The 72,089-nt window shown below is 37.1% G+C and overlaps 1 protein-coding gene across 2 annotated transcripts; it reads right to left on the bottom strand.

Moving 5' to 3' along the window:
- Nucleotides 1-36,378: 36,378 nt before the first annotated feature.
- Nucleotides 36,379-52,909, bottom strand: LOC108140513 (28S ribosomal protein S5, mitochondrial). 2 transcript variants are annotated; one of them, XM_041708541.1, is made up of 3 exons: nt 52,707-52,909; nt 40,857-41,081; nt 36,379-37,268 (listed from the first exon to the last, which is right to left on the bottom strand). In XM_041708541.1, exons 1-3 carry the CDS (start codon nt 52,846-52,848, stop codon nt 36,415-36,417), a joined length of 1,221 nt encoding a protein of 406 aa, XP_041564475.1. In that variant the 5' UTR covers nt 52,849-52,909; the 3' UTR covers nt 36,379-36,414. The 2 variants fall into 2 exon arrangements, with proteins under 2 accessions (XP_041564475.1, XP_017118799.2); XM_017263310.2 differs by lacking the exon at nt 36,379-37,268 and having other exon boundaries at nt 39,967-41,081; nt 52,707-52,905.
- Between the last annotated feature and the right edge of the window lie 19,180 nt (nt 52,910-72,089).

The following is a 72,089-nucleotide window of genomic DNA, read 5'->3' as shown; positions in this document are numbered from 1 at the left end:
TCACTAAAACACCCCTAATCCTTTTAGTAGATACAGGAGCTGATTTAAGTCTTCTAAAAATAAATTCTGATAACTTTAATGACATAGACACAACAAAAATAATAACAATTTCTGTAATAGGAGAAGGTACTCTTAAATCAAAAGGTTTAACATTTATAGAAATACAAACAGGAAAATTTATAATCCCTTTCAAATTCCAAATAGTTGATGACGACTTTCCAATACCCTAATGGTATAATAGGAATGGACCACCTTAAACATTTAATGGCTATCTTGATTTCCAAGCAGATCATGACTGGTTAATAGCTAGACCTTAAAACATCGATCAAGAGATCAACATTCCAATTATACATTCAATAGACAATAATCTAATAATACCTGCACATTTATATAAACACGTCTCACAAAGAAATACTTATTAAAAACCAATATATAGCCGATGGTGTAAAATTAACAAACACCATAGCTAATTCCAATAATTCATTTAGATTGAAGGATGACGTTCCTGTTTATATTACAAATTATAGATCACCAAAAGAAGAAATAGATAAAAGAGTTGAAAAATTTATTAAAGATGGTGGTGATGAATTAAATCGTTTAATTCCCGAGGTTTAGTGGACTGTATTATATTAATTTTAACCAGACGGTTTCTGCGTGTCCGACATGTTTGGCTGTAGTCTTATCACTAAAAAATATCAAGAGTGTGGCGCAGCACAAATGGTATATGACATTAAAATATACCAAAACTTAAATTGAATACAAATATATGAATTAAAAATAACGGCTGCAAAGCGTTCATCAACAGATGGCATAGCAGAACCCTCTGTATCAGAATACAATAGCCCATTACTTCTTGTACCCAAAAAATCACTTCCAGGAACAGAAGAAAAACGATGGAGAATAGTTATCGACTACCGACAAATTAACAAAAATTTATTAGCAGAAAAATTCCCATTACCTCGAATCGATGATATTCTCGATCAACTTGGCAGAGCAAAATTTTTTTCATGACTGAATTTAATGTCCGGATTCCATCAAATTAATTTAGATTAAGACTCCAGAGACATAACTTCATCTTCAACGAGCACTGGTTCATACCGTTTCAAACGATTACCATATGGCTTAAAGATAGTCCCTAATTCATTTCAAAGGATGAACACACAAGCCTTTTCGGGACTAGAACCATCACAAGCTTTCCTTTACATGGATGACCTGGTAGTTGTTCTTAAAATCATATGATCATATGCCGAAAACACAATCTCAAACTACACAGGGAAAAATGTCACATTCTTGGGACATAAATTCACAAATAAAGGAATTTTACCTGATTATAAAAAATATAACGTAATAATTAAATACCCTGTCCCTTCTAATGCAGATGAATCAAGAAGATTCGTAGCTTTTTGCAACTATTACAGACGTTTATACCAAATTTTTCTCACTACTCAAGACACTTAACTCACCTTTGCAAGAAAAATGTTACATTTAATTGGACACCTGAATATCAACAAGCCTTTGAATGCCTTAAAAACGCATTAATTCAACCAACTCTCTTACAATACCCAGATTTCAATAACGAATTCAGTATAACAACAGATGCCAGATGCAAGCTTGCGGAGCAGTTTTAACCCAGTCATATTATGGGGTAAACCTCCCAATAGCATACGCCTCTAGAACATTTACAAAAGTCAAAAGTAATAAGTCAACAACTGAACAAGAATTAGAATCAATACATTGGGCTGTAAATCATTTGAGACCATTTTTACGCTAAACCCTTTACCTTTAAAACAGATCATAAGCCTTTAACATATTTATTTTCAATGAAAAACCCAACTTCGAAATTAACAAGAATGAGACTAGATCTAGAAGAATTTCATTTTACAGCAGAGTACCTTAAGGGGAAGAACCATTATGTGGCAGATGGCTTGCCAAGGATATGCATCGAAGAACTTAAAGATATTAATAGACAAATTTTAAGTCTCTAAAAGATTACAAAGTAGACAGAAAATTAAAAACATCGCAGTTTCAAAATCAGATTCGGATTTGCAAAAGCAACCGACAGCTTCTAAGCACAACATTTTTAACGTCATTCGCAATGAAGATGTTATAAAGTAGTTACCTTGCATTTAATAGCATCAAATTGTTCCCTTAAAAAAGGAAAATAGATATATGCAAGAATAAAAGTTGAAGATCTATATACCAATGGAATATTCGATTTAGATCAAATTTTCCAAAGGCTTGAAAAAACAGCCGGTATAAATAAGATAAGCCAACTTAAGATGGCACCGAGCGAGAAAATCTTCGATATTATTTCAATAGATATATTCAAAAATATGGGCAACAAAATATTAATGGATTTAAAAAAACTGCTACTTAAGCCAGTGACCACAATAAATAACAAAAATGAAAAAGAAGCTATACTGTCTAGAGTACACAATGATCCAATACAAGGTGGGCATACAGGAATTACGAAAACGCTGACAAAAATAAAACAACATTTAATATTGGAAAAACATGACACTTGACGTTGCAAACCACGTGAAAAAATTTATTCAATGCCATCAGGCCAAAACAACGAAACATACAAAAACGCCCTTGACCATTACAGAAACACCTCTTAAGGCATTTGAAAGAGTGTTAGTGGATACGATCGGTCCATTACCTAAATCAGAGCAAGGAAATGAATACGCAGTCACCTTATTTTGTGACTAAACAAAATATGTACCTTGTTGATCAGGGGATCAATCCCCCTTGGGTCTGAGAATTATAAGATGATATAATCTCAAAATTGAAATAGAAACACATTTTTACGCCATGACTGTGCAATACAGCATATCAAATGCCCGAGTTATGTTATCAATACTGTTGACTTCTTATCAACCGACAAATTCTTCCTGGAATCTTTTAGCTTGCCAGCGGTCGTTTCCTGCGTTTCACAGGATTTACGCAGTTTTGGCGTCTGCCTGCCGGTTTATTGTTCATCAGGAGGGTTCGTGGAAAATATGATTACTCCAGCGCTTCTAACAGACCGACCAATCATGCGACCTCCAAGTGATACCTCAGTCAGTCACAGTGCCTCTCAGTTTACCGCGTGCTGCGGCGCTGCATCAGCTGCATATAATAGTTTCAAGCAGTTTCGAGTATGCATTTCGTTTATATTTTATTAAAATGAAGCGATTTTTAGTACCTGTAAAACCATTTTGCAAACCTCCAAAAACTGAAGACAATGAAGAAGCGCAATCATCTGTCGAAACAGCCGTGAAAAAACCTCGGTATGTTGCATCGGGTAATGAAATATGCTCTAACCACCATAGCTAATTCCAATAATTCATTTAGATTGAAGGATGACGTTCCTGTTTATATTACAAATTATAGATCACCAAAAGAAGAAATAGATAAAAGAGTTGAAAAATTTATTAAAGATGGTGGTGATGAATTAAATCGTTTAATTCCCGAGGTTTAGTGGACTGTATTATATTAATTTTAACCAGACGGTTTCTGCGTGTCCGACATGTTTGGCTGTAGTCTTATCACTAAAAAATATCAAGAGTGTGGCGCAGCACAAATGGTATATGACATTAAAATATACCAAAACTTAAATTGAATACAAATATATGAATTAAAAATAACGGCTGCAAAGCGTTCATCAACAGATGGCATAGCAGAACCCTCTGTATCAGAATACAATAGCCCATTACTTCTTGTACCCAAAAAATCACTTCCAGGAACAGAAGAAAAACGATGGAGAATAGTTATCGACTACCGACAAATTAACAAAAATTTATTAGCAGAAAAATTCCCATTACCTCGAATTGATGATATTCTCGATCAACTTGGCAGAGCAAAATTTTTTTCATGACTGAATTTAATGTCCGGATTCCATCAAATTAATTTAGATTAAGACTCCAGAGACATAACTTCATCTTCAACGAGCACTGGTTCATACCGTTTCAAACGATTACCATATGGCTTAAAAATAGTCCCTAATTCATTTCAAAGGATGAACACACAAGCCTTTTCGGGACTAGAACCATCACAAGCTTTCCTTTACATGGATGCCGAAAACACAATCTCAAACTACACAGGGAAAAATGTCACATTCTTGGGACATAAATTCACAAATAAAGGAATTTTACCTGATTATAAAAAATATAACGTAATAATTAAATACCCTGTCCCTTCTAATGCAGATGAATCAAGAAGATTCGTAGCTTTTTGCAACTATTACAGACGTTTATACCAAATTTTTCTCACTACTCAAGACACTTAACTCACCTTTGCAAGAAAAATGTTACATTTAATTGGACACCTGAATATCAACAAGCCTTTGAATGCCTTAAAAACGCATTAATTCAACCAACTCTCTTACAATACCCAGATTTCAATAACGAATTCAGTATAACAACAGATGCCAGATGCAAGCTTGCGGAGCAGTTTTAACCCAGTCATATTATGGGGTAAACCTCCCAATAGCATACGCCTCTAGAACATTTACAAAAGTCAAAAGTAATAAGTCAACAACTGAACAAGAATTAGAATCAATACATTGGGCTGTAAATCATTTGAGACCATTTTTACGATAAACCCTTTACCTTTAAAACAGATCATAAGCCTTTAACATATTTATTTTCAATGAAAAACCCAACTTCGAAATTAACAAGAATGAGACTAGATCTAGAAGAATTTCATTTTACAGCAGAGTACCTTAAGGGGAAGAACCATTATGTGGCAGATGGCTTGCCAAGGATATGCATCGAAGAACTTAAAGATATTAATAGACAAATTTTAAGTCTCTAAAAGATTACAAAGTAGACAGAAAATTAAAAACATCGCAGTTTCAAAATCAGATTCGGATTTGCAAAAGCAACCGACAGCTTCTAAGCACAACATTTTTAACGTCATTCGCAATGTAGATGTTATAAAGTAGTTACCTTGCATTTAATAGCATCAAATTGTTCCCTTAAAAAAGGAAAATAGATATATGCAAGAATAAAAGTTGAAGATCTATATACCAATGGAATATTCGATTTAGATCAATTTTTCCAAAGGCTTGAAAAAACAGCCGGTATAAATAAGATAAGCCAACTTAAGATGGCACCGAGCGAGAAAATCTTCGATATTATTTCAATAGATATATTCAAAAATATGGGCAACAAAATATTAATGGATTTAAAAAAACTGCTACTCAAGCCAGTGACCACAATAAATAACAAAAATGAAAAAGAAGCTATACTGTCTAGAGTACACAATGATCCAATACAAGGTGGGCATACAGGAATTACGAAAACGCTGACAAAAATAAAACAACATTTAATATTGGAAAAACATGACACTTGACGTTGCAAACCACGTGAAAAAATTTATTCAATGCCATCAGGCCAAAACAACGAAACATACAAAAACGCCCTTGACCATTACAGAAACACCTCTTAAGGCATTTGAAAGAGTGTTAGTGGATACGATCGGTCCATTACCTAAATCAGAGCAAGGAAATGAATACGCAGTCACCTTATTTTGTGACTAAACAAAATATGTACCTTGTTGATCAGGGGATCAATCCCCCCTTGGGTCTGAGAATTATAAGATGATATAATCTCAAAATTGAAATAGAAACACATTTTTACGCCATGACTGTGCAATACAGCATATCAAATGCCCGAGTTATGTTATCAATACTGTTGACTTCTTATCAACCGACAAATTCTTCCTGGAATCTTTTAGCTTGCCAGCGGTCGTTTCCTGCGTTTCACAGGATTTACGCAGTTTTGGCGTCTGCCTGCCGGTTTATTGTTCATCAGGAGGGTTCGTGGAAAATATGATTACTCCAGCGCTTCTAACAGACCGACCAATCATGCGACCTCCAAGTGATACCTCAGTCAGTCACAGTGCCTCTCAGTTTACCGCGTGCTGCGGCGCTGCATCAGCTGCATATAATAGTTTCAAGCAGTTTCGAGTATGCATTTCGTTTATATTTTATTAAAATGAAGCGATTTTTAGTACCTGTAAAACCATTTTGCAAACCTCCAAAAACTGAAGACAATGAAGAAGCGCAATCATCTGTCGAAACAGCCGTGAAAAAACCTCGGTATGCTGCATCGGGTAATGAAATATGCTCTAACCACCATAGCTAATTCCAATAATTCATTTAGATTGAAGGATGACGTTCCTGTTTATATTACAAATTATAGATCACCAAAAGAAGAAATAGATAAAAGAGTTGAAAAATTTATTAAAGATGGTGGTGATGAATTAAATCGTTTAATTCCCGAGGTTTAGTGGACTGTATTATATTAATTTTAACCAGACGGTTTCTGCGTGTCCGACATGTTTGGCTGTAGTCTTATCACTAAAAAATATCAAGAGTGTGGCGCAGCACAAATGGTATATGACATTAAAATATACCAAAACTTAAATTGAATACAAATATATGAATTAAAAATAACGGCTGCAAAGCGTTCATCAACAGATGGCATAGCAGAACCCTCTGTATCAGAATACAATAGCCCATTACTTCTTGTACCCAAAAAATCACTTCCAGGAACAGAAGAAAAACGATGGAGAATAGTTATCGACTACCGACAAATTAACAAAAATTTATTAGCAGAAAAATTCCCATTACCTCGAATTGATGATATTCTCGATCAACTTGGCAGAGCAAAATTTTTTTCATGACTGAATTTAATGTCCGGATTCCATCAAATTAATTTAGATTAAGACTCCAGAGACATAACTTCATCTTCAACGAGCACTGGTTCATACCGTTTCAAACGATTACCATATGGCTTAAAAATAGTCCCTAATTCATTTCAAAGGATGAACACACAAGCCTTTTCGGAACCATCACAAGCTTTCCTTTACATGGATGCCGAAAACACAATCTCAAACTACACAGGGAAAAATGTCACATTCTTGGGACATAAATTCACAAATAAAGGAATTTTACCTGATTATAAAAAATATAACGTAATAATTAAATACCCTGTCCCTTCTAATGCAGATGAATCAAGAAGATTCGTAGCTTTTTGCAACTATTACAGACGTTTATACCAAATTTTTCTCACTACTCAAGACACTTAACTCACCTTTGCAAGAAAAATGTTACATTTAATTGGACACCTGAATATCAACAAGCCTTTGAATGCCTTAAAAACGCATTAATTCAACCAACTCTCTTACAATACCCAGATTTCAATAACGAATTCAGTATAACAACAGATGCCAGATGCAAGCTTGCGGAGCAGTTTTAACCCAGTCATATTATGGGGTAAACCTCCCAATAGCATACGCTTCTAGAACATTTACAAAAGTCAAAAGTAATAAGTCAACAACTGAACAAGAATTAGAATCAATACATTGGGCTGTAAATCATTTGAGACCATTTTTACGCTAAACCCTTTACCTTTAAAACAGATCATAAGCCTTTAACATATTTATTTTCAATGAAAAACCCAACTTCGAAATTAACAAGAACGAGACTAGATCTAGAAGAATTTCATTTTACAGCAGAGTACCTTAAGGGGAAGAACCATTATGTGGCAGATGGCTTGCCAAGGATATGCATCGAAGAACTTAAAGATATTAATAGACAAATTTTAAGTCTCTAAAAGATTACAAAGTAGACAGAAAATTAAAAACATCGCAGTTTCAAAATCAGATTCGGATTTGCAAAAGCAACCGACAGCTTCTAAGCACAACATTTTTAACGTCATTCGCAATGAAGATGTTATAAAGTAGTTACCTTGCATTTAATAGCATCAAATTGTTCCCTTAAAAAGGAAAATAGATATATGCAAGAATAAAAGTTGAAGATCTATATACCAATGGAATATTCGATTTAGATCAATTTTTCCAAAGGCTTGAAAAAACAGCCGGTATAAATAAGATAAGCCAACTTAAGATGGCACCGAGCGAGAAAATCTTCGATATTATTTCAATAGATATATTCAAAAATATGGGCAACAAAATATTAATGGATTTAAAAAAACTGCTACTCAAGCCAGTGACCACAATAAATAACAAAAATGAAAAAAGAAGCTATACTGTCTAGAGTACACAATGATCCAATACAAGGTGGGCATACAGGAATTACGAAAACGCTGACAAAAATAAAACAACATTTAATATTGGAAAAACATGACACTTGACGTTGCAAACCACGTGAAAAAATTTATTCAATGCCATCAGGCCAAAACAACGAAACATACAAAAACGCCCTTGACCATTACAGAAACACCTCTTAAGGCATTTGAAAGAGTGTTAGTGGATACGATCGGTCCATTACCTAAATCAGAGCAAGGAAATGAATACGCAGTCACCTTATTTTGTGACTAAACAAAATATGTACCTTGTTGATCAGGGGATCAATCCCCCTTGGGTCTGAGAATTATAAGATGATATAATCTCAAAATTGAAATAGAAACACATTTTTACGCCATGACTGTGCAATACAGCATATCAAATGCCCGAGTTATGTTATCAATACTGTTGACTTCTTATCAACCGACAAATTCTTCCTGGAATCTTTTAGCTTGCCAGCGGTCGTTTCCTGCGTTTCACAGGATTTACGCAGTTTTGGCGTCTGCCTGCCGGTTTATTGTTCATCAGGAGGGTTCGTGGAAAATATGATTACTCCAGCGCTTCTAACAGACCGACCAATCATGCGACCTCCAAGTGATACCTCAGTCAGTCACAGTGCCTCTCAGTTGACCGCGTGCTGCGGCGCTGCATCAGCTGCATATAATAGTTTCAAGCAGTTTCGAGTATGCATTTCGTTTATATTTTATTAAAATGAAGCGATTTTTAGTACCTGTAAAACCATTTTGCAAACCTCCAAAAACTGAAGACAATGAAGAAGCGCAATCATCTGTCGAAACAGCCGTGAAAAAACCTCGGTATGCTGCATCGGGTAATGAAAATACGGGCGATCACAGCTCATGTAGTGAAGGCAACAAAAACGTTAAGCAACATAACCCTCATCCGCCTTATCGGAACATAAATAAACACGACGTCGGAAATTTTATTGGCATCAGACTTAGTGAATCTCAGAGGCTGGCCTTATTAACAAATGCTAGGGTTTCGCCGAAAAATTACTTTTTTCCATTGCTGCAAAAATTCGAAACTCGAAAATTAAAATGTTGTTACAAATGGTTTGATGAATTTTCCTGGCTTGCTTAATCAGAATTGCATCATGGTGCATTTTGTGTTCCGTGTGTAGCATTTGCTGTAAGCGGTGGCAAAGGGTCACAACCTTTAAGTCATTTGGTGAAAGTGAAACTCGATAATTGGAAGAAAGCAAAAGAGGTGTCTACCATTATTATCATCCGAGCCAGAAATCGAACCCGGGACCTCTCAATTTCGCGTGGAGTGCTCTAACCAACTGAGCTACTTCGGAATCCTAATTTGCTCGCTGAAAACCTCCAATTTATGTTTGAAGTTACTTTTTGTCTAACTAGAGATCGACATTATCACGAATTTGTTTATCCGTCAAAAAACCTTTGACGTTGACGTTCAATAAATTGAGTGGAAATATTGAAAAAATCAATTTATCTTGAAATTGAATTTTCACCCACTGAAAAAGCTGAAAAGCTTGAATTTCTTCTTCGATAAGAGAATTTTTTTATAATGCAACTTATCAATGTGTAAAATGTGACCAACTTCTGTACACGACTGTGCAACGCGGATTATTATCGCAGTGTAAATTAAAACTTACGAAAAAACAGGATATTATTCTGAGTCATATATTGCCATATTGCCAATGAATCAAAGTTCAGACTCGGGAATGCATATAAAAGAGCACGATCAATGATTGAACAAAATAAAAAACGGCAAAAGCAAATATATGACAAGCATACTAAAGATTTTAAATTAGAAGTAGGACATAAGGTTTTATTAAAAAACGAAACAGATCATAAATTAGATTACCAGTATTTAGGACCCTATGTAGTATTTGAAATCAATCCAAAAGATAATATAAAAATAAAAGACAATTAGAATAAACAGCAGATAGTATCAAAGGACAGGTTAAAAGTGAAGTAATAAAATTCTTGTAATTGAAACAAATACCTTTGAAAAAATCTAATAATCAGGGAAGATACGAAGTATACAAAAAGTCTAGAAATGTTAATAAATCAAGCGGATAAGCACTTTGAACTACGAAATGGTGTCGTGTATAAGAAAACACGAAACCCAACCAACGACAACCAGGACAACCCAAGGATATTAGAGAGGAACCAGAAACAACATTGAACAATCGCAACGGAACAATTTCCCAAACATTGGTTCACGATCCACACGACAAATACCAGGGACAGGTACAAAGCGCCACCAACTAACCGACAACCAACTACCTCAGACAGCATGGGTGACCCCGAGGAGACTATCGGACCTCTACAAGAAATTCGGGGTAGGGCCGGTGGACCTATCAGAGGAAATCCACGAAGAATGGGAGCCCAAACCGCCCAAAAGTGACACCCAGCACGAGCATAAGGTGGCGGGAGCCGTAGCCCTCCTCAAGCCACTTGGCGTCCAGGAAGCCGAGCGACGCAAAGGGTATCTTTGGGGGACATAGCAACCCGAGTCCGAACCGGGCGAAAAGGATACATACACGTTACAACCACGAAGTCCTCGACCTCCAAAACGGGGGGGAAGTGTGACGACCCACCGTCACAACAACTCATACAACTAAATACAATGTTATTAAAATTAAACATAAGAACATTCAAAATACTGGCCTTTTATTTTGAAAATTTATTCACGCGCGCTCAAAGCCAACAACACCCGGTCACACTTATTCGACGAAGTTATCGATCGCCGAGAATTATCGCCTAATAACCCGATTACCCAAAGCGGGATTAACGTCATCGTCCGATCTGGTCACACTAACCGGCACCTATATTAGCGGAGACACAGCCCCGGACCAGTCACTTGCGTTCCGACGACTCTCGAGGAAACATCGCTAAGGAAGAATATGCGGCTAACTTTTCTGGTAGATAGTCTTGGTAGTGTTGGTGGATCCGTAATAGTCTCGGCTCTGCGACCTGGTGATGTGGCTTACGGATACGCACCCAGGCCCGGTCGTGATCATTGAGCCCGGCCCGGCTTACGAATTTGAGTTCCTCCCAAAAGTCACGTTTCCGGCTTCCGACCCGGAAACGATACGGAATAAACGGCAGGTCAAAACTAACGATACCTGGCAGGTCCAAACTAACGATGCCCTACACTCCCACATCCCACTAGAAAGACCAAGTAGATCGTAGTAGAAAGTGATATACTTGGCCCTTCTACAGCGCCTACATCAATTCAGCAGGCAGTGCTACCCACGGCCAGCAGGGCCGACATCAACCCAGCAAATAGTACCACACACGGTCCTCCCATAGCGCCGAGATAATTATAATTAGAGCCGTAGCCCTAACCAATCGTATTAAATTTGTTTAAGAGATGCGCTTCTTTTAATATGTTGCTGTTCATGTCTCCAGTATAACATCCGTATAACGTCTGAAATTACATCTAACAAGAACTTTTAAGGACATATGTTTGTTTGATACTTCTACAAAAAGATACTTAATGAGGCTTTCCGCTGGATGTATACGAATGACTTGTCACCTAACTTATTTTGTACATATATAATAACACCACCATTATGACAAGCACGATTAGAACGATACAACACATAACCAACATAGGCAATAGACGGATCACTAATTTCAGCTGTTAACCAGGATTCTGACACACAATTAATATCAATCTCGGATCTAGGAAAAATATATATGAACTCTTCCATTTTGTTTCCCATGTCCGCGATGGAGATACTTATTATAATAGGAAACAAAATAACTAACAAAGGGGCTAATCTCAGTTGGCATAATGTGAAAAACTCTACAATTTTATAAGGTACAAGATCAGATTGCTTACCAACTAAAGTTATGATTAAGATACGTTCAGAGTACATACAAATTATAGACCACTAAATTACCAGAGACATATAATTGTTATTGTGGTTCTCAAAATGACAGCTCAGTTGATAGAAAGGCCTCCGTGAACTGCTGCATTCTTTAGAAGAAATGAAATGTTTCATCTCCAGCACACTTTACATGAACCAGGCCGCGACTCGTAAATAATGCAGTCACTTTCTTCGCCTTTTTTAGGTGCATAGCTTTTTTGAAGATGGTATATTGATCCTTGAATAGCTGCTGGTTTATATAGAACGGCTCGTCAGAGTCGAGTTCCATTAGATTCGCCGTAAGTGGTTGTTAATTTCAAGGTCCTTAGTATCAATATTTTGTCCCTCTGTGTTTTACGAGCACGAAAAATTCTACGATCCTTGGTGGTGGTGTTAGGCTTAAGGAGTAACAGTGGGAGTTTTAGAGTGTATTTACATTCTTGCCTTCTGTATAAGGACCTCCGTCCTGCACAGCCTGCTTCTTCTCAATGTTTACAACCTGGTCACGTAACCGAGCCATCTTAAGGTTTGAGTTGGAAACCCATTAAAAAGATTTCGAGGGATTAAATTAAAAATTGTAACTGATTGCATTTCGCATAGCGAGAAAGGCTTTCGAACTTCAAAACTATGACTACGATCTTGAGCACATATGTGGACTCACTTAATCGAAGTAATAACATTCTTGTATTTGAAAAAATACATTTAAAGAAAATCTAATAATCAGGTAAGAAAGAAGTATACAAAAATCAAGGAAAAATTAATAAATCAAGAGGATGGGCACTTTTTAAGTCACTAGTTGTAGATCGAGAGCAGGAGCCAATAAAGCTTACGTCCGTTCGCTCTTGCGAATTCGCCCCATCGCTCGCCACCTTAGCGTAAGTTAGGTTCTAAGAGAATTATTGGAACATTAAATTTACACAAGTTATTATCGCAAATAAATCATCCGAATGACTACTGCACACACACAAGTTTCGCGTTCGTTAATACAAACTAGTATTAAATTTTCATGGTCACCCCAACGTGATCACAGTAGAGTTCGCTATTTCTTTACTAATTTTTTCTGTAAAAAAGTAGAAGAATTACCAACAAACACACCAGCAAATTATTCGTGTCGGTCCGGCTAAAAAATTAACAAGTTTAATCTTCCGAAATCAATTTCGTCGCTGGAAGTTTTCTCCCGTTCCTTTGGTGGTTGCCCAAGCCGTTCTTCGTCGTCGCTGCAACTTTAATTATTTAATTTGCTGCTTCCGCTGGAACATGGATTCAAAAAAAGAAGTTGCAATTGTCGGGTCGGCCAACCAGGTAAAGAGTGCTAAAAGTTGAAAGTTAATCTGTGGCGTTTTGCTAATTGTGTTTTAGCCCATCTTACAACTTTTTGCATTCGTGTAAAAATCGGTAGATAGTGAGCATTCTAACCAAGAAATAAAAATTTGCATGCACTAACAACCAAAATTCTGCAATAATCATTATATTTTCGAATTATATGTGAATCGCTTTGGCCCATAGACAAGCAATTCCCCCAATTTTCGTCGTAGTGACCACCAATTTAGGGTATAAATAAAAAAGCTGGGAAAAAGTGCAAATTGTGAAAAGTGTAGTTCTAAAAAATAAGCGGCAAACACTTTCGCCGCAGTTTGTCTAAACATTTTCCCGCGCTTTTCATAATTTTTGCGCGTTCTTCGGCATCAGGCTTATATATTCGTTGCCCTTAGTTATCTGTCAGTGTATCATTCTCCGTTAAAATTTGCCTAGGAAGAGCCGCTAGCCTCGTACACATACTCAGGCACACCGACACCGCTGCCGCTATTTCGAGATATCTTTGCTCGTTTTCGTTCTCGATCGGTGCAGCAGTGCAATTTTCGGTCTGCTTAAATATTTGTTCGTTTTTTCGGTATGCTTGAGCGTTAGCTCACCTACAGTGCGTGCATGCGGCATATTACTGTCGCAGGGTTTATATAAAAAATACAAAAACTTAGCACTTAGCTCCCCTAAAACCGCATGCGATCGGTGTATAACTCGTTGTTTTTTTTTTAGACTATTGAACAAATAAATAATATTAATATAAATAAATATTTATCACATCTTCGATACCAAAAAAAAAAAAAAAAAAAAAAAACAAATAAACGCAATTGCAACCAAAGATATCGAAGAGCTTAAACACCAACGAGATGTTTGCATGAAAATTATGAATCGTACGTATCGCTATTTAAATGAAGCGAAATTATCTGTGAATCGGGTTGAGCTTAAGTGTCGATTAGAGATTCTAAATACGAACATTGAAAATGCTTCACTCTTTCAAAACCCAAAGATGTGTTCCGCTAAGAGTTGGAAGAGAGAGCACCCTCTTCTCAGCCTACGCTCATGTAGGAGATTACATCCACTTTGCATTTTTTGCATGCGACTGCATCGAATCGATTCATTCCTGCAACTGCTGTTGTGAGCGTTCAAACCAAAAGTGGAAAGTTTGTATTAGCTCGAGCGTTGCTCGACTCTGGTTCACAAACAAATTTTGTGACCGACGAACACGCTCAGAGGCTCAAAATTACAAGAGAGAACGTGTGCATGAGCTTGCGAGGCATTGGTGGAACTAATGACCAAGCCACAAAAAAAATACACACGATTGTGAAGTCGCGAGTACGGAACAGCCAGTTGTCGTCCGATTTTTGGATCACATTAAATATTTCTGGACATCATCCGGATCAAGTGGTGAACACCAGCGGGTGGAGGGTGCCTGAATATATTCAGTTTGCAGATCCATTCTTCTTCAAGCCTCAAAAAATAGATAAGCTTATCGGCGCCAGATAAAGCAGGGGCCTAAACTCCCCATCTTACAAAAGACAGTTCTCGGCTGGATAGTGTCATGGAGATGTGCCTCTGAAAATAATGTAACGGCTGAAAAAATGGTACATCTCAGCTGCCAGGAGCTAGCGTTGAAGTTAATCGACACAACCCTGCAGAAGTTTTGGTCTGTGGAGGACTGGCCGCCCAAAGCCCATAATCCTAAGCAACAACTCTGTCAACAACATTTTGAGAAAAATACTCAAAGATTGTCGTCCAGTATATTTTCGGTTCGTTTGCCGTTCAAATCTAACCCAAATTCTCTTGGTTCATCATATGAAGTTGCGAAACGTAGATTTTTGCCGCTAGAAAGGCAACTGTCAAAGGACCCTTCTGAAGAATATGTATCTTGAATTCATGAAGAAATATGTTTCAATGGGCCACTTGTCCTCCACAAATGACAAAATTCACCCTTTTTGGCGATTCGAGGTTTAATACGGCTAGGAGAGATGGCGCAAACAACTCATCCAAAAGCCGCAAAGATTATTCACAATGATTTTTATGTTGACGATTTGTTGACTGGCGCCGGATGCGTTGAGGACCTGCAAAGTCTTCGAGACGAAGTTTCTCAGGTCTTGCAAGAGGCAGGATTTGAATTGTCAAAGTAGTTTTCAAACTGCCTAGAGTTATCCGCATCTGATAGCGCTGTAATGCCACTTATGGCAGACTCAGACGTATGGTCTTACCATTGGCATGGATTGGTTACCGGTTAAAGATTACTTTCAATTTCGCGACAAAGCGAAATATTTTGGTCTTGGCCTCTTGTATCCTTTGGTCACAAGGGCAAAGATGTTGTTGCAGGAACTGTGGCTTCGTAAATTAGACGAGACGCTACCGATGCCGTTGCTTACATCGTGGGAGACGTTTTAAGCGACGCTTCTGCAGCTGCCGAAAATTAAGGTATCGCGATTAGTCAACACAGATCCACAAGTCCCGATTCAAATACATGGTTTTCCATGCGAGCGTATGGAGCGTGCATCTACGTTCGGACTTAAACTGCTGAAGGTTTGAAAGTGTCTTTATTGACCGCCAAATCGAAAGTAGCTCTCCTCAAGACGAAAACTTTGCCTCGCCTTGAGCTGTGGGCAGCTCACCTTTTAGCAGATCTCTATAATCGTGTCAGGCCATTGCAAAATTGTCCCATTGAGAATGTTTTCCTGTGTCTCTCGTCGTTGTCGGTTTTTATTTTGAACTGGGTTGCAGAAATGCAGGAGTGGTCGGAGAAAGCAATTTGGAGACACGTTCCCACGAAAGTCAACCCAGCAGACATGGTGTCCCGAGGATGTGACGTAGAGAAGCTTACAACGTCCATTTGGTTCGGTGGGCCTTCGTTCTTGCTAAACTCAAAATAATTGGCCTGTAAATAGACATTTCGAACTGCTACGATAATCGGCACTAGCTCTCGTAGTCAGCCAAATTGTTTGCTTTAGAAAATAGAGTCCTTTTCGTCGCACCTGAAGCTTTTTTTATTCAAAGGTGTAGAAAGGTGTCGAAGCCGTTTGAAAAGTATTTCGAAAAGAGAACTGGATTTCACTTTTGAGAAAATTGTTGAAGTTATCCAATTTCACGAATTCAGGAACGACATAAGTACAATTCGGAAAAATAAACCGGTGACAAAGAATATTCAAAAGCTAAACCCTTTTCTTCAGGAAAATAAATAAGATTAGTGTTCTTCGACATTGCTACGAGTTGGGGGTTTTGAATGCTCCTATCTGGTACGAAGCCAAATTCCCGTTGTTGCTGTCTAAAAGCTCACAGTTCTTCAGATCCTATGTGTCATACCTGCACCTTACGAATTGTCACGCTGGCCCACGAGCTCTCATAAGTCGTCTGCACGAGAATATGGCTAGTTAATGCTGAAAAAGTCGGTCGTGCATGCGCTGCAAGCCGCAACTCTTGATGCAGATTATGGGAAACATGCCAGCAGATAGACTTCGAGCTCTCCGCCCTTTCAATATCTGTGGCTTTGGTTTTTGTGGTCCCTTCAGCACAACGTATCGTGTTCGTGGTAAGCCTTGTTCGTCTGTTTTGTCCAAAGCGGTCCACTTAGAATTAGTGTCTGATCTAACCACTGATGCGTTCTTGTTAGCATTTCAAAGGTTCGTGAGTCGTCGCGGGATTCCGGATACGAGTTTGCGTTCATACCGCCCAGAGCACCGCACTTCGGCGGACTAAGGCAGGCGTGAAGTCTGCCAAGCACCTGTTCCTTCGGACGGTAGGCCAAGACCTCTTGACAATTCGCTCCCGCAGCGAACTTGCATCTGCACTGCCCGCACCAGCCCTTAGCAATGGGAGCGAGCAGTTCAGCTTCAGAAAGTCACCGCGGGACCGAATTACAAGTTCGAATCGAACCGTGAGAGACTGAAATATTCCCCTTTTTTAGTCTAGGTGGCATCACTGGAAAAGTCACTCGAGAGAGCGGCCTCTATATAGTTTCTTATTCTATGCCGACGACTATCGAGGAAACATCGCTAAGGAAGAATATCCGCTAAGATAATAATATACTCGGCCCTTCTACAGCGTCGGTATCACTCAACAAGCAGTCCTGTACTCGGGCCTTCTACAGCGCCGAAAATTCAGCAAGCAGTGCTACCCACGGCACTTCAGCAACGCCGGCAGCAACCCAGCAAGTAGTACCTCACTCGGCCCTCCCATAGCGCCGTGATAATTATAATTAGAAACGTATCCCTAATCAACCGTATTATCAAATATAACCATACGCTGTAGCATTAGATTGGTTTCATTCTTTAGGGAAAGGGAAGTAAATTGATCCAAAGAGGATATACATTTCTGTCTCGAACCCTGTCCACGGCGTGCTATACCGCTTTCGGGTCGTTTCAAAGTCATTTAAAAAGATCACGTCAAGTAATGTATCACAGTTGTTAGACAAGTGTGTAGGTATTACACTATTAATTATATTTAATCCGAGTGATTTAAAGTTGTTTAAGAGATGCGCTTCTTTTAATGTGTTGCTGTTCATGTCTCCAGTGAATATAACATCTGTATAACGTCTGAAATTACATCTAAGAATAACCTTTAAATGCATAAGTTTGTTTGATACTTCCACAAAAAGATGGAATTATTTCGACTTGAATCAAAAGGCAATAAAATAAGTAACAAAATGGCTTATCTCAGTTGGCATAATGTAAAAAACTATACAATTTTATAAGGTAGAGGAAAAATAGTAATAAAAGCGAAAAGTACAATATCAGATTGCTTAACAACTAAAGTTATGGTTGAGATACGTTGAGAATACATACAAATTATAGACCATTATAATACCAAAGACAAATAATTGCTATTGTGGTTCTCAAAATGACAACTAAGTTGATAGAAAGGCCTCCGTAAGCTGCTGCATTCCTTCCAAGAAATGGAATGTTTCATCTTCAGCACACTTCACATGAACCAGGCCGCGACTCATAAATACTGCAGTCACTTTTTTCGCCTTTTAAGGTGCATAGCTTTTTTGAAGATGGTATATTGCTCCTTGAATAGCTGCTAGTTTATATAGAACGTATTTCAGAGTCGACTCCCATTTGATTCAGCGTAAGTGGTTGTTATCCTTCGCGGCGATACATTTACAGGGTCCTCAGTAACAATATTTTTTCACGTAGATTTTTCATTTTTTATATTATTACAGGATCCACATTACCGTGCTGCGTTTTACGAGCACGGAAAATCTCACTGATCCTTGGTGGTGGTGTTAGGCTTAAGGAGTAATAGTGGGAGTTTTAGAGTGTATTTACATTCTTGCCTTCTGTATAAGGACCTCCGTCCTGCACAGCCTGCTTCTTCTCAATGTTTACAACCTGGTCACGTAACCGAGCAATCTTAAGATTTGAGTTGGAAACCCATTAAAAAGATTTCGAGGGATTAAATTAAAAATTGTAACTGATTGCATTTCGCATAGCGAGAAAGGCTTTCGAACTTCAAAACTATGACTACGATCTTGAGCACATATGTGGACTCACTTAATCGAAGTAATAACATTCTTGTATTTGAAAAAAATACATTTAAAGAAAATCTAATAATCAGGTAAGAAAGAAGTATACAAAAATCAAGGAAAAATTAATAAATCAAGAGGATGGGCACTTTTTAATTCACTAGTTGTAGGTCGAGAGCAGGAGCCAATAAAGCTTACGTCCGTTCGCTCTTGCGAATTCGCCCCATCGCTCGCCACCTTAGCGTAAGTTAGGTTCTAAGAGAATTATTGGAACATTAAATTTACAAAAGTTATTATCGCAAATAAATCATCCGAATGACTACTGCAGTCACACAAGTTTCGCGTTCGTTAATACAAACTAGTATTAAATTTTCATGGTGACCCCAACGTGATCACAGTAGAGTTCGCTATTTCTTTACTAATTTTTTCTGTAAAAAAGTAGAAGAATTACCAACAAACACACCAGCAAATTATTCGTGTCGGTTCGGCTAAAAAATTAACAAGTTTAATCTTCCGAAATCAATTTCGTCGCTGGAAGTTTTCTGCCGTTCCTTTGGTGGTTGCCCAAGCCGTTCTTCGTCGTCGCTGCAACTTTAATTATTTAATTTGTTGCTTCTGCTGGAACATGGATTCAAAAAAAGAAGTTGCAATTGTCGGGTCGGCCAACCAGGTATAGAGTGCTAAAAGTTGAAAGTTAATCTGTGGCGTTTTGCTAATTGTGTTTTAGCCCATCTTACAACTTTTTGCATTCGTGTAAAAATCGGTAAATAGTGAGCATTCTAACCAAGAAATAAAAATTTGCATGCACTAACAACCAAAATTCTGCAATAATCATTATATATTTCGAATTATATGTGAATCGCTTTGGCCCATAGACAAGCAAGTGAAATACTCGTCGTCGACCCAATTAGTGCAAACTTAATTCCCCCAATTTTCGTCGTAGTGACCACCAATTTAGGGTATAAATAAAAAAGCTGGGAAAAAGTGCAAATTGTGAAAAGTGTAGTTCTAAAAAATAAGCGGCAAAAACTTTCGCCGCAGTTTGTCTGAACATTTTCCCGCGCTTTTCATAATTTTTGCGCGTTCTTCTGCATCAGGCTTATATATTCGTTGCCCTTAGTTATCTGTCAGTGTATCATTCTCCGTTAGAATTTGCCTAGGAAGAGCCGCTAGCCTCGTACACATACTCAGGCACACCGACACCGCTGCCGCTATTTCGAGATATCTTTGCTCGTTTTCGTTCTCGATCGGTGCAGCAGTGCAATTTTCGGTCTACTTAAATATTTGTTCGTTTTTTCGGTATGCTTGAGCGTTAGCTCACCTACAGTGCGTGCATGCGGCATATTACTGTCGCAGGGTTTATATAAAAAATACAAAAACTTAGCACTTAGCTCCCCTAAAATCGCATGCGATCGGTGTATAACTCGTTGTTTTTTTTTTAGACTATTGAACAAATAAATAATATTAATATAAATAAATATTTATCACATCTTCGATACCAAAAAAAAAAAAAAAAAAAAAAAAAAACAAATAAACGCAATTGCAACCAAAGATATCGAAGAGCTTAAACACCAACGAGATGTTTGCATGAAAATTATGAATCGAACGTATCGCTATTTAAATGAAGCTAAATTATCTGTGAATCCGGTCGAGCTTGAGTGTCGATTAGAGATTCTAATTACGCACATTGAAAATGCTTCACTCTTTCAAAACCAAAGATGTGTTCCGCTAAGAGTTGGAAGAGAGAGCACCCTCTTCTCAGCCTACGCTCATGTAGGAGACTACATCTGCTGTTGTGAGCGTTCAAACCAAAAGTGGAAAGTTTGTATTAGCTCGAGCGTTGCTCGACTCTGGTTCACAAACAAATTTTGTGACCGACGAACACGCTCAGAGGCTCAAAATTACAAGAGAGGACGTGTGCATGAGCTTGCGAGGCATTGGTGGAACTAATGACCAAGCCACAAAAAAAATACACACGATTTTGAAGTCGAGTAGGGAACAGCCAGTTGTCGTCCGATTTTTGGAACACATAAAATATTTCTGGACATCATCCGGATCAAGTGGTGAACACCAGCGGGTGGAGGGTGCCTGAAAATATTCAGTTTGCAGATCCATTCTTCTTCAAGCCTCAAAAAATAGATAAGCTTATCGGCGCCAGATAAAGCAGGGGCCTGAACTCCCCATCTTACAAAAGACAGTTCTCGGCTAAATAGTGTCATGGAGATGTGCCTCTGAAAATAATGTAAAGGCTGAAAAAATGGTACATCTCAGCTGCCAGGAGGTAGCGTTGAAGTTAATCGACACAACCCTGCAGAAATTTTGGTCTGTGGAGGACTGGCCGCCCAAGACCCATAATCCTAAGCAACAACACTTTGAGAAAAATACTCAAAGATTGTCGTCCAGTATATTTTCGGTTCGTTTGCCGTTCAAATCTGACCCAAATTCTCTTGGTTCATCATATGAAGTTGCGAAACGTAGATTTTTGCCGCTAGAAAGGCAACTGTCGAAGGACCCTTCTGAAGAATATGTATCTTGAATTCATGGAGGAATATGTTTCACTGGGCCACATGTCCTCCACCAATGACAAAATTCCGAATACTCCGTACTATTTCATTCCGCACCAATGCGTTTTACGGCCACAAAGTACTTCAACTAAGTTGAGAGTAGTTTTCGATGCTTCGAGCCGTACTTCTACGCAGGTAGCGTTGAATGACATCTTGATGGTAGGCCCAACTATTCAAGAGGAGCTGTACTCGACTCTGCTTCGGTTTAGATTGCATAAGTTTGCCCTTGCGGCCGACGTCAAAAAGATGTATCGCCAAGTGATGGTGGACGAAGCTGATCGTAACTTCCAGCTCATAGTATGGAGACGAGATCCTTCCGAGTTCCTGAAAATCTTTAAGTTGAACACCGTTACATATGGAACTTCGCCACATTACCGTGATGCGTTTTACGAGCACGGAAAATCTCACTGATCCTTGGTGGTGGTGTTAGGCTTAAGGAGTAACAGAGGGAGTTTTAGAGTGTTTTTACATTCTTGCCTTCTGTATAAGGAACTTCGTCCTGCACAGCCTGCTTCTTCTCGACGTTTACAGCCTGGTCACGCAGCCGAGCCATCTTAAGGTTTGAGTTGGAAACCCATTAAAAAGATTTCGAGGGATTAAATGAAAAATTGTAATTGATTCGCTAACTTTAACTCTAAATAAAAAAGTTATAAATCCCCGCATAGCGAAATAGGCTTTAGAGCTTCAAAACTATGACTATGAGCTTGAGCACATATGGGAAAAAAATGCAACTTATAGCGTATTACCACAGAGATTAATCCACCTTCCACCATCCGTTCATGGGATAGTCCGTAAGATTTTGCCGTTCCAGTTGGTCCGCCGGTAAAATTTGACGGACTTTCACGGACTAATGTATGCGATAGTAAGCCGGTGTTTTTGCAGTGCAACCCTCTTTCCATCCCTGATAAACCGTTGATATTTTTGAAAAAAAGTGAAATTTCGGTTATCACAGAGCACATCCACCTTCCCATTTCAGCTGATCTTAACAGCTGTAGCTCATCAAAACATTAACAAAGATGGTTGACCTGTTGACCTTGTTAACGTTTTGACGAGCCAGCTGTTCAGATCAGCTGAAATCGGAAGGTGGAAGGTGGATGTGCTCTGTGCAAATTGGAGTTTCACATTTGTTAAAAATTCCAACCGTTTCCAACGATGGACTGTGTGGAAAGACGGCATTGATCGAAGTAATAACATTCTTATAATTGAAACAAATACTTTTGAAGATAATCTCATAATCAGGGAAGATATGAGGTATACAAAAAGTCAAGGAAATGTTAATTAATCAAGAGGATGAGCACTATGAACAACGAAATGATATCGTGTATAAAAAAATAATGGAAGGCTGCTGTTTTGTGTCCCACAGTCAATGGAAGAAAATGTTATGTACAAGTACAATGACGAAATGGGGCATGTAGGGATTGAGAAAGTTACATACTTAATAAGTAAAAGTTATGGGTTCCCATCTGTAAGAAAAAAGTGTATAGCGTTTTCTAATAAAACAGATAAAACTGAGGATTTTTACATTCTATTCCGAAAGGAACAAGTCCGTTTGAAGTCCTTCATTTCGTTCACTATGATCCGATAAATAGCAAGGAAACGAACACATACTAGTAGTACAAAATTTACCAAGTTATATCCAACCAAAACAACTAGTTCCAAGGATGTTTTACATCAAAGGAATTTAAGAAATTTGTTAAACAAAACAAACAAGCTAACGAACACCTAGAAAGAGTCAATAGAGATTTAGTTATACAATGAATAGTATACAATTAATGAAACAACACAGATTGAATCAATACCCAAGTATAATGTTGTCTGGAATTAGGCAGGATGGTTTTTATGTTGACAGTCTAAAAGAAAATATTATTCATGAAAGTCAAGAAATTTTAGACACAAACTTAAACGAAAATACGACAACAAGCATAAGAAAAAAGCATAAGAGAATAACAAAAACTATGTTGATTTGGCAATTTAACAAAAACATCAACAGTTTTTGGAGGGAGTTCTAAGTTTTAACACGCAGCAAGGTGTGTCTAGTAAGTTCATTGTCCAAGGTGTTAGATAATGATAGTTATTTTATTGAAGATTTAGAGAACTTTCAGCAGTCCCAAATGCCATATTCTGGTATATATGCAGTGCATAATATAAAACCCTGGCTTAACGAAAAAAAAAATGTTAATGAAAATTCAAACTTAGAAGATAAGGAATTAGATGATGCGGATTATTTTGGCAATACGAATAAAATTAATGTAAATAAAAACGAAACTAGTTATACAGAAAATAATAGTACAAATATAGATGTAAAGACACTTTGAGAAAAAATAAATATGGCCAAAGTAGCATAATTACTAGAAGTAAGTTAACGAGTAGCAGGAGATCCTCGTAGTCAGGACGGCCGAATTTTAAGCTAGTATATCACTGAAATTGAAGTATCCGTGTATATATTGTATCCCTGAAAATGTGCCAGCCCTGGGATGAAAAGAAGGGAAGAAAAGAACATTCCAAGAAACGTGGTCGGTGTAAACTGTTTAAAAACTGTACTATAATAGTCAAAAATATACCTATGGCTAGATCTTATGTTTGGTGGCCCAAACTTGACAAGGATATACCAAATTAGTAATTTTTTTTTTTGTTCTCAAAATTATTTTTTAAGGTGGGTTGAAGTTTTCAAAATCAAGAACAAAGTTAAGAGAATTATTTTGTAGTTTTGGAATAGTAAACTCAATTGCCAGTGACAATAGTAGACAATTTACTTCGGATGGAGAGAGATAGAGAGCAATAACAACAAGTCAGACGCGTCTGACAGCGAAAAACTTTATTATAATTCGGCTTTTTTTGTACCATTCACTTGGCGTAGTTGAGAATTATTCAAAACTTCACTTGTGGGCCACTTTCTTTAAAACAAAACTTAAATTCTTATTGGCAAAGTAGAACCGCCAACAACTCAAAAACGATAGATAAGCAGAGAAAGAAGTGAACTGGGAGCTGCAAAACAAAAATAAAACCTCATAATGTCTTCTTCTTCGACGACAAACAAGTACAACCGCAACAACGCTGGGACTGTCAGTGAGCGCAGCTCTGAGGCCTCTTCGCCCCAGCTTATGGCCTTACTCACCTTACGCTTTAAGGAACACTCCGATTTGATGTCCACATCACTACGCGAAAGCCTGCAGGAGCACATCAATAAAATTGCTACCCTGGTGCGGGAGGTGGAGACGCGCATCCTCAGCAAACCTGTAGATTGCGGACATGCGTGCAATGAAGGAGAAGCAAAACTTGCAGCACTCAGCATGACAAAAAATTTGGCTGACCTCCGTATGCATGGCGTGCCGTACATGGAAGGAGAAAACCTTAGAACCCTGTTCAACCAGCTCTGCTTTTCATTGCAGCTCACTGCATACAGTTTAAATTAGTCAGAGGCAAAGTTTCTAAAACAATTACAAATGCTAGGCGCGATCACTTTTAAAATAAATTTGAAAACTCTGCCTCCGCTAGACAAACTTTGAGGGAAATTAATAACCTTGGAATAGAGAAATTTAAACAAATGAATGACCACTACGTTGATATTGAGGTACTTTGCCGACCATTTTCACAGTACCTGAGGCTATGTGCAATAATTACCTGACATATCAACCCTACTGTGATATTAGATTTAGCTTTGTGTGCGTCAATGAATGTGGTGTCTTAGGGTGTATCCTTAAAATAAAATCGAATGCTGAAGGTTTAGACAATATTAGCCCTAAATTGCTCAAAATTCATTAAAAAAAATTTTAACACATCCATTAAAACGTCAGTTTTTCCTTCAATTTGGAAGAAAGCTAAAGTTATCCCACTTATTAAACCTACAGGTCCATTTCCATTCTACCCTTCCTAGCCAATGCTCTCGAAAATTAAATGTTCTTATATATACAGACTTTTCTTGAACGGATCTCGTTGCTTTCGCAATAGCAGTCTGGGTTTAGACAAAAAAAAAGCTGTATAAGTGCAAAAATAGACATCGTTGAAGACATTCGCTGCCAACTTGGAAATAATTGTGCAACATTCTTAACTCTTCTTGACCATAGCAAAACATTTCACTCGGAGAACCACTACATTCTTAGAAGTATATCTGTACAAACAGATACAGATACTGCTGTACACTTTAATTCTTCATATCTTGCTGGCGGGCAACAAGCAGTGGAATCTGGGAGTTCTATGTCCAGCTTTAGAGATTTAACTAGGGGAGTTCCTCAGAGATCTGTCCTAGGAGCTCTATTGTTTTCAATATAAGTCAATGATTTACCTAGTGTATTGTCCGGTTGTGAAGTCCATTTATATGCAGATGATGTCCAAGTTTATGTTAGTAGTCCGATAAATCAAATAAATGTCTGTGTTAGTAAGAGTAATAATGTTCTGTGTCTTGTTGACAATTGGGCGAAAGACAATGGCTTAAGCATAAATCCATCCAAGTCAAAATGTATATTAATTAGCAAATTATCTTTGGATAACAGATGCTTAGAGAGCCTGGTATATAATAACATGCCTATAAAAGTTGAGGAGTATGCAACAAATCTAGGTATCAGATTTTGCAACACCTTGAGCTGGAGTAAACACATTTTCAAAGCAACTGGACGTCAGCTTTCGGCTTCAAAAGACTATCTGCCACAGCATATTAGGATGCTAGTATCTAAAATAATCCTAATTTCCACACTTTTTTATGGTGTTGACATTTTTGGTCACTGTGATACTAGAGATTTACACAAGTTAAAAGTAACGTAAAATTCTATAGACAGATATGTACATATATAACCTGAAACGACTTGACCATGTTTCGCACTTGATCATTAAACTTCTAGGCCTTCTCTTGACCACATGGATAGATATAGGTCTCTTGTTTATTTCCATAACATTGTAAATTCTCAGCAACCAATTTTATATGCCCAAGATTTAAATCACTTTGTTCAAATAGACAATTTTTTATGAATGCTATACGACTCTGGAACAGCCTACCACATAACTTAAAAACAATTAGGTGCAACTCAGTTAAAGTGCAACATTAAGAAATATTTAAAATAAAACAGAATATATTTAAAATAAAAAGTATCAAAAACAAAATTATTAAATTAAACAAACAAACAGAATTAAAATTAGTTATATCAGAAATGTTAATGCAACTTATTAATATTAACAATAAATAACAAATATATATAATATAATATCATTTTTTTTAGAATAACATAGATCTAAAGTAATCAAACAAAATTTTAACATTTTCAACCCATTTTGACTAATGCAATAAATATAAGCATAACCTTGTCGCACTGGGATAGGAAGTAAATAAAGTTAAATTAAAAAAATTGCGGAAATAATGTATTTTTAGGACGATACAGTGGCTAAGGAAAACCGAGAGCAATAAAACTACTTCGGGAAAATCATCAACAACCACCAACCGAAGAGCAATCTAGTAGACTGAGGGCGCACTATGGTTTTTTTCGCGTTTTTTTGGCATGAAGTCAATTTTTTTTTTTTGTATATTAAATTCTTTTTTATTTCTAATTTTAAAACACCCTAGACAAATAAAAAAAACCTCGAACTTTAACAAATGGAGCAAAACTGTTCTGCTGACGAGCTGTTAAAGTCAGCTGATTATGTACCATCTGTTTTGTATGAAATTGGCGTGAAAAATTGTGTGACTTTGATCGTTTGTTGTTGCAAAAGTTTACGAAAAAGTTTGATGAATAAATATGGAAAACGATTGTCCATGTATGTAAAACTAAAGTTTACCAATGTTCGTTATTATGTGTTTTTGTCCAATTGTACCGTGTTTTGTTTAACAAGTGTAGTTGTGTTTCGTGGATCAGTACTTTTGCATGGCAAAGTGTTGCAAAAAGTTATAAACGAGAAACTATTGACCAAAGTGTGCATATTAATGAGAATCTAACCGTTTTTGTCCGAATCCACTCGTTTTTGAAAAAATCAAAATTTTCTAGTACAATATGTGTCCAGTCGTGCTGAACTGGTTGACATTTGGAGCAACAACAATCGCTCAGGAGACGCCGTACAACAGCACATATTGAGAGTGATCGCACAAAAACATTTAGAAAACGAAACCATAAAATCGATTAAGGAAAAAGTGAAAGACTTTGTCAGTTATTTAAATAAACTCTTGCCTAAATGTAATTCATACGAAAGCGCTGGTCCTCGTCTGAAAAGAAAATTGGCACGGAACTTTCAGAGGAGAATAACAACTTATCTCCCTTACTCATACATGCTGCCACAGTTTCAGCTAAAAAATCGAACGAAAAAGACTTGGCTGTTGTTTTAAAAGCAGCTGCAAGTTCTAAGAGCATTAAGAAAAAAAGAAGCATTTTGCGGATGAGCCTAAACAAATGTCAGATGACAGTGCCCTTGAATTTTTAATAGAAAATGGATTTACAAAACGTTAGTATATAAATATACAACGAAATGGAAAAATGCACGAATGTGATATATACCCGGCATATCCGGCCGTACTTAATTCTAAATTAAAACTCAGGCCAAAAAGAAAAGAATATTTTGAAAATAAGGCACTTGTATCATTGCAAAATCTTTTGGATCATACATCATCCCGCATTCATGAACACGAGGTCTTAGAAACACTTCCCAACGTGGTACAAGTTATTCTTCAGCTATGAATATGATGGTTCGTCCGGTCAGAGTTTATACAAACAGAGTTTTCAGATCCACGATAGTCATTCACTGTTTGTTACAACTGTCCCATTGAAATTGACAAATGAAACGCAACAAATTATTTGGCTTAATAAGACTCCGCAATCTGTTAGATTTTGCCGCCCCTTGAAGATTGAATTCATTAAGGAAATTACCTCGCTTATATTAAAGAAAATGAAAATTTGGATGCCCAGATTCGCAACATGCAAATATATTTGTATAAATTTAAGGAAAAAAAATATATGTCGAGTATTTTGGTGACTTGACACTAATAGATGGTAAAGTCTTAAACATATTAACAGACACTCTTGTCAGTCTTGCCCAATCTGTGGAGCAAAGCCAAAACAATTGCTCAACATTAAAGACATAAGCTCGAAGGCTTTTATGGCTAAGGCACACGCTCTTCAATATGGAATCAGTCCTTTACACACAGAAAAGTTATAATTTTTTTCATTTATTATACCCTTGCAGAGGGTATTATAATTTCAGTCAGAAGTTTGCAACGCAGTGAAGGAGACGTTTCCGACCCTATAAAGTATATATATTCTTGATCAGCATCACTAGTAGAGTCGATCTAGCCATGTCCGTCTGTCCGTCCGTCTGTCCGTCCGTCTGTCCGTCTGTCCGTCCGTTTATATGCAAACTAGTCTCTCAGTTTTAAAGCTATCTGCATGAAACTTTCCCAAAAGTTGTCTTTCTATTGCAGGTAGTATATAAGTCGGAACGAGCCGGATCGGACAACTATAGCATATAGCTCCCATAGGAACAATCGGAAAAATAATTGAAAAAAAATTATAACTTTGCTGTTTTTTAATTTTTTGTTTAGTTCTTCGACATATAGCAATGGTTAAATAATTCATAATTATGGTTTAAATTTCATCAAAATCGGACGACTATAGCATATAGCTCCCATAGGAACAATCGGAAAAATAATTGGAAAAAAATTATAGCTTTGTTGTTTTTTAATTTTTTGTTTTGTTCTTCGACATAAAGCAATGGTTAAATATTTCAGAATTATGGTTAAAATTTCATCAAAATCGGAAGACTATAGCATATAGCTCCCATAGGAACAATCGGAAAAATAATTGAAAAAAAAATATATCTTTGCTGTTTTTTAATTTTTTGTTTAGTTCTTCGACATATAGCAATGGTTAAATAATTCAGAATTATGGTTTAAATTTCATCAAAATCGGACGACTATAGCATATAGCTCCCATAGGAACAATCGGAAAAATAATTGAAAAAAAATTATAACTTTGCTGTTTTTTAATTTTTTGTTTAGTTCTTCGACATATAGCAATGGTTAAATATTTCAGAATTATGGTTTAAATACGCAAGTAAATCATAATTTTAATGTTTTCAAAAATATTTAATTCTTGGGATAGCTGCAAGGGTATATGAACTTCGGCTTGCCGAAGTTTGCTTTCTTTCTGGTTTTTCCGATTGTTCCTATGGGAGCTATATGCTATAGTCGTCCGATTTTGATACAACTTAAACCGTAAGTCGAAAATATTTAACCATTACTAAGTGTCGAAGGACTTAACAAAAAATTAAAAAACAGCAAAGTTATAATTTTTTTCATATATTTTTACGATTGTTCCTATGGGAGCTTTATGCTATAGTCGTCCGATTTTGATATAATTTAAACCGTAATTCGGAAATATTTATCCATTACTAAATGTCGAAGGACTAAACAAAAAATTAAAAAACAGAAAAATAATTGAAAAAAAATTATAACTTTGCTGTTTTTTAATTTTTTGTTTAGTTCTTCGACATATAGCAATGGTTAAATATTTCAGAATTATGGTTTAAATACGCAAGTAAATCATAATTTTAATGTTTTCAAAAATATTTAATTCTTGGGATAGCTGCAAGGGTATATGAACTTCGGCTTGCCGAAGTTTGCTTTCTTTCTGGTTTTTCCGATCGTTCCTATGGGAGCTATATGCTATAGTCGTCCGATTTTGATACAACTTAAACCGTAAGTCGAAAATATTTAACCATTACTAAGTGTCGAAGGACTTAACAAAAAATTAAAAAAACAGCAAAGTTATAATTTTTTTCATATATTTTTACGATTGTTCCTATGGGAGCTTTATGCTATAGTCGTCCGATTTTGATATAATTTAAACCGTAAATCGGAAATATTTATCCATTACTAAATGTCGAAGGACTAAACAAAAAATTAAAAAAACAGAAAAGTTATAATTTTTATACCCTTGCAGAGGGTATTATAATTTCAGTCAGAAGTTTGCAACGCAGTGAAGGAGACATCTCCGACCCTATAAAGTATATATATTCTTGATCAGCATCACTAGGCGAGTCGATCTAGCCATGTCCGTCTGTCCGTCCGTCTGTCCGTCCGTCTGTCCGTCTGTCCGTCCGTTTATATGCAAACTAGTCTCTCAGTTTTAAAGCTATCTGCATGAAACTTTCCCAAAAGTTGTCTTTCTATTGCAGGTAGTATATAAGTCGGAACGAGCCGGATCGGACGACTATAGCATATAGCTCCCATAAGAACAATCGGAAAAATAAATGAAAAAAAATTATAACTTTGCTGTTTTTTAATTTTTTGTTTAGTTCTTCGACGTTTAGTGTTGGTTAAATATTTCCGATTTACGGTTTAAATTTAATCAAAATCGGACGACTATAGCATATAGCTCCCATAGGAACAATCGGAAAAATAAATGAAAAATATTATAACTTTGCTGTTTTTTAATTTTTTGTTTAGTCCTTCGACACTTAGTAATGGTTAAATAATTTCGATTTACGGTTTAAATTATATCAAAATCGGACGACTACAGCATATAGCTCCCATAGGAACAATCGGAAAAATAAATGAAAAAAATTATAACTTTTCTGTTTTTTACTTTTTTGTTCAGTTCTTCGACATATAACAATGGTTAAATATTTCAGAATTATGGTTTAGATTTTATCAAAATCGGACGTCTATATCATATAGCCCCCATAGAAATAATAAAAACATATAAAATAACTATCAAATAATTGAGCTGCTAATCATCATAGCTTCAATGTTTTTAAACATATACGCAGTAAATCATAATTTTAATGTTTTTCAAAATGTTAAATTCTTGCAATAGCTGCAAGGGTATATGAACTTCCGCTTGCCGAAGTTTGCTTTCTTTCTTGTTTTCATTTATTTTTCCGATTGTTCCTATGGGAGCTATATGCTATAGTCGTCCGATTTTGATGAAATTTAAACCGTAAATCGGAAATATTTAACCATTACTAAAAGTCGAAGAACTAAACAAAAAATTTAAAAACAACAAAGCTATAATTTTTGTATACCCTTGCAGAGGGTATTATAATTTCAGTCAGAAGTTTGCAACGCAGTATAGGAGACGTTTCCGACCCTATAAAGTATATATATTCTTGATCAGCATCACTAGTAGAGTCGATCTAGCCATGTCCGTCTGTCCGTCCGTCTGTCCGTCTGTCCGTCCGTTTATATGCAAACTAGTCTCTCAGTTTTAAAGCTATCTGCATGAAACTTTCCCAAAAGTTGTCTTTCTACTGCAGGTAGTATATAAGTCGGAACGAGCCGGATCGGACGACTATAGCATATAGCTCCCATAGGAACAATCGGAAAAATAAATGAAAAAAAAATATAACTTTGCTGTTTTTTAATTTTTTGTTTAGTTCTTCGACATATAGCAATGGTTAAATAATTCAGAATTATGGTTTAAATTTCATCAAAATCGGACGACTATAGCATATAGCTCCCATAGGAACAATCGGAAAACTAATTGAAAAAAAATTATAACTTTGCTGTTTTTTAATTTTTTGTTTAGTTCTTCGACATATAGCAATGGTTAAATATTTCAGAATTATGGTTTAAATACGCAAGTAAATCATAATTTTAATGTTTTCAAAAATATTTAATTCTTGCGATAGCTGCAAGGGTATATGAACTTCGGCTTGCCGAAGTTTGCTTTCTTTCTTGTTTTCATTTATTTTTCCGATTGTTCCTATGGGAGCTATATGCTATAGTCGTCCGATCCGGCTCGTTCCGACTTATATACTACCTGCAATAGAAAGACATCTTTTGGGAAAGTTTCATGCAGATAGCTTTAAAACTGAGAGACTAGTTTGCATATAAACGGACGGACAGACGGACAGACTGACAGACGGACAGACGGACGGACAGACGGACATGGCTAGATCGACTCTACTAGTGATGCTGATCAAGAATATATATACTTTATAGGGTCGGAGATGTCTCCTTCACTGCGTTGCAAACTTCTGACTGAAATTATAATACCCTCTGCAAAGGTATAATGATGATCCAGATTCCACACAGAATTCGTCCGACGATTATTTTGAAGAACTGGACGGACTTGAGGTTATTGCTTCAGAAGATGAATACTTTGAGCTAGAAGAAAATTGAGTAACTTCTATAGTAAGTAACATAACCATACTTATTTAAAATTTTGTAAAATGTATCTTTACTTTCAGAATTAAGCACTAATAATGGAGATGAATACTAAAATGTGATCTATGATAATTATTTTTTTTTCATTTGATATATAGAAAATTTGAAATAAAAATGTTTAATGGAGCTTTTTTGCATGTCGGCCAGACCGGTTATATGGCAGCTATATGAAATAGTGCCCCAAATCATTTGAAACTTAGTAGGCCATATTGGGAGCTTAAAAAATGTATGCAAACCAAATTTCAATTCAAAAGGTTTACAATTAGAGTTTATTTAAAAAAAAAAACGGAATAAAACCATAGTGGGGCTGCTAAAATACATCAGCCAACTCTAAAATAATCTTCTGCTGGTATCTAGCATACCAAGAACGTTCCTGTCTTCTGATTGCAGAGAACCATTATACTTTGAAAACACAGCTAAACTACATAAACTACAATGGCAGCGTCAAGTTCGGACTCTACTAGAGTTTAAATTATATGAGCGTGATAAAGTTAAATATATTTGTCGCAGAGAACACAGAACGGATCAAAACGGGAGTACTTTGATCTGCACACCGGTAGTAATGGACGGAATTGACGAACATTCCAATTCAATGAGCTTATCAGTTGAGATGAGTCCACAACGCCAGTAATAAAGGAAATTCACTCCGCAACAAATACGACGATCCTTAATGTTGGCAGGTCCAAAAGAAGCAGTCTGTCACTGTAGGAAGGAAGTCGGCGTCCTGATTCCCAGTTTAAGCCTCGGAATGGAAATAAAAGGAACTGTTTCTGGACTGATTCTACCATATCTGGATAAGGTTAATATTGTGGAGACCATATGCTTGAGCGTTGGGCGAACTAATGAAACATAATGGAGCTTTATGATACAAGGATCATCAAATTCCTTGGACCAGACTCTTAGCTTTGTTGGAAATGGTAATGTGTCGATTAAAGCATATCAAAAATAAATAAATAGAATAAATATGAAATTAAAATTAGTTAAATTATTGCAACACTGTAATTATAGCAATAAATAAATGTAAAAGTAATAATAACATTTTTGTTAGATTAAGAAATATCTTAAGTTATCAAACAAATTTTAATATGTTCAATATAAATATAAATATATATTATGATCGAACAAGTCACCTAGATCTTGGATAGTTTCAATACGTTCGAGCACGGATTTTCCAATAGAGTATGTGTGAACAATTGGATTGAATCTATAAAGTGACATGGATTTACATTTATCTCGATTGAGCAGTAGCTTATCGACTTGGCACCAGGATTGAAGGATTGAATTTAAGTCGAGCTGGAGCTTTATGTAAGAACCAGACGATGCCATTTGCATACTCAACCTTAATCATCCGCATACATCAAAACTTAGCAGGACCCGATTATGTGAGGAAGATCATAAATAAATAAGCCAAATAATAATGGACCAAGGTCACTACCCTTTGGGATACATAAAAAAAAGACTGTTTTAGAATGTATGCCATTGTATTGGACCTATTAGGTCCATCAAAAGAGCTGGATGGAATCTAAGGATGAGGCGCCTATGGCAGGCTTTGCTGAAGTCAGTAAAAATCACATAAGTTTGTTTTGAAGATAAGAACCCTTGACAAATGAAGGTAGTGAATTCTAGTTGGTTATTTGTTATGCTGGAGTTCTTCACAAATAAGTTTTTCAAAAAGCTATGGAATAAGTTTGGTTAAGGAATAGCGCTAAGTTTGGCTATGCTTTGGTAGTTACTAATAGTCCGATGCCTCTTTTATGGAGTGGAATAATGAAGGATTCCTTCAAAATTGCTGAATGGATGCATAGATCGATGGACTTTTGGAAAGACAATGGTTAATGGAACTGAAAGTGGACAGACTTATCATTGGTAGACGGTTCTCTTTCGTAAAAAGGATCGGTTGCTTACTTTTTAATGACTCACTTAATGACCTCACTCACTTTGTTCACTTACTTGTTCAACTTCTCAGTTGTTTAGTTATTAAGTCGCTCACTTGTTAAGTTTCTCACTTGGTCAGTTGCCCAGTTTTTCGGTTCCTGACTTAATTAATCTTAGCTCGCCTTTTTGTAAATACTTCGCCAAGTGCAGAAAAAAGGCTTTCGCAAAAAACAGACGTTGCTAGCAAACAAACATGATATAAGCGACGATAAAGGAAATTAATTCGAAAGATTATTTGGCCCGCTTGCTTATTCCATCAAGTTTTTATGACTTTGTGCCTTTGAATCAGTGGGCCATATCGTTTTGCAAATCCTCAACAACCACTGCAACCGAAATATTTAAGGATGATAATTTTTCTAGAGAGAGTAAGAAAGAGAGTAGCATTTTTATTAGGACGTGTTTCTAGAGTTACTTGATAAATCGTTTTCAGTAATGGTAATCGATTTTCAACTATTATTTTTATTAACTTGTTTTTCATTATTTAAAAAAATTATAAAGGAAATCAAAATTTGAAGGAACAAAGGAACAAAGTCGGCAACTCGCAGCCAGGGCAATGGGACACGTTTTGGACAAATTTCTCTAAATTGGGTTCCTCAACTATTTTTAAGGCATGAAGTCCCGCTGCCACCATTTGAACTTCACATTAGCGTGCCAGTGGGGGTCGATGCACGAAATCAACGATCAACGAACCAACGAACCACTGAGTAAAAAAACATTGAGAAATAAAGAACAAGAACAATAAAGCAATTAAAGTGAGTGGACAACGGAGCAATTGTGCGAGCAAAAGCAGTTAGGAGCTCAAGTCTATTAAATAGTTAATTTATTGAAATTTTAGAATACCAATACAAGAATAATAAACCAAAATATTATTAATAAAAAAAAAATATTAGTTAAATTAAAATTTATGATAACTTATCAGAAAATTTAGTTTACAAACTTAATATTAGTGTACAGGCAACCAACAGCAACCAAACTGTTCTAATCACTATTCAACCTACAGCATTTTCGCCGCTCTAACCATAAATATTTTGAAGCAATCTCATTTAGACGCAGTCACATAATTAAATTCACAATTTGAGTCTTTGTACTCAAAGAGGTGAGGATTTGAAAAATTAGATAGTTAAATGCAAATGGGGAAACTTTTAAACATAAAATTCCACTGGACTTTACTGGTAAGGGATTTCTGTTCTATATATTTCAATGAATTCCTTTTTAAGGTAGTTTACCGGATCAAAAATTCGGTCATCCATAAATATTCCAATTCTTTATTCAATTTAAACGAGCTCTAGCATACGGTCGAAAATTTTATGAATCTTTTTAGACATTGGTTTTTTCCTCAGCTGTTGCCAAGGTATTTTAAAATATTTATTGTGAAAAAATACGCAAAACGGTAAAACAGCTGATTGCAATTTTAAAATATGTATTTGTAACCGCATAAGCCATTGATATGATTTTATGGATTAAATTGGTACACAAATATAAAGAGTGCAACACGAAAAATATGCTTATCAAAATGGGAATAAAAAAGAGGATTGATACTTTGTAAATATTCTTTTGTATTGGATAGCCCAAACATTGCGGTTTACTTGTGCAAGAACACTTCATTCGTTTTCAGTTCGCGCAATAGGCAAAAGAGTGCTTGCTGGAAGGAGATAATTTTTTGGCCCGTTTGTGTTTGAAAAAGAATCAGTCAGTGGTAAGCGCTATCATGTCATCCGCCTCACAGCTGCGAATTTATCCCGTTTAATTTTTTTTTTGGCGGGGTGCCGTCAAGAATACGTGCTAAGCCAACCACCTTGAGACGATTGACTATCTAAAGTACAAGGTTAAAGTCGTCATTAATGCCATTAAGGATCTTTTTATAGAAAATGTGCTGAAAAATTGGTTCGATGGGATGACCTAAGGCCTCCCGGGGCAGCCACATTAACGAAGTGCCCATCTAAAAATAAAACGCAATGTTGGGGCTATTCAATAAAAAAATTGTTTTAAAAAAACCAAAGAAACTCAAGAAACTACAATATTCAATTTATAAAGTCTTTATTTAGGGTTTTATAAGTTAAGCATATAAATTTACTAGCTTGTGTAGTCGAACACCAGCTTGGTTTCGAAAACGCTCTGCTTTAATTTGGTGCAGTTCGTGTCCTTTTGTAAAAGCATAGAATGGTAAGATAGCTTTTTGTTTTAAAACAATTTTATTTCCTAAGGTAAAATGCATATAGTCAGCAATTTGGGTATGAACGGAAGTTGAATTGTAAGACGGGATTCCTTTTACTTCTGCGTATCCATTCCTCGTCTTTTGCTGTTCAACAATGTTAAAATTGGTTTTATTAGCAATGTCTTGATAAGACCTTTGACTCATTAGACCAATAAAAAATGCCTTTACAATGTGCTGAAGGTTCGTTGACCCCTCAATTTTGGCATACAAATCTTTTATACCTATAACTTTACAAATTGTTTGTATTGACCGATGGCAAACTAATCCATATCCATAAGGTTTTTGAAAACAATAAATTTTGGTTTGTCCAAAGTCTGTACGAAAATCATGGTAAATAGTCCTGTTTTCACAAAGGTTTATGTTGATTAGTTTTTGTCCTGCTCGATTCTTAGACTTTCGAAGAGCCGTTCGAACTTCTGGCGCTTTAGCAGTAGCAAATCCTGCCAAGCCCTTACCATTTCCTGTGACCGACAAGACAGAATACCTTCGTTTTCTTCCCATATTTCCTTTCATAATAAAAACAATTTTGTTTTCCAAGACTCGAGTATCAAATGAAATAAATTCTTCTTCACCAACAAGGTCAGGCGACCCAATACTTCGTCCAGACATTTTACTTCCAGACCAACCTCGATCTATTGGATTTAACTTCATTAATCTGAAATTTCCCATTGAATCACGTATTTTCATAACTCCATTTTCAATATCTTAATTTTTGTCAAGCTTCTGACATATATTCCAATTCTTCATTCAATTTAAACGAGCTATAGCATACGGTCGAAAATTTTATGAATCTATTTAGACATTGGTTTTTTCCTCAGCTGTTGCCAAGGTATTTTGAAATATTTATTGTGAAAAAACACGCAAAACGGTAAAACAGCTGCTTGCAATTTTAAAATATGTATTTGTAACCGCATAAGCCATTGATATGATTTTATGGATTAAATTGGTACACAAATATAAAGAGTGCAACACGAAAAATATGCTTATCAAAATGGGAATAAACAAGAAAGAAAGCAAACTTCGGCAATCCGAAGTTCATATACCCTTGCAGCTATTGCAAGAATTAAACATTTTTGAAAACATTAAAATTATGATTTACTTTCGTATATGTTTAAAAACATTGAAGCTGTGATGATTTGCAGCTCAATTATTTGATAGTTATTTTATATATTTTTATTATTTCTAAGGGAGCTATATGATATAGACGTCCGATTTTGATAAAATTTAAACCATAATTCTGAAATATTTAACCATTGCTATATGTCGAAGAACTAAACAAAAAATTAAAAAACCGAAAAGTTATAATTTTTATACCCTTGCAGAGGGTATTATAATTTCAGTCAGAAGTTTGCAACGCAGTGAAGGAGACGCTTCCGACCCTATAAAGTATATATATTCTTGATCAGCATCACTAGTAGAGTCGATCTAGCCATGTCCGTCTGTCCGTCCGTCTGTCCGTCTGTCCGTCCGTTTATATGCAAACTAGTCTCTCAGTTTTAAAGCTATCTGCATGAAACTTTCCCAAAAGTTGTCTTTCTATTGCAGGTAGTATATAAGTCGGAACGAGACGGATCGGATGACTATAGCATATAGCTCCCATAGGAACAATCAGAAAAATAATTGAAAAAAAATTATAACTTTGCTGTTTTTTAATTTTTTGTTTAGTTCTTCGACATATAGCAATGGTTCAATAATTCAGAATTATGGTTTAAATTTCATCAAAATCGGACGACTATAGCATATAGCTCCCATAGGAACAATCGGAAAAATAATTGAAAAAAAATTATAACTTTGCTGTTTTTTAATTTTTTGTTTTGTTCTTCGACATAAAGCAATGGTTAAATATTTCAGAATTATGGTTAAAATTTCATCAAAATCGGAAGACTATAGCATATAGCTCCCATAGGAACAATCGGAAAAATAATTGAAAAAAATTATAACTTTGCTGTTTTTTAATTTTTTGTTTAGTTCTTCGACATATAGCAATGGTTAAATATTTCAGAATTATGGTTAAAATTTCATCAAAATCGGACGACTATAGCATATAGCTCCCATAGGAACAATCGGAAAAATAATTGAAAAAAATTATAACTTTGCTGTTTTTTAATTTTTTTTTAGTTCTTCGACATATAGCAATTGTTAAATATTTCAGAATTATGGTTTAAATACGCAAGTAAATCATAATTTTAATGTTTTCAAAAATATTTAATTCTTGCGATAGCTGCAAGGGTATATGAACTTCGGCTTGCCGAAGTTTGCTTTCTTTCTTGTTTTCATTTATTTTTCCGATTGTTCCTATGGGAGCTATATGATATAGTCGTCCGACTTTGATGAAATTTAAACCGTAAATCGGAAATATGTAACCATTACTAAATGTCGAAGAACTAAACAAAAAATTGAAAAACAACAAAGCTATAATTTTTTTTCAATTATTTTTCCGATTGTTCCTATGGGAGCTATATGCTATAGTCGTCCGATCCGGCTCGTTCCGACTTATATACTACCTGCAATAGAAAGACAACTTTTGGGAAAGTTTCATGCAGATAGCTTTAAAACTGAGAGACTAGTTTGCATATAAACGGACGGACAGACGGACGGACAGACGGACAAACGGACATGGCTAGATCGACTCGCCTAGTGATGCTGATCAAGAATATATATACTTTATAGGGTCGGAAACGTCTCCTTCACTGCGTTGCAAACTTCTGACTGAAATTATAATACCCTCTGCAAGGGTATAAAAAGAGGATTGATACTTTGTAAATATTTTTTTGTATTGGATAGCCCAAACATTGCGGTTTACTTGTGGAAGAACACTTCATTCGTTTTCAGTTCGCGCAATAGGCAAAAGAGTGCTTGGTGGAAGGATATAATTTTTTATCAAAAAATAATCTTTTCAGATCATTTTTACCTCGATGGTTGCTTCAATACTTACCGCATTTGGGGATCGAAAACCCGCAAGTGGTCTAGGAAAAGCCAATGCATCCACAACGAGTTACTGTTTGGTGCGGTATGTGGTCAGGCGGCATTATTGGCCCGTTTGTGTTTGAAAAAGAATCAGTCAGTGGTAAGCGCTATCACGTCATCCGCCTCACAGCTGCGATTTCATCCCGTTTGATTTTTTTTTTTTTTGCGGGGTGCCGTCAAGAATACGTGCTAAGCCAACCATCTTGAGACGATTGACTATCTAAAGTACAAGGTTAAAGTCGTCATTAATGCCATTAAGGATCTTTTTATAGAAAATGTGCTGAAAAATTGGTTCGATGGGATGACCTAGGCCTCCCGGGGCAGCCACATTAACGAAGTGCCCATCTAAAAATAAAACGCAATGTCGGGGCTATTCAATAAAAAAATGGTTTTAAAAAAACCAAAGAAACTCAAGAAACTACAATATTCAATTTATAAAGTCTTTATTTAGGGTTTTATAAGTTAAGCATATAAATTTACTAGCTTGTGTAGTCGAACACCAGCTTGGTTTCGAAAACGCTCTGCTTTAATTTGGTGCAGTTCGTGTCCTTTTGTAAAAGCATAGAATGGTAAGATAGCTTTTTGTTTTAAAACAATTTTATTTCCTAAGGTAAAATGCATATAGTCAGCAATTTGGGTATGAACGGAAGTTGAATTGTAAGACGGGATTCCTTTTACTTCTGCGTATCCATTCCTCGTCTTTTGCTGTTCAACAATGTTAAAATTGGTTTTATTAGCAATGTCTTGATAAGACCTTTGACTCATTAGACCAATAAAAAATGCCTTTACAATGTGCTGAAGGTTCGTTGACCCCTCAATTTTGGCATACAAATCTTTTATACCTATAACTTTACAAATTGTTTGTATTGACCGATGGCAAACTAATCCATATCCATAAGGTTTTTGAAAACAATAAATTTTGGTTTGTCCAAAGTCTGTACGAAAATCATGGTAAATAGTCCTGTTTTCACAAAGGTTTATGTTGATTAGTTTTTGTCCTGCTCGATTCTTAGACTTTCGAAGAGCCGTTCGAACTTCTGGCGCTTTAGCAGTAGCAAATCCTGCCAAGCCCTTACCATTTCCTGTGACCGACAAGACAGAATACCTTCGTTTTCTTCCCATATTTCCTTTCATAATAAAAACAATTTTGTTTTCCAAGACTCGAGTATCAAATGAAATAAATTCTTCTTCACCAATAGGGTCAGGCGACCCAATACTTCGTCCAGGCATTTTACTTCCAGACCAACCTCGATCTATTGGATTTAACTTCATTAATCTGAAATTTCCCATTGAATCACGTATTTTCATAACTCCATTTTCTATATCTAAATTTTTGTCAAGCTTCTGCTGGTGAATAACTTCATTTCCACGTATAACAGGTGAATTTAGTCCAGGCCATATGCGACTGCTTTTTCCGAGGCCGATGGTTTGTCCTTTGTTTAGATCCTTTGCAACTTTCTTTCCACTTCCTTTTCCGCGGCCTCTTTTCTTTCCAGCATTGCTAACCGCTGTTACTCCACGCCAAATGTCTTCAGCAGGAACTAAAATTAAAGAAAAATAATTCCCATAAGTGATTTTCACAGTTACCCTTGAATACTATATTATAATTTTAGTCTGAAGTTTGCAACGCAAGGAAACATATAAGCATCATTAGGCAAGTCAAAAATTATGTATGGTTGCCTGTGCGATACTACGCAAATTTATCTCACAATTGAAATGTTTTTAAGATGAAACTTTCCTTGCAGGGGGTATATATACATAGGAACGGCGGAATTTAATTAAATTGGACAACATCATACAGCTGTCAATTCCTTAAAGGGTCGGAAATGTATGTTTCACTGCTTGAAAAATTTGTAAAAACAAGGTTGTACATGTATTCTTCATCAGAATAATTTGACCAGTTGATATAGACAATTGTTTTTGTAAATGCACAATGCTAATGGAGATGTGAGAGACGGCACAATATGTTTGCTGGGCACAATTAGCTATACTCTAAAAATGTTTCGTTTCTTTCTTGCGGTCCAATTCGTTACTGATAAGTCTTAATGGATACACTCACTTTGTTACTTGTGTTCGTGATCTATTTTAAATGTGTTGGTAAATGCACAGCCACGAGACAGCTTTGAGCATCCCTGATCTTAATAGTTAAACACAATACTCATTAACAAATTTGTTTTTAGGTCGAACTTGTTTGTTGCCAACATAGCATAAATTCGGTAAAAATTTAAATTTTTGATGAGCGGGACATGGCTATAAGGCTATAGAAATCAATGTCATGATACTTTTTGTTGAGGTGACAATCAACCGATAATTAAAATAACTTTGTGTTTTTTATTGTACAATACATTTTGGTAATTTCGGACGCGACTTAAATATCTTTTAAACATGTAGGCGGTCATATGATTTGTCCGTCTGACTGTCCGTCAGTCCGTATAAACGTCGAGACTCCGGAAACTACAAAAGCTAGAAATTAAAGATTTGTCATGCAGATTCTATTAATACTTTCTTACGCAGCGCAAGTGCATTTTAAAACGAGGCCTCGAAAATTCTAATCCCCAAAAATCGCGAAAACTCTGTCATTCCACTCTGAGACAAGTTAGACCTTGGGTTTTGGGCTCTGCGTGTGTTTTTCGGTCATATCTATCGGTAGACACAAAATTTTTCAAGATCAAGGTTTTTATACCCTTGCAGATGGTATTATAATTTCAGCCAGAAGTTTGCAACGCAGTGAAGGAGACATCTCCGACCCTATAAAGTATATATATTCTTGATCAGCATCACTAGCAGAGTCGATCTAGCCATGTCCGTCTGTCCGTCCGTTTCTACGCAAACTAGTTTCTCAGTTTTAAAGCTATCTGCATGAAACTTTCCCAAAAGTTGTCTTTCTATTGCAGGTAGTATATAAGTCGGAACGAGCCGGATCGGACGACTATAGCATATAGCTATATAGCTTTGCTGTTTTTTAATTTTTTTTATTTCTTCGACATATAGTAATGGTTAACTATTTCAGAATTACGTTTTAAATTTCATCAAAATCGGACGACTATATCATATAGCTCCCATAGGAACAATCGGAAAAAATACAAAAAAAATTATAACTTTGCTGTTTTTTAATTTTTTTTATTAGTCCTTCGACACTTAGTAATGGTTAAATATTTTCGATTTACGGTTTAAATTATATCAAAATCGGACGACTATAGCATATAGCTCCTATATGAACAATCGGAAAAATAAATGAAAAAAATTATAACTTTTCTGTTTTTTAATTTTTTGTTCAGTTCTTCGACATATAGCAATGGTTAAATATTTCAGAATTATGGTTTAGATTTTATCAAAATCGGACGACTATATTATATAGCTCCCATAGAAATAATATAAATATATAAAATAACTATCTAATAATTGAGCTGCAAATCATCATAGCTTCAATGTTTTTAAACATATACGCAAGTAAATCTTAATTTTAATGTTTTCAAAAATATTTAATTCTTGCTGCAAGGGTATAAGAACTTCGGCTTGCCGAAGTTTGCTTCCTTCCTTGTTAGTTATAAAGTCCTACGCCGCTGATCTGCCGCTAAAAACTATCCTTTGCTCATTAGATAGGGCCGTGGTGATCGCTGATGTAAAGACAGAACGGAAAAACTGTAAGCGGGGGTGGGGGTACCACACGCTCTTAGTTTTAATGTTGGGAAAGCAGTTTGACAGATGGCGTCACCGAGACCCCAATTGTTTTTGAAGGCCATATTTAGTTTGAAGCTTATAAGCTGATGAAAGGTTATTTAATAATCGGTTATCTAATTGTCATTAAATATGTTTCTTTCAGATATACAGGAAAGCGAATTTATTAACACTATCGTAATTATCTTCAACATAATCGAATTTCCCTTCTTCAATTGGTTCCTTTGTGTTCCCCAACACAATCAGCTGACTGGCCTCCCTAGGGCTGATTGAAATGCCCGCTGGCATTTCGGAGATACAGTTAAAAGATACCTTAATATGAAAAAATTTTTAGGTCAATAAATTGAGATGTTTTCTTAAAAAATATTCTGAAAAATTCGTTTTTTTCGGTCTTCCAACATTTTATAACCCAAACGCATTAAATCGAAGGAACTGGCATTGGCGGCCACAAATACTCATCTTCTAAAATTTGTAATTGTGACAGCAGCTTTCTAGCCATTACTGAAAACTTCTGGTGGCAGTGTTGTGAAAGAGTTGCCGAAGAAAATAAAAAAAAGTAAAAAAAAAAACTTCCCGCACAAATAGTACATTTAATTAAGTGGTAAAAAGAAAAAAAAAATCTTAAAAATTTTACTTACATTAAAGATCTTTCCACATTTAAAGAGCACAAAGGGACTTGCTTGTACCAAGACAACCCTTGTCTTAAATTCGTTTTGAAAGTAGAACAAAGACGGCGGATTTACAAAAATGATGAAGGCTAATACAAAACTGATTCTGAGAGCAAAATGTTAAGTCATCAAAAATATAAAATAAAAATAACATTTATCTTATCGCAATGCATTTTTCAATAATTAACTTATCTTCTTGCGGAATTGAGTCCAGACAATTGCTTGGCACAAAGCTTCAGTGTTTTTTTTTTCGAAAGAATTAACAGAGAATTAACAGAGGGAATTTAGATTCCGTATGAATCTTTCGGAAGTGAAAACTGGAACGGGTCTGGGAATCCGTGTGAATCTTTGAATGTGCCGCTAGTAATGTTTTAATATTTCAGAACCTAGAGTTCTAACTTTATTAAAATCGGACGATAATATCATATAGCCCCCAGAAAAAAAAGAAGTCCGCTGTTTTTCAATTGATTTGAATAATCTTCGATATATGATGTTTGCTCCCTTTCTTGTTATATATTATTTAATAAAACGAATAAACAAATGAAGTGACATATATATGTTAAAATACTGCTGCAAAAAACGCATTTGTTTAAAATTTAGGTTTGGAAAGATATAATAGCAGAGTCGTAGAAGTTTATTTTTTTTTTAACAAAACATTAATTGGTTGCGATACACAAAAAACATATACACATAATATCCAAAAAGACCTCCTGCGAACGGTCACAGAATTTCTTTAGCTATATCACTCTTATCGCACTTTAGAATGTTTCCCAAGTTATGGATAAACAAGCCACTTCGTGGGACATTAGAAATAAGATAATAATCACTATTATAAGATTCACAGATTGCCAATGGATCTAGAACCATAATTTACGATCTGTTGCTTAAACCACTTGTTATCTGTCAGAGCAGGCCACACGAGCCTTCAAATTATTATCTCTTAAAATGTTTCCCATTCTGCACAAAGGACTTGTGCGGTGGTCAAAGTTGCGGTCTCTGCGTAGGTCATATATAGGACTAGAATACGAATCTCACCGATGTTTTCTGCTAAGAAACTTAATGAAATAAAACACTTTGAAATTATAACTGCGCAAATAAAGATGTCTTATTATTTGGTTGTTCTTTTCAGCCCTAATTGTATTGAAAAAAGTATTTCGAAAAAAGTTGAACGGTTATTAACATATGTTTTTTTTTGTAACTCTAAGGAAATAGGATTTAAAATGTACGAATAAAATATTAGCACGTCTTAAGTAAAAAAACTAAAAAAGGTGCCTATTACAGGGTGGTCCACGAAAAAGTTGCGTTTTAAAATGGCTGTAAAAAACGGGTTGATATTTTGGAAATATTTCCTTTTTATTGAAAAGCCCCAGCATTGCTGTTTATTTGTCAAAGACCATTTTATACGTTCAGTTTGCGCAATGGGTCGAAGAGCTCTTGGTTAAAGATGGTAATTTTATTCTAAAATAAATTTTTTTAGATGAAGCTCATTTCAAACTTGGTGGTTACGTCAATAAGCAGAATGCCGTGTTTGTTATTCGTCTTAGAGAAGCCACTACATCCACAACGAGTGTCAGTATGTGGTCAGGACGCATCATTGGCCCGTTTTTCTTCGAAAACGAATCAGAAGCCGTAACCGTAAATTTTTGAAGACATCGACGGCATAAGGTTCTAGCAGGCCGGCGCTACGTGCCACATTGCCAACTTTACAGCCGAACTTCTGCGCGGAAACGTTCAAAAACGAATAATCAGCCAAAAAAGCGTAATCCTTTACTATACCTTGAAGTATCTATATATAAGTAAATAAAACAAAATTTTTTTTCTATTTTTCCCTTGGAAGCTGTGCTATACATATACTTATATATATAGTCGTACGATTTGGCCCGTTGCAAATTATATACTCGTTAGCGTATAAGCGGACGGACGTACGGAAAGACAAGCCATTACAATGTACAGTTCGTCCTCCTTTGCACAAAGAAGATAAATCCACCCTTCAGAAACTATAGGAAAACTAACTGGGAAAAGTTCTATAGCTATTCTCACTCGCCAGCTTGAGTAGCTACCAGTCAAAATAGTGATGGCATTCAAAAAGCTCACAATAGACCTTACGATTCTACCTAAAATTCTGTACTATAAGTCGGCCTAAGGTCCAAGCATGGTGGACACCGGACAAATAAGAAAGGAAACGACCAGTTTATTTAACAGAGCAAAGTGTAGAAACTGTCAAGATGATTGGGACGCCCACAATAGCTTAGACCTCACTAGCACCACTTAAGCTTCCAGACTTTAAAGTCTGTTAGTCAGGCCTTGTTTGCTATGCTAGAAAAGATATTATAGCTGAAGAAAATACCCATCAAATCTTTCCACACCTACAAAACGCCAGTATCGGAGCACATAAGGCCGGCAATGCTAGAAGCGATGTGGAACGACAACCTGGCTGATGTAGAGGCCTACGTACCGATTTTACAATGATCCTGGCTGGAAAGATAAACCAAACATACTACTGACCCATCAGTCTATCCTCGTTTTTGTTGATGTATATTCCTGAAAGCTAAGCATTCATTTGTAAGAGTCCGCGAAAGAAAAGGGGCAGTAAATGAATGGACGGACTAATTCAAAATAAATACCAATAAGATAAGATTAATGCTTTTAAAATTGGTAAAGAATCACTAGTATAAATAATATGGTAGAGTTTATTATAGTCATTAGTTTGATCTATTGTACATTGTTTCAAAATAAGAGAAATCTAGTTTCTTGTGATACGATTAGGCACTGAGAAATGTAGGCGGCCTAGTAACTCGGTACTCCCCACATCCCCCAGAATAAGTTTACAATTAAAAGTAATACCAAGCGTCGTTCTACGGATGGATAAACATGGTAAATAAATTAGGTGAAGTATACTAGGGTTAAATGGTAAAATTAGGTTTTCATCTCAATTAAGGCCCTAAGGACAAAACAGTAAGAAGTTCTTTTGCACAGACTCTATCCAGTCTATATACACACATATTGGGGACTACAAACTGGAGAGCTATACTCCAGGATTGGACCAACTAGTGAAATGAACAAAGTCTTTGTGTCATCATCAAATTATTCCTTTTTATAAATCCAAGCACTACCCTGGCTTTATTTACTATGGAAGTAAAATGCTCAGGAAACTAACGTTTTGGGACCAGAAGGACGCCAAGGTCATCAATTTGTCAAATTCTAGTCAACTCATAACCAACCAAAGTATACGTGGCATACTGTGTATTGGCCCGAAAGAAGTGGGCCAAGGTGGCTTTCTGCGGCACGCCTGAAGTAACTTGGATCAACTTAGAGACCGAGCTCTTAAAAAGGACTCGTTTTATAAGAAGATCGCTAATAAGTCTAACTTCCGTTCAAGAAGCGAATGATTTACGGAATAAAATCGATCTACAAAGATGTTGCAAATGGGGGATAATAACGTTTTCGAAAAGCTTTGGGACAGTGGACAACATGCAGATACCTCTATAATTGCTAGTTTTTGATTTATTTTTCTTTTTTTGAAGGGGAACAACAAATGATTGGGTAATCAATTTTTAGTGGGTCTGCACAGAGTCTCTGCGCAGTATCTAAGCACACAGCCAGGAACACCGTCAGGACCCGGTGAGTAAACTGGCTTTACGCTAGAAGAAGGGAGCTTTCACTCAGACTCGGACAAAAAATTAAGTTAGACTTCGACATTCCTTCTGAATAGGACTGCGCAAAAAGATGGGCAATTGCCTGATCAGTGTTTGCCGAAGAATTTGCAAATGGTAGCGATGCTGGGTAAGATTGAGTATCTAAAATGGCAGCAATATAAATTGGAACTAGCCTCCTATAAGAAGGCCATAAGAAAAGGAAAACAATCAGCTTGGCAGACCTTCTGCTCAATCATAGAGGAAACAACCGATGCAGCTCGGCTTAAGAAGATCCTCTCCGTAAGCAACCCCTTTCTTGGGATGGCTCATGGTCAGACTCTAGTGAGGAGACATTAAGCCTACTTCTAGAATCACACTTTCCGGGTCCGGCTTTGTGTTAACAAAATTATTAAACTGTTTTGGATCTTTTGAAAATGGATCCTTCAGCGAGTTAAATAAGCCCTATAACAATGGGCGTTAAGAACGGTAAAATTAGACCGAGCACTTATGTATCTGGAAACGCAGCTTGTGATCCACACATTTTATATTTATTATAAACATTTCTTAGGCGAGATAACTCCTTGTTAAACCATGGGGGTTTGTTGGAGTTCGATGGATTTTGTAACGGAACGGAAAATAAAGATTTTAATGCACTATGAAAGATATAAACGGCCGCAGCCATGATAGTGCATAAAGTTAGTCTTGCGAAAGCAGTGGATTCGTTCAACAGACTTTTCAGATTTATCTTAAAGCTCTGATCCTGCAGTGGTGACATTCTTAATAAAAACACCTTTTCTGGATTTCACACAAAGTAAGCGGGCAAAAGAATTCTTAACATGGATCACTTGAGATAGCGCAATGTCAAGCCAACCGTCTAAAGTCTTGCTGTCATTCAGGTTTTTGTCTACAAAAGCATTTTTATCTTAGCGTGCCGAATGGAATCATTTAAAAAGAGTTTTTATTTAGTCGAATTCTTTATCAATTTTCGTCAGAAAATTGTATTTCAGATATTTTGTATCGTCACGACTTTTTAACCTTGTTAAGAGGTGTTTTTAATTGATATCAGAAGATTTTGTTCGAAATATAGTCAAAGTACCCCAATATTGTGACCATGGTTTACAAAAAAACCTATACCTATACTTCAGTACTAATTTTATTTTTTAACAAATTATGTTTGACAAGACTTTAAAGCTTAACTAACAAGTTTTAGGTAATCACAAAATAAAATCCTTTGATGATTAACATTCAACTATCAGGCCTGTTCCAGTTTTCACTCGGAAGTGAATCCCTTGACATTGGCGGATTTCCGTTTAACATGTTTAACATAATCAAAGTTCCCTTGCTTGATAGCAAAATTCCTGGAGAAGTTACTATTTGGAGGGAAATAAAACAGCTGACTGCCGCTACTGCTCTTAACAAAAGCCTATGATTTGCCTAAGTTTTCCAGCCAAATTACTGATCAACATTTTCTGGCCCGGTGCTGCTCCTAATTTATATGCATTGTTGGTGCTCACATTTAATGTCTAAAATTAGTCAAAAAATCATTGGTAGCCAAAAATAACAAATTCTACTTATTTTGAAGGCAGTGATGGATTCTAACCAACAAAAGTGTTGAACAAGTCGTTTGTAAATCAGCTGTGTTGCCCGAAATAATTCAAAGATTGTTGGATTGATTTTAACAATGCTTTTGCAATTTTTGCCAAATAACGAGTTGAGAGGACAAAATCTGTTGGACATTAAACGCAATAAATTTAAAATGCAATGCGAACATTTTTTATTTGCCAGATCGCCAGTAATAAACTATTATTTTGAAATTACTTTAACTGAAAGTTGCGCATATTTTTGCAGTCTTACCGGATCTACAATGATCTATTTCATTTCCTTATTGAAAAAATTGGACCCGACTTAGAGCATCACTGGATTGCACATGTTACCCAGCTTGCGGCAGTCCTTTGTTTCCTGGCGACCGGGTCGTACATCATCGTGAATCATCTGCTTGGTACCAGTGCTGCAAACTTTTCAAAAGTTGTGTTCGGTATCGAAGTTGCCAAAGACGATGAAAAAGGTCCCAAAACAAAACGCTTTGCACAATATGTACATTTAATTAAAGGGTAATAGGAAAAACAAAACTAAACTTAGATAATTTACATTTCTAACCATACAAAAACAAACCGAAAAGCGCTTGCTAAATAAGTCCGAAGAGTATAATTTTTTTTTTCGTACCATGACAACACTTGCTTTGTTTCTATCAAATTTCTGAGGTCCCATCGGAAAATAATTTTTAAAAAGTCAAATATGTTACGATCAAGCAAATCTTTTAAACTTTTATAACTTTTTTTTCAAACATCAAAGAATAAGGTAAAAATTTCATTTGCACTTTAAGTTATCGCAAATGCTTGGCGAAAAGTTTTCGTGAGTTTTTTGCTGAAGTTAACGGAGAATTAACTTAGATTCCGTGCAAATCTTTTGGAAGAAAAATTGGAACAGTATATGATATTTTGCATCGAAGTGTATTTAAATCAATTGAAAAACAAAAAAAGAAAGCAAACTTCGGCAATAGGGGAAGCAAACTTCGGCAAGCCGAAGTCCTTGCAGCTATTGCAAAAACAAAACTGTCAAATATTGAAATATTTAACCATTACTATATGTCGATGAACTAAAAAAAAATAAAAAACAGCAAAACTATAATTTTTTGTATACTTATTTTCCGATTTATCCTATGGGAGCTATATGATATAGTCGTCCGATTTTGATGAAATTTAAAGCGTAGTTCTGAACTATTTAACATTAAATGTTCCGTCATTAAAATCGTACGACTATACCATAAAGCTCCAATGGCAACCATAAAAATATTAGAAAAATGTTTGTTATATTTTTTCGATTTTTCCCATGGGAACATCACTGTGGACGGCCTTCCACGTAGTGACGATAAGCACCGGGAAGTGTGCTATATATAGCCGCAATATTCAAAATCAGCAAAGAATAGTCCGATCTTAATTAATGATATAGCAATTAAAAAAGTATCGCTTTTAAAAGAGTCTTTGAATACTAAGAGTTTTAGAAAGTCATTTGGTTCTGGAGAAATGGGGGTGAAAGTGCGAAAAATATGTTTCTTTATTGGAGCAGTTGGAGCCGGTGGGCCAAAAAGTCTGACCATAAATACGCTTCCAGATACACCTCAATCAACTCAATACTACGTTAAATGACTGCATTTTTAAAAATTAAATCTTGCTTAAATAAATTTTTTAAAATTAATTTTAAAAAAAAGTTATTATTATTTTTAAAATATATTTTAAAAAAGTTATTAATATTTTACAAATATTTAGTGAAAATTTGTATACATTTAACTTGAAATTGTGTTTCTTAAAACATTTTATCACAAAATGGTGGTGCACACTTGTAGTAGAAAATTCTTTCCTAGGCAGCGATAGCTTGTCTGAGCTGAGAAAAAGTTGCCGTTTCTGTTGAATACTTCATTCATTTTGCCTACAAAGCCATTTTTTTCTCGGCGTGCCGAATGGAAACATTTAAAAAGTGTATTTATTTAGTCGAATGCTTCACAAAATTTGTTATCAGATATTTTTTATATTGAACGTGCGATCGTCACAATTTTGTACCTCGTTTTTGTTTGATATCAGAAGCTTTTGTTAAAATATAGTCAAAGTACCCCAATATTATTGTCATGATTTAAAAAAAACTTTTAGCTATACTTCAGTACTATTACAAACTACGTTTGGCAAGACTTTAAAGCTTAACTAACAAGAAGGGAATCACACTTGAGCAAGACAAATTTTACATACCCTTGCAGCTATTCCAAAAATTTAATATTTCTTAAAACAGCAATATTCCGTTTTTATGATTTTATGACCTATAAGCAGCTATTTGACATCGTTGTCCAAATTAAATAAAATTGGATAAGTAATTCTGAAACAAAAACCATTTATTTCTATCGAAGTATATTCAAACCAATTAAAAAACAGCAGTCGTTATAATTTGTTCATTTATTTTTGTTTCGATTGTTCCCATGGGAGCTGGAGTCTTTCGATTCCGCTTGATTTAACTACTACTATTAGCTTTATAACTGATATGGCAATATCAACCGATCCGGCTCGTTCCGGAAAGTTTCATGCAGATAAGTGTAAAACTGAGAGACTAGTTTGCATATAAACGGACGGACATACGGACAGACGGACGGACATGGCTAGATCGACTCTACTAATGATGCTGATCAAGAATATATATACTTTATAGGGTCGGAGATGTCTCCTTCACTGCGTTGCAAACTTCTGACTGAAATTATAATACCCTCTGCAAGGGTATAAAAATAATTAATATTTTACAATTATTCTTTCACGAAATAAGCTTCGAGTCACTGTATAAATATGAGAACTGATACTTTGTTCTTCAGCACTCCATATTTCCAGGCTCATTGGTTTTGGGCAATACCTGTCGATTTCGCCAAAGCCTTTTGAAATTCTTTTGTTTCACCCCGAACCTTCTGCATCCGAGTCTGAATTGTGTTTTCAGAAACTGTTAGTTGCAAATTTTACATCCCGACAAATTTGTTTCTATATACAAATTTTGAATAGTTACACTTTGTCTGCGACCCATATTGAGACCTGTATCACCCTAACAGTTTAAAATTACAAAATTTATACCATAAATGTCCATTTGATATAAAATTTCATTTATAAGATTATTAGGCAAATAAAATAAAAAAGAAATGTACCTCACACAATAGCGAACTTTAAATACATAAGTTTTAATATATTGTAAGGGCTTGTTATTGAAATCTGAAATATTTTTCTTGTATGGGTATTTAGCGTGAAGTCGGTTGAAATAGCTAATCTAAGCACGACCATTTTAAAATGTTCCAATTCGGCACGATGAGATGGCAAAAATCAAAACACCTGGCCTTAGCGTGCCGAATAGAAACATTTTTGTAGTGTATACATTTAGTTGAATGCTTTATTTTTTTTAACCAAGAAAATTGGAATCAGAAATTTTGTTTGTTGTAGGTGCGTTCGTCACGTCTTTTTTACCTGGTTAAGAAGTTTTTTGTTTGATATAGCATACCCATGTAAATATGGGGGGAAAAAGTTTAAGTGCACTGTGTACTGAAGTTTACATAACTTGTTTGCTACTTATTTGCCCACTGTACTTATTTACCTTTTTAGGCACTTACGTTTGTTAAAAAAACTAGTATTGCGTAAGCAGAAGTAGTTTGGTGTAACCTGTTGTTTGGGATTAAAAAACTGTTGACCACAATATAATATTTGCGACCTCCAAGCCTTCACAAAAAATCGTCCAACAAAATTCTGATTCATTTTGATGAACTTTTGTATACCGAAGAATACTTAAAACATCGGAATTGAGTAGCCCGGAATAAATCGCAGCGTAAACGGAAAAATTAACCGGTTCATTAAATAGATATGCGTCAAAATACCATCAGCCGGTTAGCAACGAAAGTGAAACGATGGAACTTGGAAAACGTTTCTAATTTTGTCAATAATCACATCGAGCTACCTTCAAAATATAAATGAATTAAACAGTCACAACGGCGTAGGAAAAATTTTGAAAACTTAATTTCAACTAAATCAATCTGTTTTTGATATTCATATCCCTTCTTATATATTTTGAAGTATTATGGAATAATTATATAAAAATGTCAGTTTTAAATAATTTTGTATACAAATCGCTGCGTCAGATAGCTTTCTTTTCGACCACGCCTCTGGTTTAAATTGTTTCGCATTAAGTGCTGCAGGGAACAACCCTGAGCAAAAATGCAGTACGGAACGTAAATCCAATTTGTAATACCATCTTCCCACACAGTCCATCCGAGGAAAACAGGTTGAATTTTTGGCATATGTAAATAGATGGTGGCTCCATGAGAACACAAGTCTTACATCAGTCAAAAGTCCAGAAAGCAAAATGATCTTGTAAATAGTGCAAATGTTCAACTTAAAATTTGCAATATATGCAATTAAAGTTCAATTTGTTATGTTAGTTTTAATTCAAACAGGACCCTTATAAACTATATGTTTGGTATCTTTGGAAGGATAAAATAACATTTTCTTTAGGAAATAACCAGTATTTGTTTATAAAGACTAGCTTAGTGGCTGCGATATGCCCTCTTTCCATACATTCTTGCCGTTGGAAACGGTTGGAATTTTTAAGAAATGTGAAACTCCGATTACCACAGAGCACATCCACCTTCACTTTTTGTCAAAACGTAAACACGGTCAACAGATCAACCATCTTTGAGCCACAGCTGTTCAGATCAGCTGAAATCGGAAGGTGGAAGTCGGATCGGAGTTTCACTTTTATCTAAAATCTTAACGGTTTTTCAGGATGGGACTGCGTTGGAACAGGACTGCACCTCAAAAACATCGTCTAAATATCGCATAAATTAGACCGGCAAATCTTAGCGACGGACTAATTGGGATCCCTTGAACGGATGGTGGAAGGTGGATGGATCTCTGTGGAAATAGGCTATTAGACTTTATTTAAGCCCGTCGTTCCGAAATTGTATTTTGAACCCAACAATCGTTTCTATCGATGGTACCATAGATTTTTTTGCAACTCTAATCCAAGCCGTTTCACTTTTCTTAGTTTCAGCATCTAGGACCAACTGAAAAATTGTGGGCACGGCAAAACCTTATGGAAATAGTTTTCTATCCCTATTTCAACAAAGTCCGATTTTATTGGCAGATAATTTAGAGGAGTTGAATGACGATGAATTTCAATTAAACATATAATAGCAAACTTAGTTTTGCACTCCTCTCTCTTTGGACCCTTCCAATTTCCAATTGTTCCTTGTCATTATTGAAAACGATTTCGTAGGGAATGCTCAAAAATAGAAAAAAAAAAACATTTACAATCTGTCGCAAAAATAAGTCCTTCAAATTTGGATGGCGGACTTATAGCCCAGTCCCACAGAGCCCATCCAAACGAAACGGTGGGGATTTTTGATGAATAATTGACTGGAGCTCCCACAGATCAACCTTCCACCATCCACCGTCCATCAAAAATTACAACGGCGTATGCAGAATTTTTTTAGGGGGTCTTTCACTCTATTAAACTGTTTTAGAAGTACTTTTTTCGGCTCTTATATTATTTTATTGCTACGGATTAGTTGATAAATTGTTACAATTGTTTACATAATGGCTACAATCTCCTAGGGGAGCGATAACCTCCAAAGCCCCCCGTCAAGGTATAACCGGAAAATTTTTGGCACGGCAAAACCTTACGGACCATCTTTGAAAAAGATGGGTGCTAGTGCTCTGTCGGACAAAAATGATTAATTATTGTAAGGAAAACCTCGACATTGATAAATAGCTTTATTTACAACAAAGGAACAAAGCCAAAGTTTGTAAAATGTTATGGGCAAAAAATTTATCTTTTACCAAATTTTGAGCCATTACCGACCACTCAACAACTCAAATAACAGTTTTAACATGAAAATTTGCTTGCATATGACAATATTATAATATAGACATCTGTCTATATTATAGCTTGTTGTAAGAGGTGATTCACGATTTTTGAAGCAATCACTATATCGGACTAAACTCATTTTATTCTTCCCACGCAGTCCATCCCTGATCTTCTGTAGGGATTTTTGAAAAATGTGAAGCCCGATATGTTCGCTATTGCTTCTTCTCCTGTTTCTTTTTCTTGTGAACTTAGAACAAATCGGGCGACTAAATCTCTGAATTGCTGACAGTTCAACAAACAGCTGTTTCATCGAAAAGCCGTTACAGCTCCTGTTTGCAAATTGTCTTGGCTTGGTTTGTCTAAGCATTTGCTTGAATGCTACGAAATGACGTGGGTAGCGTAGAGGCAAAACTTGTCGCACAAAGCATGACAAATAATTTGGCGGACTTCCGTATGCATGGCGTGCTGTACATGGAGGGAGGAAACCTTTGAACTCTGTTCAACCAGCCCTGCTTTTCATTGCATCTCACGCATTGCGCATTGAGAGTATGGAGGAGACCTTAAGCTCCAATTGCGATGATCTCACTAGTGCTACTCAGTCTTCTCTCACCTCTGATAACAATGATGCGGATGTTTTTGAAGGTGGTTCTGCGGCACTGGAGAGCTTTCGCTCGTTAATGTATATCTTGGCTCTCTTTATTAGATATAAGTTTATGTAATTTATTTACATATTTCTTAATTATTTCCTGGTGCTACAAGGATTTCCTTAAAATTAACTAAAACAAGCAAAATGTATAGATCCCTACTTAACTTAACATATCAGATTATGAAATTTTATAGTCAACAAGTTGAGTTAATCGCTTACATCTAACATTTAATACATAATTTTGGTATTTTAAATTTAATTTATTTGATTATTTTAATTGGTACTTTGTGATTTTAAAAAGGTAAATAAATTCTAAGTTGCGTTGTGCTTGTGATCGTTTTGTGGCGTTGTGGCAGTTCGTTCCACAACCGAATAGTGTGAATAAAGAATTGACGGTCTGGGGATGCCAGCTTAGTTAAATTGATCACATATGTAAGTTAACTGTGGCCAGCAAAACCAAAGTTGTTGACCACAGTTTACGTAAACATCGCGCCGGCCAAACTGCTGACACAGCGTCTGGCCGGATGCTCGTGCATAGCCGGCAAGCACTGCCCATTGGAGTGGCCGTTATGAAGTTCAATTATGTTAGCTTTAAGTTTTAGTTCTGATTCGACTTTCGAATAATAAAGAGCCATCGCTCGTAAACCTAACTCCGACCAACAGTCGTTAACTGCGTATAATTTATTCACTGTCTGAGTCCATAGATCAGCAGGTAAGAGGGGCAGACACCCCTCCAACGTAATCATCCTAATTCAGCATTGGGACACCTTCGGCCAGCCGGCCAGCAATCAACAGCGGACATACCGTTCGCCTGAGAGGAAGGAAAGGAACTTCCTGATACCGACGGCGACTCATCACCCACCGGATCAACAACAAAACTAATTGGCGCTCAACTAGCGGTAACAGATTACCCGACCGAATAAAACTAAAGCTTGGAAATTAAAAGTGACGGCGGCTCGGGAAAAACGTAGCTGCAAAACGGCACAAAATTCACAAAACATGTAAGTGGGCCCTTCGGCCAAAACTTTTATGTCTTCAATCAAAGTTATCTATATAATTCGGACCACTGTCTCAAGAAAAACAATTAATTCTGCCCATTTAATTCTTGTAACAACAAAAAAAAAAAAAAGAAAAATCGAATAAATAAATAAACGAGTGCGAAGTGAATTTTTAAAAAATCTCAGTATTTAGAATTTTATAATTTACAATTTGACAGCAGCAGTTAAGTTAAAAGGAAATACGACCCCCAAAGTCTTGGGTTTCTGTGCAGTTGAATTCAACTGCCCATGAGTGATCCGTTTCTCCAATATAGGAACAGAAAACAATACTCAAGCGACTCAGAATCCGAGAGTATAGGGCAAGTCCACGCCTCAACCCCAAAACGCAAGCCCCCCGTCCCTCCTACAGACGTCATGGAGGTCCGTTATACAGGCAGCGGTTAATAATGCCCTAACAGAACAGGCCGTTCAGAGCCACATAAGAGAGCAGGGGTTAAGACAACAAATCGAGGAGTTGGCTGGCAGGGTGGCAGCAATAAATACTTCACCAGCAACGGCCGCAGAAATAAAAACATACACGGCTATTCAAATAGATGATAATATACAATGTAGCGAACCTTTAGATGCTGTAAAATGCTTGCCCGAATTTGCGGGTGCACAGGAAACATACGTCTCCTGGCGACAGGCGGCCACGACCGCTTACTATATTTTCAGATGGTATGATGGTAGCTCGCGCCACTACCAGGCAGTTATCATCATTAGAAGTAAGATTAGGGGCCCTGCCGACGCCGTGCTGTCCTCATTCGGCACGGTACTAAATTTCGACGCGATAATAAGTCGTCTTGACTACACGTTCAGTGACAAGCGACCAATGCATGTAATTGAACAAGAGCTGGGAACCCTAAGACAGGGTGGCATGACCCTTCTACAGTATTACGATGATTGACAAATAAAGTCAATATGTCGTACGACACGTCAATGGCAACAATTTTGTGTGCCAAATTCCGCGAGGACGCTTTACGCGTGTTCATTTCAGGCCTCCAGCGAAACCTCACGGATTTGCTCTTCTCGGCAAAGCCGAAAGACATGCCATCGGCTTTGGCCCTGGCACAAGAAGTGGAATCGAACCACGAAAGGTATATTTTCGCAACTGCGTTTGCAAGAAGACAGGAGGACAAAGATCGTCGGCAAAATCCAAAGCCACAAGATCGTCAACAGGACAAGCCCTTCCCGCAGCCTAATCAGCGGTAAAAACCCGCACTTTAGCAAACCACATAAGGCCCAAGTGCATTCTGCACCGCAAAATAATACTCCGGAGCCAATAGTTGTTGACTCATCCATTTCTAAAATTGTACAACCGACCCAAGCACAGGCTTACCAAAACGGGAGACCGGCTCCGTCCGGCCGTTCAGGCCCTATTAAAAGACAAAGAGTTAATCATGTCGCTCAAAGCGGCGAGCAGGCCGACAAAAATTATTCTAGCGCAGCCTCCAGTGCAGCGGCAAAAATTGATGACGATGCCATTGAAGATTATGATTCGGATGCCATCAATTTTTTAGGGGAAAATCCCTGCTACCCGTCCTCAGACGAAGAGAAGCGGGGCTTCCATGAAATTCCTCATAGACACGGGCGCGTCTAAAAACTTACAAGGGGCTAAAAGGCGTCCGCCCGGTAGAAGCCCCTTTCAATATTCATTCAATCCATGGCGCAACACAAATAACACAGAAATGCCTTGTCTCAATTTTCAATATAAAAGCAACATTCTTTATTCTATCGGACCTATCAACGTTCGATGGAATAATCGGTCTCGACCTGTTAGCACAGGCTGGGGCATCGCTTTGCTTAAAATCTGAGAGTCTTAAATGTGGTACGGAAGTCGAAGAAATTTCCTTCCATACCTGTGCTGATGTCAATTTTACTAGCGTAGATTGCTCTGATGCACCCCTTGTAATCAAAGATGCCTTTATAAAAATGCTTAAAAACAGAAAAAGGGCATTTGCAGACCCCAATGAGGCACTACCATATAACACTTCGGTAGTAGCCACAATACGAACAATGGATGAAGATCCTATTTATGCAAAACTGCATCCGTACCCCATGGGGGCGGCCGATTTTGTTAACAAGGAAATCCAAAATCTATTGGGCAACGGCATAATCCAAAAACCAGTGTCTCCGTACAACAACCCAATATGGGTAGTGGACAAGAAGGGCACTGATGAAATGGGCAACAAAAACATGCGACTAGTAATTGACTTTCGCAAGCTAAATGAAAGAACGGTACCTGACAAGTACCCCATGCCAAATATCTCCATGATATTGGGAAACCTAGGCAAGGCCAAATATTTTACAACTTTGGACCTTAAGTCAGGATACCACCAGATCATGCTCGCAGAGTGTGATCGCGAAAAAACTTCCTTTTCGGTAAACGGAGGGAAATATGAATTTCGCAGACTCCCTTTTGGTCTGAAAAATGCTGCCAGCATTTTTCAAAGGACAATCGACGACATTTTGCGAGAGCAAATCGGCAAATTTTGTCCCGTATACGTGAAGAAATGAAGAATCACATGTCACACACGTAGATTGGGTTCTAAAGAACCCCTACGAAGCAAACATGAGGGTATCTGTAGAAAAATCACGCCTCTTTAAAAAGGCGTAAGCTTCTTCGGATTCATAGTCACCAGCAATGGTGCAACAACTGACCCAGAGAAGGTCAAAGCCATTAAAGACTTCCCGGAACCATAATCCGTGTTTGAAGTCAGATCATTCCTTGGCCTGGCGAGCTACTACAGATGTTTCATAAAGGACTTTGCAGCAATAGCAAGACCCATTTCGGACATCTTGAAAGGGGAAAACGAAACGGTTAGTAGACATAGGTCACGGAACATTTTGGTCCAGTTCTCTGAGGCGCAGCAACAAGCGTTTCAGAAGCTGCGAAATATCTTGGCATCTGAAGACGTCATGCTAAGATACCCCGATTTTAAAAAAGCATTTGATCTAACGACAGATGCATCGGCCTATGGCATTGGCGCGGTATTGTCCCAAGAGGGTCGTCCTATCACAATGATCTCAAGGACATTGAAGGACAGGGAAAGAAATTTGCTACAAATGAAAGGGAATTGTTAGCTATTATTTGGGCATTAGCCAAATTACGGCACTATCTGTACGCAGTAAAAGTCATAAATATCTTTACTGATCATCAGCCCTTGACCTTTGCGGTCTCGGAGTCAAATCCGAACGCTAAAATCAAGAGGTGGAAGGCGCGCATCGATGAGTCAGGTGCGCGTATTTTTTATAAGTCTGGCAAAGAGAACTTGGTCGCGGACGCGCTGTCCACACAACAACTCAATGCCATGGATGAGCAGGAAGCTGAATCATGCATAGCCACGATACACAGCGAACTCTCCCTGACCCACACCATTGATTCTACGGACAAAGCACTGAATTGCTTCCAGAACCAATTGGTTCTCGAAGAGGCGCGCTCCCCATTGAAACGCAGCTTCATACTGTTTGGGAACAAAAGGCGTCACTTAGTTAGCTTCTCTTGCAAAGAATCATTGCTCAGAGAAATCGTAGATATTATCGTTCCTAATGGCGTAAACGCCATCCATTGTGACCTACACACGTTGGCCATGGTACAGGACCAGCTGGTTCGACAATTTCCAGCAACAAAATTCTGGCACTGCAAAAACCGAGTAACAGACATTTTTGCAGTTGATGAGAGGCGAGAAATTATCACAGCTGAGCATAATAGGGCCCATAGATCGGCCCAGGAAAATGTGAAGCAAGTGCTCTCCGAGTACTACTTCCCGAAGATGGCAAAATTGGCCAGTGAAATCGTCTAAAACTGCAAGACATGCGCGAGAGCCAAATATGACAGACATTAAAAAAAACAGGAGCTGGGTGAGACACCGATCCCCTCTCATATAGGAGAAATATTGCACATAGACATATACTCCACCGACAGGAAATATTTTCTCACTTGCATCGCCAAATTTTCAACATTTGCTGTCGCGCAACACGTCCACTCAAGGACCATTGAGGATCTTTAGCCAGCTTTACTTCAGCTGATGAATTATTTTCCAAAAGCTAGAGTAATCTATTGCGACAACGAACCATCGTTGAAGTCGCAGACAATCTCAACCTTGCTCAATAAGCATTTTGGCGTTAGCATTGCAAATGCACCGCCTCTACATAGTGTTTCAAACGGGCAGGTAGAGCGGTTCCATAGTACCCTATCGGAACTCAGTCGATGTTTAAAAATCGACACCGGAATAACCGACACCGTGGAAATAATTCTATTAGCCACTACCAGGTACTACAAATCAATCCACACGGTCATTGACAAAAGACCAGCTGATGTTGTGCAGGCGAACTCGGACGACTTACAAACAGAAGTCCGGGAAAAGATAAAAAACGCACGGGACTCGCTAAGAAACAGGGAGAACGCGACTCGGCAGAATAGGGTCTTCGAAGTTGGAGAAAAAGTTTTCGTAAAGTCCAACAAAAGACTAGGAAATAAACTCACACCCTTGTGTGAGGAAAGAGCTGTAGAAGTGGACCTGGGGACCACGGTCCTCATTAAGGGGAGGGTGGTCCACAAGGACAATCTTAAATAGTACAATCAGATAATGTCCTTCTTTAACCGTTTTTTATTACACTTTTAAGCCACTTGGCGCAAATTCGTACTAGCCATAAGTTTCATAGCCACCGGCATGCCTTTTAGTTAAAGTTTATTTATATGGTGGTGGGATACCTCTCGATGAACAAAAAAAATAGCTAAAGTTCAATTCCACAGGTTCGGACTCATACCTTATTTTTTCCTATCCTTGGCGTCGGCTCACATAACTGATTATTCCCAGGCTAAGTATATCCCCATCGTTGACGGCCAAATACTAGTGTGGGAAGAGTTCGCGTTTGTCACTCACACAGCGAACCTCTCGGAGTATGCGCGCGTAGTGGAAGAAACAGACAACATGATAAACATGTTTCCACTATCCCACATGAAAAAGCTTCTAAGCCTAGATACCGCCCACCTCCAGGACTTGTTGGAGTCGTTGGGCATTCATCATCGAGTAGCTAGGAGTTTAGATTTCTTAGGGTCAGCGCTAAAGGTCGTAGCAGGGACACCAGACGCCGGTGATTTAGAGAAAATTAGATTCACCGAAATGAAGTTAGTTGAGTCAAGCAATAGGCAAATTCAAATAAACACTAAAATTCAAAATCAAATTAATCAGCTAACATCGACCGTTAATCAAATTCTGAGATCCGCCAAAAATTCACAAGTAGACACTGGACACCTATATGAGACACTACTTGCTAGAAACAGAATGTTGATGATGGAATTACAGAATTTAATGCTTGCAATAAACCTTGCCAAAATTAATATTGTTAGTCCGAACATTTTAGACCACGAAGACTTAAAATCAGTTTGGCTTGAGGAACCCACCAACACTCCCATAGGGGATCTTTTGTCCGTTTCGTCCGTGAAGGTTCTGCAGTCCGTGAAGGTTCTGCATGGCACTCACCTTATCACCTTCGATAAACAGGCCATGATAAATGAAACCCTCTTCGTCAATCACGCTAACGCCCAGAAGAGAACTCCAGGGGCGGCCAGCTGCTCCCCGGTTGTTGCTTTGGTCTTACTTACCAGCGACTTAGTAGGGAAAAAAGATCTGCCATCCAAATAAAAAAAGTGATTGCAGATTTAGGATCGACCGGCCGTAACTTAAAAGGGGGAGTAGTTAACTGTGGCCAGCAAAACCAAAGTTTTTGACCACAGTTTACGTAAACATCGCGCCGGCCAAACTGCTGACACAGCGTCTGGCCGGATGCTCGTGCATAGCCGGCAAGCACTGCCCATTGGAGTGGCCGCTATGAAGTTCAATTATGTTAGCTTTAAGTTTTAGTTCTGATTCGACTTTCGAATAATAACTCCGACCAACAGTCGTTAACTGCGTATAATTTATTCACTGTCTGAGTCCATAGATCAGCAGGTAAGAGGGGCAGTCACCCCTCCAACGTAATCATCCTAATTCAGTATTGGGACACCTTCGGCCAGCCGGCCAGCAATCAACAGCGGACATATCGTTCGCCTGAGAGGAAGAAAAGGAACTTCCTGATACCGACGGCGACTCATCACCCACCGGATCAACAACAAAACTAACTAACAGCGGACATACCGTTCGCCTGAGAGGAAGAAAAGGAACTTCCTGATACCGACGGCGACTCATCACCCACCGGATCAACAACAAAACATATTTGTACATATGTAGGTTATTTTTTGTTTTTTAATTCCTTTACTTTTACTGAGGTTGCGTACCTAAAATGTCATCATTAAATCAATGCAGGATAATAAAGAAGGTTCCACCGCTATTAGCATTGTAAAAATACGAGCAAATAATTAAAGCCTGAAAGTAGTTCATATAAATGCACAGGGCCTATTGAAGAAAGTCGATGAGTTTACGTGTATGTTTAAACAGTCTAAAGTTGATGTTATATGCGTTTCTGAAACATGATTTATGTATGTCTGATATGAATGACCTGCTGGCAGCTTGTGATGGTTAAGTCTTACACCGTTCTGATCGCGATTGTCATGCTGGGGGTGTAGCCATATATGTTAATAGTAAACTTAAATGTAAAGAAAAATATATACATCAAAGACAGTGCAATAGAAATATAGATTCAGAGAGGTGGACAGCAAATTTCAAAGCAACAAAGCACTTATTGGCTGTATATGCCCACCAAATCGGTAAATAGACTATGCGCCTTTACTGGACTTTATAAGTGAGTTATCAGTTGCCACGTGGGTATTAATATTGCTGGCGACTTCAATAGTAATCTTCTTAGCGAAAGTCGGCTTTTTGATAGTTTTGCAGCAACTGGACTGAATGAGTTTAATATCACGACTCCGACGGATTTTAGTAATTCCTGTGATACTCTTGACATATTTATTTTTCAGTGACATTAGAAATCTTCTATTGCATGTTAATGCACCAGTATTTTCAAAAGATGACCTAATTTTTTTAACATATGGCATAAGACTTGACTAAATCGAAGGATCGTTTACTTATAGGGACTATTAAGGGATTGAAAATAATGAACTTTAGAATGAATACAGTGCTTGTGACTGGTTTCCTATTTGTCAAAGCCCTTATGTTGAATGTCAACTTAATTTACTTAACAATAACTTGTAATATATGTTGAATATGTGTCAGCTTAAAAGAAAAATGTTAAGACCTAAACAAAACCATAGTAACGAACGAATATACGATGAAGCTGATTACAGCTGGGACATTTCGGTTTCAAATTTCCACTTTGATCATCTTCAATGCCATTATTTTTTAAGAAATTATTTTCGACAATTTTATCCCAACACACGGTCATTGACAAAAGACCAGCTGATGTTGTGCAGGCGAACTCGGACGACTTACAAACAGAAGTCCGGGAAAAGATAAAAAACGCACAGGACGCGCTAAGAAACAGGGAGAACGCGACTCGGCAGAATAGGGTCTTCGAAGTTGGAGAAAAAGTTTTCGTAAAGTCCAACAAAAGACTAGGAAATAAACTCACACCCTTGTGTGAGGAAAGAGCTGTAGAAGTGGACCTGGGGACCACGGTCCTCATTAAGGGGAGGGTGGTCCACAAGGACAATCTTAAATAGTACAATTAGATAATGTCCTTCTTTAACCGTTTTTTATTACACTTTTAAGCCACTTGGCGCAAATTCGTACTAGCCATAAGTTTCATAGCCACCGGCATGCCTTTTAGTTAATGTTTATTTATATGGTGGTGGGATACCTCTCGATGAACAAAAAAAATAGCTAAAGTTCAATTCCACAGGTTCGGACTCATACCTTATTTTTTCCTATCCTTGGCGTCGGCTCACATAACTGATTATTCCCAGGCTAAGTATATCCCCATCGTTGACGGCCAAATACTAGTGTGGGAAGAGTTCGCGTTTGTCACTCACACAGCGAACCTCCCGGAGTGTGCGCGCGTGGTGGAAGAAACAGACAACATGATAAACATGTTTCCACTATCCCACATGAAAAAGCTTCTAAGCCTAGATACCGCCCACCTCCAGGACTTGTTGGAGTCGTTGGGCATTCATCATCGAGTAGCTAGGAGTTTAGATTTCTTAGGGTCAGCGCTAAAGGTCGTAGCAGGGACACCAGACGCCGGTGATTTAGAGAAAATTAGATTCACCGAAATGAAGTTAGTTGAGTCAAGCAATAGGCAAATTAAAATTAACACTAAAATTCAAAATCAAATTAATCAGCTAACATCGACCGTTAATCAAATTCTGAGATCCGCCAAAAATTCACAAGTAGACACTGGACACCTATATGAGACACTACTTGCTAGAAACAGAATGTTGATGATGGAATTACAGAATTTAATGCTTGCAATAAACCTTGCCAAAATTAATATTGTTAGTCCGAACATTTTAGACCACGAAGACTTAAAATCAGTTTGGCTTGAGGAACCCACCAACACTCCCATAGGGGATCTTTTGTCCGTTTCGTCCGTGAAGGTTCTGCAGTCCGTTAACGTTTTACATTTTATCATAAAATTTCCTAAAATAAAATTAGCATGCAAAAAGATAACTATTTTTCCAGTAGCTCATAGTGAGACAATGCTGCAGATAACAGACAACATTATAGCGGAATGCGGCGGAGAAATTCACGCCATTAAAATTGCTCCGTGTCACCGGGAGCCACATTCTGCCGTTTGGCAGAGAGTTCATGCGCCAAAGAACTGCATGCTGGTGGGATGGCGCATTGCCGAACACAACAGAGCGACCTGCACCCAATCACATACGTGGACGAAGGGATCGTAATCATCAACGACAGGTCTGCCAATGTTCGAGTGGACAATGGGACAGAAGTCTGGACACATGGCACTCACCTTTTCACCTTCGATAAACAGGCCATGATAAATGAAACCCTCTTCGTCAATCACGCTAACGCCCAGAAGAGAACTCCAGGGGCAGCCAGCTCCCCCCTGTTGAACATCACTGCCAACCAAGATGTTCTCAGCCTCCCGTATCTTCACCGCTTGAGTGAACGAAACTTGGAGTTTATCAAGGAGTTCCGAGACGAAATTGACGACAACCAAATGTATCTCGCAGCAATTATTGTAGGAACAATATGCTGTGCGCTCATCTGCATTAGTCTTACTTACCAGCGACTTAGTAGGGCAAAAAGATCTGCCATCCAAATAAAAGAAGTGATTGCAGATTTAGGATCGACCGAGTGCGGCCTTAACTTAAAAGAGGGAGTAGTTAACTGTGGCCAGCAAAACCAAAGTTGTTGACCACAGTTTACGTAAACATCGCGCCGGCCAAACTGCTGACACAGCGTCTGGCCGGATGCTCGTGCCGGCAAGCACTGCCCATTGAAGTGGCCGCTATGAAGTTCAATTATGTTAGCTTTAAGTTTTAGTTCTGATTCGACTTTCGAATAATAAAGAGCCATCGCTCGTAAACCTAACTCCGACCAACAGTCGTTAACTGCGTATAATTTATTCACTGTCTGAGTCCATAGCTCAGCAGGTAAGAGGGGCAGTCACCCCTCCAACGTAATCATCCTAATTCAACAGCGGACATATCGTTCGCCTGAGAGGAAGAAAAGGAACTTCCTGATACCGACGGCGACTCTTCACCCACCGGATCAACAACAAAACTAACTAACAGCGGACATACCGTTCGCCTGAGAGGAAGAAAAGGAACTTCCTGATACCGACGGGGACTCATCACCCACCGGATCAACAACAAAACATATTTGTAAAAATACGAGCAAATAATTAAAGCCTGAAAGTAGTTCATATAAATGCACAGGGCCTATTGAAGAAAGTCGATGAGTTTACGTGTATGTTTAAACAGTCTAAAGTTGATGTTATATGCGTTTCTGAAACATGATTTATGTATGTCTGATATGAATGACCTGATGGCAGCTTGTGATGGTTAAGTCTTACACCGTTCTGATCGCGATTGTCATGCTGGGGGTGTAGCCATATATGTTAATAGTTAACTTAAATGTAAAGACAAATATATACATCAAAGACAGTGCAATAGAAATATATTCTATTCTGAGAGGTGGACAGCAAATTTCAAAGCAACAATGCACTTATTGGCTGTATATGCCCACCAAATCGGTTAATAGACTATGCGCCTTTAGTTGACTTTATAAGTGAGTTATCAGTTGCCACGTGGGTATTAATATTGCTGGCGACTTCAATAGTAATCTTCTTAGCGAAAGTCGGCTTTTTGATAGTTTTGCAGCAACTGGACTGAATGAGTTTAATATCACGACTCCGACGGATTTTAGTAATTCCTGTGATACTCTTGACATATTTATTTTTCAGTGACATTAGAAAACTTCTATTGCATGTTAATGCACCAGTATTTTCAAAACATGACCTAATTTTTTGACATATGGCATAAGACTTGACTAAATCGAAGGATCGTTTACTTATAGGGACTATTAAGGGATTGAAAACAATGAACTTTAGAATGAATACAGTGCTTGTGACTGGTTTCCTATTTGTCAAAGCCCTTATGTTGAATGTCAACTTAATTTACTTAACAATAACTTGTAATATATGTTGAATATGTGTCAGCTTAAAAGAAAATTGTTAAGACCTAAACAAAATCATAGTAACGAACAAATATACGATGAAGCTGATTATAGGTGGGACATTTCGGTTTCAAATTTCCACTTTGATCATCTTCAATGCCATGATTTTTTAAGAAATTATTTTCGACAATTGTATCCCAACACACGGTCATTGACAAAAGACCAGCTGATGTTGTGCAGGCGAACTCAGACGACTTACAAACAGAAGTCCGGGAAAAGATAAAAAACGCACAGGACGCGCTAAGAAACAGGGAGAACGCGACTCGGCAGAATAGGGTCTTCGAAGTTGGAGAAAAAGTTTTCGTAAAGTCCAACAAAAGACTAGGAAATAAACTCACACCCTTGTGTGAGGAAAGAGCTGTAGAAGCGGACCTGGGGACCACGGTCCTGATTAAGGGGAGGGTGGTCCACAAGGACAATCTTAAATAGTACAATCAGATAATGTCCTTTAACCGTTTTTTATTACACTTTTAAGCCACTTGGCGCAAATTCGTACTAGCCATAAGTTTCATAGCCACCGGCATGCCTTTTAGTTGAAGTTTATTTATATGGTGGTGGGATACCTCTCGATGAACAAAAAAAATAGCTAAAGTTCAATTCCACAGGTTCGGACTCATACCTTATTTTTTCCTATCCTTGGCGTCGGCTCACATAACTGATTATTCCCAGGCTAAGTATATCCCCATCGTTGACGGCCAAATACTAGTGTGGGAAGAGTTCGCGTTTGTCACTCACACAGCGAACCTCCCGGAGTGTGCGCGCGTGGTGGAAGAAACAGACAACATGATAAACATGTTTCCACTATCCCACATGAAAAAGCTTCTAAGCGTAGATACCGCCCACCTCCAGGACTTGTTGGAGTCGTTGGGCATTCATCATCGAGTAGCTAGGAGTTTAGATTTCTTAGGGTCAGCGCTAAAAGTCGTAGCAGGGACACCAGACGCCGGTGATTTAGAGAAAATCAGATTCACCGAAATGAAGTTAGTTGAGTCAAGCAATAGGCAAATTAAAATTAACACTAAAATTCAAAATCAAATTAATCAGCTAACATCGACCGTTAATCAAATTCTGAGATCCGCCAAAAATTCACAAGTAGACACTGGACACCTATATGAGACACTACTTGCTAGAAACAGAATGTTGATGATGGAATTACAGAATTTAATGCTTGCAATAAACCTTGCCAAAATTAATATTGTTAGTCCGAACATTTTAGACCACGAAGACTTAAAATCAGTTTGGCTTGAGGAACCCACCAACACTCCCATAGGGGATCTTTTGTCCGTTTCGTCCGTGAAGGTTCTGCAGTCCGTTAACGTTTTACATTTTATCATAAAATTGCCTAAAATAAAATTAGCATGCAAAAAGATAACTATTTTTCCAGTAGCTCATAGTGAGACAATGCTGCAGATAACAGACAACATTATAGCGGAATGCGGCGGAGAAATTCACGCCATTAAAATTGCTCCGTGTCACCGGGAGCCACATTCTGCCGTTTGGTAGAGAGTTCATGCGCCAAAGAACTGCATGCTGGTGGGATGGCGCATTGCCGAACACAACAGAGCGACCTGCACCCAATCACATACGTGGACGAAGGGATCGTAATCATCAACGACAGGTCTGCCAATGTTCGAGTGGACAATGGGACAGAAGTCTGGACACATGGCACTCACCTTTTCACCTTCGATAAACAGGCCATGATAAATGAAACCCTCTTCGTCAATCACGCTAACGCCCAGAAGAGAACTCCAGGGGCAGCCAGCTCCCCCCTGTTGAACATCACTGCCAACCAAGATGTTCTCAGCCTCCCGTACCTTCACCGCTTGAGTGAACGAAACTTGGAGTTTATCAAGGAGTTCCGAGACGAAATTGACGACAACCAAATGTATCTCGCAGCAATTATTGTAGGAACAATATGCTGTGCGCTCATCTGCATTAGTCTTACTTACCAGCGACTTAGTAGGGCAAAAAGATCTGCCATCCAAATAAAAGAAGTGATTGCAGATTTAGGATCGACCGAGTGCGGCCTTAACTTAAAAGAGGGAGTAGTTAACTGTGGCCAGCAAAACCAAAGTTGTTGACCACAGTTTACGTAAACATCGCGCCGACATACCGTTCGCCTGAGAGGAAGAAAAGGAACTTCCTGATACCGACGGCGACTCATCACCCACCGGATCAACAACAAAACTAACTAACAGTGGACATACCGTTCGCCTGAGAGAAGAAAAGGAACTTCCTGATACCGACGGCGACTCATCACCCACCGGATCAACAACAAAACATATTTGTACACATGTAGGTTATTTTTTGTTTTTTAATTCCTTTACTTTTACTGAGGTTGCGTACTTAAAATGTCATCATTAAATCAATGCAGGATAATAAAGAAGGTTCCACCGCTATTAGCATTGTAAAAATACGAGCAAATAATTAAAGCCTGAAAGTAGTTCATATAAATGCACAGAGCTTATTGAAGAAAATCGATGAGTTTACGTGTATGTTTAAACAGTCTAAAGTTGATGTTATATGCGTTTCTGAAACATGATTTATGTATGTCTGATATGAATAACCTGCTGGCAGCTTGTGATGGTTAAGTCTTACACCATTCTGATCGCGATTGTCATGCTGGGGGTGTAGCCATATATGTTAATAGTAAACTTAAATGTAAAAACAAATATATACATCAAAGACAGTGCAATAGAAAATATAGATTCTGAGAGGTGGACAGCAAATTTTAAAGCAACAAAGCACTTATTGGCTGTATATGCCCACCAAATCGGTTAATAGACTATGCGCCTTTAGTTGTTTTTTAAGTTATAAGTGAGTTAACAGTTGCCACGTGGGTATTAATATTGCTGGCGACTTCAATAGTAATCTTCTTAGCGAAAGTCGGCTTTTGGATAGTTTTGCAGCAATTGGACTGAATGATTTTAATACCACGACTCCGACGGATTTATGTAATTCCTGTGATACTCTTGACATATTTATTTTTTAGTGACATTAGAAAACTTCGATTGCATGTTAATGCACCAGTATTTTCAAAACATGACCTGATTTTTTTAACATATGGCATAAGACTTGACTAAATCGAAGGATTGTTTACTTATAGGGACTATTAAGGAATTGAAAACAATGAACTTTAGAATGAATACAGTGCTTGTGACTGGTTTCCTATTTATCAAAGCCCTTATGTTGAATGTCAACTTAATTTACTTAACAATAACTTGTAATATATGTTGAATATGTGTCTGCTTAAAAAAAATTGTTCAGACCTAAACAAAACCATAGTAACGAACGAATATACGATGAAGCTGATTACAGCTGGGACATTTCGGTTTCAAATTTCCACTTTGATCATCTTCAATGCCATTATTTTTTAAGAAATTATTTTCGACAATTTTATCCCAACATAAGCCGCAGTGATTTACATGATTACATGGTCGCAGCAACACAGATTTAGGCTTCAATAGGCACACATTACATGGGTTTATTTGGACAATAGCAGTATCCGACAACTGACTTAAATTGTAACCGTCTGAGGAAATAGATGATATTGAAGAATTAATCTCAGCCAAATTAGTTTCCGTGTCATCCACACTGTCAAAGATATCCTGCTTCTGAAGAGGATCGTTTAGCGAAACCGTGCGAGTTAAAAATCCCTGAATATATATTTCTCCGTTCTCAAACAACTCCATTGCATCCATGATTTTTTGAGCAAGATTCTGAAAAAAACAATTTTTCTTAGGTATAATTATCTCTTCATAGAATACTATCTTCTTACACGTAACTGTTTTGATATTGGTTGATTTCCAACACCTCTGTTTTGGAACAGAAGGGCGAATTCGGGGGTTTTCTCAATTTCTGCATCAATTTAACATTGTACAAATTTAAAAAAATGCCCTTTTCCATTATAATATACCAAAAAACTAAGAAAAACGCAAATTTATAAGTAATAGCTTATAATACAGAACCAACCTTTTTAAGCCACTGTTTCTCGAAATATGTTAAAAATGGAGAAAACATCTTCTAATCTAAAGATTGTGTTTGGCATTTCAGCATATTAAAAGCTTCGACTATTTTTTTTAGTCGAATGAGAAAGAGCACATATGCATGTTTATTGCATTTTATCATTTTTTCGAATCCGGAGGGTTTTTTGCATTTTTTTTTTTGCATGCTTGTGTAAAATAAAACCAACAAGCAAATAAGTTCATTGAGGCATGCAATTTTTAAGCTTTTAAGCAACAAATGCAATCAATATACATAAACAAGTGCTGGTAGCACAGCTCAGTTTTTCGCGTTATTAATACGAATATTAACGACGTTATCTAAAGCAATGCAAAAAAAAAATATTATCTATTTATATTATTTATATGACCTCAATTTCCTCCTCACCTTTTATATATCTTTATCAAAGAGAAAATTTAAGAAAGGAATAATTAAATTTTACTATCGAATTTTACTAAAAATACAAAAATATATAAGTGTGTAATACATTTTCTATATAAATGTATATTGTGCAACCAACTTTATCTACATAGTAGGTACATACACAAATATGCATGCAAGTTATATAACACATTACTTAGGGGCCCTTGCCCAATTTATAAACAACTTTGAGCCAAGAGCTTTTTTTCATTCTTTAAACAAAGCCTCCAATTGATTCCCACCCAGATCAGTTTCATACTCTCAGCTTCAAACGGATTCTGTCAACATCCAAGTCGATATTGTAAACACCAGAGCCCCAAAAAGGGAGACCCAAGTCCGCTAACGTAAACATCGATTTCCAGCAGAATTTTAATTCTGCAAAATTTCAATTTCAATTTTAATTGACTAATTTCATCATCCTATTTTCCGAC

Source organism: Drosophila elegans, unplaced genomic scaffold (genome assembly GCF_018152505.1).
Source record: "Drosophila elegans isolate 14027-0461.03 unplaced genomic scaffold, ASM1815250v1 contig_257, whole genome shotgun sequence".
Classification (NCBI taxonomy): Eukaryota; Metazoa; Arthropoda; class Insecta; order Diptera; family Drosophilidae; genus Drosophila; species Drosophila elegans.
The sequence above is the reverse complement of the archived record's forward strand: the minus strand, read 5'-3'. Positions and strand labels throughout refer to the sequence as shown.

What these genes read in the sequence shown, in the direction of transcription:
- LOC108140513 (XM_041708541.1), bottom strand. Translation starts at nt 52,848, where the DNA reads ATGAATCAGAATTTTGTTGGACGATTTTTTGTGAAGGCTTGGAGGTCG. An exon ending in TACTAGTTTTTTTAACAAAC is followed by an intron (nt 41,082 to 52,706) that starts GTAAGTGCCTAA and finishes CTTTAATTTTAG; the next exon opens with TTCCTGCTGAAGACATTTGG. An exon ending in CAAAAATTTAGATATAGAAA is followed by an intron (nt 37,269 to 40,856) that starts ATGGAGTTATGA and finishes AAGATATTGAAA; the next exon opens with ATGGAGTTATGAAAATACGT.